The sequence below is a fragment of the Triticum aestivum genome, chromosome 3D, assembly GCF_018294505.1.
Source record: "Triticum aestivum cultivar Chinese Spring chromosome 3D, IWGSC CS RefSeq v2.1, whole genome shotgun sequence".
NCBI classification, from domain to species: domain Eukaryota; kingdom Viridiplantae; phylum Streptophyta; class Magnoliopsida; order Poales; family Poaceae; genus Triticum; species Triticum aestivum.
In genome coordinates, this window is record NC_057802.1 from 523,385,341 (window position 1) to 523,457,429 (window position 72,089).

The following is a 72,089-nucleotide window of genomic DNA, read 5'->3' on the forward strand; positions in this document are numbered from 1 at the left end:
GGTCGCCATTACCTCGATTATTGTGAGTCCGGACTGAGCGAGCGTCTTTATCTTGCTCATGAGCTGACGAACTTCTGCACTGTCATCCTCTTCATGACTCCGGGGACGCCAACTGTGGCGTTTCTTCAGCGGAACACTCGCGAATTCAGGAAGACCCTTTCGAACTGGGTCAGGAAGTGCGACGTCCTCAATGTAGAACCATTCGGAAGGCCATTCTTCAGATGCCTTCCTTGGTGTGCCGGACAGATATCCGGTATCGGCGATACGCCACACTTCGGCTCCGCCCACTTCAAATATTGACCCCTCATGATTGCGCGGGACAAGACAGAACAATTTCCTCCACAGATCAAAATGGGCTTCAATGCCCAGGAATAATTCGCATAAAGCGACATAACCCGCAATGTGCAGAATGGAGGCAGGGGTGAAGTTGTGAAGCTGGAGGCCATAGTATTCCAGAAGCCCTCGGAGGAACGGATGGATGGGAAATCCAACGCCTCTTAGCAGGTAGGGGATGAAACATACTCGCTCTCCCCCGGATGGATTGGGAAAGTCCTCTGCCTGAGTCTCATCGTTGAAGGAGTCTAGCCCCGCTCGAACAGGGACTAGATCTGCAGGGGAAGAAATCCCTGCGTCTGCAACTTCGTCAATTGACTGTGGGACACTGAACACCTCTCCCACTCGCCTTTCTCTGGGCCGGAACGGGTGGAGGAGCTGGGGACGCTAGCCATGCTAGAATGGTTTCTCCCTAAACAGTCTCCGGGGATTTTCTCTACGTGGTGCCGAATGGATCTAGGATCCAATCTCTTTAATAGGCGCTCTTCCTTGCATAGACGGGGTGTTATCTGCAAAAATACCCTGACCTTCCACCTTTGCTCGACACATGGAAGACGAAGTTATTTAACGCGCAGAAGCCGAGGGGAGCGACAATGGATCAATGGCCGAATACATTACTTGGAGATCATCAAAGGAGGAACCCGCCTTGCAATGCCGAAGACAATTTGTGTGCCGAACACCTCGCTATTGAAGACTGGTTCGGGGGCTACTGAGGGAGTCCTGGACTAAGGGGTCCTCGGGCGTCCGGCCTGTTATCCATGGGCCGGACTGATGGGCTGTGAAGACATGAAGGCCGAAGACTGTACCCGTGTCCGGATTGGACTCTCCTTGGCATGGAAGGCAAGCTTGGCAACCGACTATGAAGATTCCTTCTTATGTAACCGACTCTATGTAACCCTAGATCCCACTGGTGTCTATATAAACCAGAGGGGTTAGTCCGGAAAGGATATACACATTACCATAGTCATACAGGCTAGACTTTTAGGGTTTTGCCATTACGATCTCGTGGTAGATCAACTCTTGTAATACTCATATTCATCAAGATCAATCAAGCAGGAAGTAGGGTATTACCTCCATCGAGAGGGCCCGAACCTGGGTAAACATCGTGTCCCCTGTCTCCTGTTACCATCGATCCTAGACGCACAATTCGGGACCCCCTACCCGAGATCCGCCGGTTTTGACACCGACAACGAGGAAGAAGAAGGGTTAGGAGACGTAGCATCTTCATCCAACCGCCTGAAATGGTCGACTGATCCAAATGACAAAAGTCACGCGACTTGCATGCAGACATGCCTTTATATTCAGTACCATCATCGTACCTGCTTAGCACTGCTCCTGAATCCATCAAGCTAAACAATGTGCCACTCATGAAAGCTTAATAAGGGAAGAGAAGATTCACATATAAATATACTATCTTGGAACTATTTTATGATTGTGAGCCCCCATTAAATATTTTATGTCAACTAGTAAGCGTTGGACAAAGAAGACAACGTAATGAGTTACGTTTTCTTATATTCACATAGAAAGTTATATTGTCATGGATCCTCCAACACGTGGTGTTTGTTCAATATCTTTGCTAGCCAAAAATCCGCACCAAGTAGAGATACTACTTGTGCATCCAACACCCTTAAACCCAGTTTCATGCCATGAGAGTCCACTATATCTACCTATGGATTGAATAAGAACCTCCAAGTAAGTTGTCATTGGTACATAAAGCAATAAAAATTGCTCCTTAATATGTATGATCTTTTATGGTAAGGGAAAATAAGCTTTGTACGATCTTGTGATGGTAACGAAATAAAAATGATAGACTACATAATAAAGATTTCTATCATAAGGGGCAATATAAAGTGACATTCCTTTACATTAAGAGTTTGCACATGCAAAAATAAAAAAAGCACATGACAACCTCTCCTTCCCTCTGCGAAGGGCCTATCTTTTACTTCTCTGTATTTATTTTCTATGCAAGAATAAATAGTGTTTTCTCTATTCCTTTTTCATTTTTCTCTTTGCAAGCATCATGTGGTGGGGATAGATCTAGGCACATTTATCCAGTTGGATATGAGTAATCATGAGTTACTATTATTGACATTACCCTTGAGGTAAATAAGTCGGGAGGCGAAACTATAAGCCCCTATCTTTCATATGTCTGACTGAAACTTTTGCTCCATATATATGTCGTGAGTGTCAGCAATCATAGAAGACCAAATGATATATGAGTATGTGGACTTCCTAAACAAAAGCTCTTACGTGAGACCCTTCCTGACAAAATGATGAATTGTAATTTTTTCATTTACTAAGAACATATTTTGTTGGTTTTCAAGAAAGTTTATGTTTTATACTTCGTTGTTGTGATGAATTGTTACTTGATCCTGAGAAGTTTTATGATGATATATTGCTGCTATGATAATGTTCATGATGCTACTATGTTCGTATTTGGTTTTTATCGACATCTCTCTCTCTAAACATGTGGTCATGAATATCGGTTTTGGCTTTCGCTTGAGGACAAGCGAGGCTTGGGGGAGTTGATACGTCCATCTTGCATCATATTTTCCTACTATTATTTATAATGTTTTTATCATTATCACACTTTGTGATGCAATTCTAATGCCTTTTCTCTCTTAATTTGCAAGATTTACATGAAGAGGGAGATTGCCGGCAACTGGAATTCTGGACCTAAAAAAGCTATATCAGATATACCTATTCTGCACAACTCCTAATGACCTGGAATTTACGGACATTTTTATGGAATATATAAAAAATACTTGAGCAAAGAAGTACCAGAGGGGGCCCACCAATTGCCCACAAGGCAACAGGGCGCGGCCACCCCCTAGGCGCGCTCTGATGCCTTGTGGGTCCCTTGGTAGGCCTTCGCCCCCATCTTCTGCTATATGAAGGATTTTGACCTAGGAAAAATCAAAAGAAGACTTTCGGGACGAAGCGCCGCCATCTCGAGGCAGAACCTGGGCAGGAGCATTTTAGCTCTCCGGTGGAGCGATTCCGCCGGGGACACTTCCCTCCGGGAGGGGGAAATCAAAGCCATCGACATCACCAACAACCCTCTCATCATGGGAGGGTCAATCTTCATCAACATCTTCACCAGCACCATCTCATCTCAAACGCTAGTTCATCTCTTATATTCAATCTTTGTCTCAAAACCTCAGATTGGTACCTGTGGGTTGCTAGTAGTGTTGATTACATCTCATAGTTGATGCTAGTTGGTTTAATTGGTGGAAGATTATATGTTCATATCCTAGATGATATTCAATACCCCTCTGATCTTGAACGTGAATGTGATTTGTGAGTATTTACTTTTGTTATTGAGGACATGGGAGAAATCTTGTTATAAGTAATCATGTGAATCTGGTATTCGTTCAATATTTTGATGATATGTATGTTGTTGCTTCCTTTAGTGGTTTCATGTGAACGTCGACTACATGACAGTTCACCATACTTGGGCCTAAGGGAAGGCATTGTGGAGTAATAAGTAGATGATGGATTGCTAGTGTGACAGAAACTTAAACCCTAGTTTATGCATTATTCCATAAGGGGTTGATTTGGATCCATATGTTTCATGCTATGGTTAGATTTATCCTAATTCTTCTTTTGTAGATGCGGATACTTGCGAGAGGGGGTAATCATAAGTGGGGGGCTTGTTCAAGTAAGAACAACACCCAAGCACGGGTCCACCCACATATCAAATTATCAATGTAGCGAATGCGAATCAAACAAACATGATGAAAGTAACTTGATGATAATTTCCATGTGTCCTCGAGAACTCTTTGCTTGTTATAAGAGAACGTTCCGGCTTGTAATTTGCTATAAAAAGGATTGGGCTACCTTGCTGCACCTTTGTTACCATTCTACTTGTTGCTCGTTACAAATTACCTTGCTATCAAACTATTTGTTACCGATAATTTCAGTGCTTGCAGAGAATACCTTACTGAAAACCGCATGTCAATTCCTTCTGCTCCTCGTTGGGTTCGACCCTCTTACTTATCGAAAGGACTACGATTGATCCTCTATACTTGTGGGTCATCAAGCGACACCACTTAACCACCTGTAGCTCCATTCCCCTGCCCCCATCCCCTCGCACACACACACCACTCCCCACTGCCTTCTCTCCCTTTGCCGCCGGATTTGAAGACGAGCGGCTGGCATCGGGCAGGCAGGACAGAGGCGAACAATGGTCGCCACTCTGCAGGGTGGGTGTCGGCACCTCGACGACCACCTCTATGTCGCTGAGGTGTGCGGCTATTCCCATAGCAATTTTATAAATGTTTTCAAATGTTTTTCCACATGGCAATTTTTGTAGATACTTTGGATTTTCATTAGAGCATTGTAATTGTACAATTAGACCATCGGAATTTCCCTAATTAGACCATGGCAAACTTAATTTATGTAATATGGCAACCTTAATTCAAGTACCATCGTAAACTTAATAGATGGACCATGTCAAGCTTAATTCAAGTGAATTAATGTGGACATGGTCATTTTGTACACTTGTTTGGTAATGTCCACATGGCAAAAAATCATGCTAAGATGGCAAAATACCGTTTTTGGTGTGTGAGTCATGATAGTTTTTCACGTTTATTTGTAACGTCAAAATTTACTATTTTTATATTGCAATCGTAATTTTATCTATGTTGACATGGCAAATGTAACTACACCGCCATGACAAATTCTTCCTTTTTTATTGCCATGGCAAAATGTAGTTTTCATGTCAAATTTACATTCTTTACCACGACAAAAGTACCTACATTACCATGGCAATTTTACTTACATGTCAATTTAAAGCTCATGGCAACCTTTTGTTTTTTCATGGGACCATGGCAATTTTACTTCAGGTACAGTGCGCATGGCCATTCTACAAGCATTGAGTACATTGCACATACCATGAGGCAAAAAATATGTTAGGCATGGCAAATTCTTCAATTTTTATTGCCTTTGCAAATGTATTTTTTTTCATTTGCCATGGCAAATGTAGTTTTATTTTGCCAAGGCAAATGTTTTTCCCAATGGCAATTTGTAGATTATTTGGATTTTCGATATCGCATGTTAACTTTACTAATTAGACCATGGGAATTTCTCTAATTTAGACCATGGCAAACATAATTTATGTGCCATGGAAGGCTTAATTCAAGTACCATCGCAAACTTAATTTATGGACCATGTGAAGCTTAGTTCAAGTAAAATCATGTGGACTTGGTCATTTTTACACTTGTTTGGTAATGTCCAAAAAAATCATGCTAAGATGGCAAAAAAATTGTTTTCTGGTGTATGAGTCGTGGCAGTATTTCACATTTATTTCCCATGGCAAAATTTGTTATTTTTATTTTGCAATGACAATTTTGTCTTTTTTGACATGACAAATATAACTACATCGCCATGGCAAATTTTTCTTTTTTATTTCCATGCCAAAATGTAGTTTTCACTTGCCATGGCAAAAGTACCTACATTGTCGTGGCAATTTTAATTTTTACATGTCAATTTAATAGCTCATAGCAACTCTTTGTTTTTATATGGGACAATGGTAGTTTTGCCATGACAATTTTTTACTTTGAACAAACCATGAGGCAAAAAAGGTGCGTATTTGGCCATATGGTAATTGTTTTGGAAAAAGTGTGTTTAATAAATCAGAGCAAAATTTGAACCATTTTTTCATAATAGTCACACGACGAATGTACAAATTTCTTATCTTCACAAAGTGTTACCCTTTTTAGAATATGGCAATTTACTTTTGTAGCAAGGTAAAAATAGTAACATCCATGTTGCTTGTGAAAATACCTCTAAAAAACTCGCTTTTGCTAAATATCTGGCACCTGGATTTTTTTGTTCTCTCAGTCGATTTGCTACTACGTGCGATCAGTTGCACGATTCGTTCGTTATGTGGTCGTGTGACGGGCTTATTCTATGTATATGGCCCAACGTATGTTTATAGGGCTGGTCTTTTTTATCTCCATGGGTGGTGATGGGCTTGTTCCCTAAGTAGGCCCATCGTACTACAATGTCTTTATTTCAATTTTCTGATCATGTTTCATTCGAAGATGTTTTTCTATACTAGACTAAAGAGGTCTTTTTTATATAAATAATTTGAAGTTTTATAATCTAATATTTGTTTTGTTGTTGTTGTTCCACACTAGTACTTGTTTTTGTTTTGTTTCTTTTAGGTAACTCTACACCAAAGATTCTTTCTTACGGAGAACTATTTTGTCTTTTTCTCTTAGTTTTATTTGATTCATTATTTTTTTTATCTATTTACCATCTAATTTTTTTATTCTTTCTGAATAACACAACTCCCTGAAGTTAAGCCATCCATAAATCAAATTTGTTGATGTACTGTCAATTCATTCATGCTATGTTTTTGTTTTAGTATGATGTGTGCGTCTCTCTCACACACAGCGAGATAGATGGGGAGGTGATACCAGATGCAAATCATTTTCGGTTTATCAAGAGACGACTAGCCTTCAACATCATTATTTTTCTCTAGATGCTTAGTATAACATGTACGTGTACGTACAATTTCTATGCAATATGTGTGCAAAATTATAATGTTGTCTGGAAAAATACTCTACCACATGATTTTTCTTTCATATTATGAAAACATGCAAGTTATATAAAACATGTTTGCTAATTTTTGTCATAATTAGTTTTATGTTTTCTTTCTTCATTTCCTTTCTTTTTTTGTGGTGATGACAATGCCTTCAATTCATTCTACCTTAAAATAATATTTGTGTTTTTTACTATATGTGCTTGTTTATCAATAAGTAAAAAGTGATTGAGTATGAAAAAAATCTTTTGTTTTTCTCGGTTGTGTTAATATTTCTCACTCATTTCTGTCGGTGTTACGTAGTCCTTTTTTGCCCTCGAATTTGCCTATTGTGTTAACATTTCTCACTCAATTTGTGCATGCGACAGCGGTTTACTGGTGCTGTCATGTGACACTATTGTGTATTTGTGTTAAATAATGAAAATACAAATTATTTTATAATTGATCTATATAAATCATAAAATAATTATTGAAGTTGCACAACATTATGCTTGTTCTTGCATAGTACCAATGGGTGAAAACTTTTGTGTATTTTGTGTGCAAGTATTTTGTACGACTAATTCCTGCATACAAGAAAAGAGCTTGGGAACAAGTCTTTACGATTTGGTATAGGCATAGTTCTATTTCTCCGTTTAGTGTTAAATCACTCCCATAGTTAATACTCCCTCCGTCCCAAAATAAGTGTCTCAAAACATGGATTGTGTAACACCATAGTACAAATTCCAGATTAGAAAACATGCGTGAAATTTTTTGAAACCTTTTTTATAGATCGTGGTATTTTTTTTATAAATGCCAAACATTTTTGAAAACACAGACAATTCAAAATTTTGAAAATTATTTTTCAAATGTGAATAAACTTTATAGTTCCAATTTTTTTTTCAATAATAAGAAAAAAATGGTATTCCGAACAATTTCTTCTCAAACAAATATTGAAAACATGGACAATTTTTAAGAATCCCCGAATAGTTTTTAGATTTTGGACACTTTTGAAAATTCCAAACATTTTTTAAAAAACATAAATGGATTTATTATATTCTTATTTTAATTATACATTTTCAATAAAAAAATTGAACTATTTAGAAAATGTTGACATTTTAAAAATGTCATGCATTTCAAAAGAATGTTTGTGATGTTTAAAAAAATGTATTATACAATGGAAAAATTCATAACATTCAAAGAAATGTTCGTGAATTCTTTTTAAAAGAAAAATCGTGCATTTAAAAAAAATGACATTTTATAGAATTTCTTTTATGCAATGTAAAAAAATGTTCGTATATTTTCTTTAAAAGTTTCATACCATTTAGAAAAAATGATCAGTAGGAATCTGAAAAATGTTTACCATGTATTCTAAAAAATGCTCGGGCCTATATTAAAAATATATTCTTCAGGTATTTTGAAAATATGTTCAATATGTGTTAAAAATGTTCCCATGTATACAGAAAATAGAGTGTGTATTACAAATGTGGACATGTATTTGCAAAAGAAAAATACAACTATATAGTGGTACTGGGTTGCGAACAAATTGCATGCCGAGAGTGGACATGCAACTATGTCTGGCATGAGTTGCATGTTTGGCTAGGTCATGCAGCTGGGTTGGGTGGGTTTACATGTAGGGGTTGGACATGGAACTAGATAGAGGTCGGGGCAAGTTGCGCTTTAGAAAACAAAGCACAAGCCTATTTGCGAATCAAAGGATGTGCTTGCAAGTGGGAGAACTATGAGCTGACTTGCGAGTTGAGGATGGAATTACAACTGGGACAACTACAAACTATGAGACCAGTTATGACTCAAGGGTCGACTTGCAACAAGAGTAAAAATACTACGGTTCCGGTTGCGAGTTAAGGATGGACTTGCAACTAGGATGAAAGACAGAAACACAGTCCCAGTTACGAATAAATGGTGGGCTTACAACTAGGATAAAACAAACTACGTTCCTAGTTGTGAGTCGAGGATGGACTTATAACTAAGACAAGTATATAAAACAATTATAGGAGTTGCAAGTTGAGGGTGGACCTGCAACTGAGATGAAAAACAAAACACCTCCCAGTTGCGAGTCGAGGTGAACATGCAATTAGGACAACAACAAACTATGGTTGTGAGTCGCGTGTGGACTTGCAACTGGGACAAAAAAATGTCGGTGCCCAGTTGCGAATCAAGGGTGGACTTGCAACTAGAAGAAAAAAAGTCGCGCCCCACTTGTGAGTCGAAGATGTACTTGTAACTAGGACAACAAAAAGTGTTGGGCCCCAGTTGCGAGTCGAGGGTGGACTTGCAACTGAGACAAAAAAAGGTCAGACCCGAGTTACGGGTCAAGGGTTGACTTGCAACTGAAAAAGAAAGGTTGGGCCCAATTGCAGATCGACAGTAGACTTGCAAGTGGGATAAAAAAAGCTTACCCCAGTTGTGAGTCGAGGTTAGATTATCAACTGGAAAAGATCGAACCCCAGTTGTGAGTTGATGAACTTGCAACCGGGACAAAAAAAGGTCGCACCCCAGTTGCAAGTTGAAGATGGACTTGCAATTGCGAGTAAAATAGATTAGGCTCCAGTTGTGAGTCGAGGGTGAACTTGCAACTGGGACAAAAAATGTCAAGACCCAGTTGCTAGTTGGGGGGATTGCAATAGGGAATAAGTTCGGACCTCGGTTATGAGTCGAGGATGAACTTACAACTGGGACAAGAAAAAAGACAACCCCTCTTTTTGTGGTGGAGAGTCAACTAACAACAATGGAAAAATCATGATTTTTTTAATGAATTAGAAAAAATTGAAAAGAGAGAAAAAATAAAAATAAAATAAAAAACGTGTATTTAAAAGTTTACGCATTTGAAACAAAATAAATAAATAAGAAGAAAAGGAAAAAAAGAAAAAAAAACACTTGTGGCCGCAGTCCATGTTGAGGCAACCCACGAGGTTGTGAAAAAGACAACGGCCTAAATGCTATGAGGGCTCCCTCACGCGAGCGACGAGTATAAGAACAACACCTAACGATAAAAAATATCAAAAAATACGAATCTTGAGTCTAAATCATGTGGTTCAAAAGTTATACGTGAGGTAACTATTTCACATCTAGATGTGAAATAGCGAATCTGTTATTTTATAGCATTTCCTATTTGAAGTAACATCACTCCTATAAAATGAGTCGCATGAGTTTTTTTTGTTTTGAGAAAATGACTATTTTCTGAAAGTCACACTACTATATATTTGTTCTTGCATATTGTCGAATAGTGGAAGTTCTAGAAAACCAGTGTGCAAGTTTTTGCCTAACTTTTTTATATTCTTTCTTCTTTAGGGTAATACCACTGCCCCTAATTCATTCTAGATTAGAATAAAATTTGTTTTATTGTATTGTTTTATTTTTGTATATATGCTTCAACTGATATTTTAGACTGTTGGATTTTCTAATTTATTTGTGCATACGGTGCCGGTTTGATGATGCAGTCATGTGACTTCTACTTAATGTTATGTTAGGAAATTAAAATAAGTTCACTTCTATAATTGAACTATTTGAATCATATTGATTATTAATGTTCCTCGTGATTACACTACACCACCCGGATGAATTGAGTATGGTTGGGCGAAGTGCAGGACGAATAACATCCTAATTAAGTGTTGACAGGCTCGATCACATCTTCGGTCTGGCCAACCACGATGTTGACCACAAATAGTTCCTTTTTTTAGTTTCTTAGTTGTTTGTTTGGCCGTTGGATTTTCTCTTGTATCCGTGCATGCGACAGTGGTTCGATTATGCAATCATGGCACATTGCTTAACTTTGTGTTACAAACTTGAAACAAAATTTATTTTTGTAATTTGACCTACTTAAGACATTATTATTAATGTTTATTTCATTGAATGACAAGATGTTTTTTTGGTCGGTCCGTTATGATAGGATAAAAACCAGAATTAATTTGTTTAGGGCAACTAGAATTAATATACTAAGAGGATTATGGCTGTGACTTTTCTTACCAGCTTATTGGATCTGTAGCCCATCAAGCAACCGGCCTGGGTAGCTTCTCTCCCTTTGGGCTTTTGCTTTGCTAGACTAGATTGGTGAAGCCCTAAAAAAAGTAGATTGGTGAAAATCAATAGAAACAGCAATAACAAACAGGTTTTGTCTGAAAAAAAAAACAGGTTGGTGCTGCCGTTGGAAGCAAATCGTACGACACAAAAACAAAGTGACTGAAACTACAAAAAAATTCAGGCACCCGTGAGATAGACGCTCCCTAAAAACTCCCCAAAAAGCTTTGCATGCCGCAGCTCTCTCTCTCACTTTTCCATACAACTTCTGAAAACTTTTGCATGTTGCGCACTCTCTCTCCTCTCTTTTTTCTGAAGCTTCTCTCTCCTCTTCTTTTGCTTCATATCTCCTCCGTCTCACACTAAAAAAAGTGTTCCCTAACTGATGTTCGTGGCATGCCTCTACAACCTGATGATATATGTGAGCTCAAACAAACAGCGAAACTCATTTATTTTTCGAATGTAAGGCGAAGAAACAATATTAAACAATGATGAAACGGGACCATCCACCGACATGAAGAGCGGCGGATCACGTCCCATCCGATCACTGTTTGGTTCAAGGCTTACGAGTGTCACATTTTGCCACACATCTTTTCCCACACTTGCCTAAGGTTAGTTATTCAAACTAAGAGTCACAAGTTGACAAGCCTAAGAAAATTTTGCCATACTTTTTGAGTGTATGTTATGTGGGGGCCCTTGTATGGCAAAAAGTATATTGCCTAAGGTAAGAGTTGAACCAAACACCCTTCTAAGTTGGTCAAAGTTGCCTAACCTTAGGTGTGGCAATATGTGGCAACCATAGTCACAAATCAGACCTTGTTCGCCTAATCTTAGATAAACTTAGAGAGTGGAACTTAGCTTTTAACGGTGTTGGAGGCCTACAACGATTTGTGAGTTGTGTCGAATATTGTGTACAAGGTAGGTTACAGTTGGACTCTGAGTAGTATTGTGTTTAGATAGGATATGGAGTCGTGTCCTAGTAGGACACTTGTATCCTAGGCCTCTCATATATAGTGGAGGTAAACACACGATATAACATATGCCAACATAATAGCACAGGAACGCAGGGGAAGCCGACGGCATGTGCCGGCGTCCAGAGCGACCTGATGCGGTATTGTGACGGTGTCACGGGGAGGAGCGCCCGTAGTCAAGCCCCGGAAATGTAGCCATATCGGTGAACCTCATTAACAAATCTCGGTGTCGTGCTCGTGTGATTGCTTGGTCCTCGGATAATCGACGAAGTGTCTTGGATTTATTCTAACAAATGATATCATGAGGAAGGTTCGGAGAGGTTGCGATTCTGCTGATCTAAAGGAAGGAGTGTCGATGTTTTGATGAACGGTGTTTGCATGAGAAGTCGCCGACGCAGCGTATGCAAACTAGAGGTGATCGGGATACATCTGAGCTCGGTAGATGCAATCGGAATCGAGCAGATGGCGTGCAAGCGGCGGCAGTGCTACATGCGCGTGGCAGCTTCAGGCGAGACGGCACGGCAATCGGCGGCGCGAGCGTACAAGCGTACGTGGAGGCGTTGGCGATAGGCACCCGGCAGCGATCGAGCGAGCCGCGCGTGGCAGACGGCTCGGCATAAGACCCAGGCGGGGCCAGCAGTGCTGGGGCCGGGTAGCCTAGGCCAGAGGCCGATGCAGGCCAGACGGGAGCTGTGGCTCGAGAAGTTGTGGACGATGTAGTACAAGGCTGCGTTGCTGAAACGCGTGAGGATTTGTTGAGAGAAAAAAAGCTACGCACGAGAGACTTAGCTAGGTGCCATCGGTTGGAAAAAAGCTAATGGACCAAGAGCATACAGGAGCATGTGGTGGAGTTTGGAGATTTTTTCCATTGATCTTCACAGTGAAGTGCACACGGGAAGGTTTATATGGTGGAGTTTGGCTTTATTTCTTTGTACATGGTTGTGTACGAGGATGGTAGCGTGAGGGTCTGTTGGTGTGCGTTGCGAGGATGGCGACGTGGGGCTTGGAGAAGTCTGGAGCGCGTCGTGGAAGGATCATGCATACACAGGGCGATAAGCAATGCACGGAGATTGCAGGGCAGACATGACGCAGGGTGGAGCATGGTTGCAGTCGGATAAGTTCGACTGGGTCGGACTGGACAGTCTGACGGATCGACGTGAGTCGGTTGGTACAGAAGACGGTGGTGGGATCGGCGACGACGACATAGGTGCGTGATGCTGATGGTGACCGACTTCTGGGCGTGGAAACACGCGGCACGGGCCTGAGTGTTTGTGTGGCTTCGACAAGACTATGGCGCGGGGTTGATTCAAGACGGTGCACATGAGATCTTGAAGTCGACGGGGCGTGAGGGTGGACTGATCATTTACCATGGAGTCATGTTGAAGGTGGAGCTGGATTGAGGGGCTACGATGTAAGGATCCAGATAATTAAAGTCTATTCAGCGGAGAAAAGCGAGGGACACGTAATTCGGACTGGAGCCCAGTGGTCCGGTGGGAGCGTGAAACTCGTCATCGGTCGGTGATGATTGATGATACTCTGCAGTGGGGGTTGAGTGGTGTTGGTTCGCAACCCTTGAGACTCGACCGGGACAATGGAGGCTCGACGCGGTAATAGCGGCTAGGCGTGCGGCACGCACGGGACATGGAGACGGGCCAGGGCTCTGGTGTTCATACATGTGGTGAGACAACTGTGAATTTGACTCGGGATGACTAAAAGCAATGGTGAAATTCCTTCAAGTTTTAGACAGGCAGTCAAGAATGGAGCGGTGATGTTGAGTTCAGGTAACTCTTATATGCGACACCAATATGTGAGTTGTTCACTGTCACGCAGGTCAGTGATCGGTGTGATGGCGTTGACGGATACTCTGGAAGTTGGAGCACAAACTAGAGTAACAAGGAACTTAATTTTGCTCGAGTGTTGAGTGTGGTCAAGAAAAGAAAGGACTACAAGTTGCAGGTGGAGTCATATGGAGTCTTTGGAGTAGCAGCGTTACTCATGGGATAAGCTCAAGTCCAATGTAGATGGAAGTTTGACGCATTGACGAATTCAAGGTGGTGAAGAATATTCGCCAAGGTGAAGTTTGTTAGAGTTGTGTCGAATATTGTGTACAAGGTAGGTTACAGTTGGAAGTTGGACTCTGAGTAGTATTGTGTTTAGATAGGATATGGAGTTGTGTCATAGTAGGACACTTGTATCCTAGGCCTCTCATATATAATGGGGATAAACACACGATGTAACCTATGCCAACATAATAGCACATGAACGCAGGGAAGCCGGCGGCATGTGCCGGCGTTCAGGACGACCTGGTGCGGTATTATGACGGTGTCATGGGGAGGAGCGCCCATAGTCAAGCCCCGAGAATGTAGCCATATCGGTGAACCTCGTTAACAAATCTCGGTGTCGTACTCGTGTAATTGCTTGGTCCTTGGATAATCGACGGAGTGTGTCGGATTTATTCTAACATCACGTCAACCGACGGTCAACAAGAAGTCCGCGCAGCGGCCCTCAAGCAGCAAGGCCGGCAGCGGCGAAGCACGTCCGGCGCCCAAGAGGGATCGAGTCGGCGGGCTGAAGAGGAAGGAGGCGCCGGCGGGCCGCGTCGAGGCGCGCGCCACGAAGAGCAAGGGGGAGGACGGCGGCTCCAGGCCGGCCGGGAAGGCGGCGGGGTGTGCATGGCTACAGTACACATGGCTATAAAGTTCGAGAGATGGGCAAGACAAAAGGTGTTGTGCCAGCGTTGGAGTAGCATGGCTACAGTACTAGAGGTGGTGGGGCGTGCCGAGGATGTTGCCGCTCTGCGTCGTGCTCGGTGTACGAACGATTTTTGCACAACGATCGACTGGGCTGTGCACGATGGCTTTGTGGGCAAGCTAAGGACGTAGGGATGGGGTGCTGTGCACTGTCCGACGAGACGACATCTTTGACTAATCGGTATGGCGTGCAGCTGCCTAGCTTTTTAACACATCAGTGCGAGGTGCATGCAGGGCTTTGACGATGGAGGGCCAATGACTTGGTCCAAAGGGACGCAGTACCAATTGGATGGAAAAAGTCCAAAATAAACCTTGAAGTTGTAGACGAAAACTAAATCAAACTTTGAATTTTGAATCTCGGAAATTGGCACTCTGAACTCGTAATCCCGGTCTATTTTCGACCCTAGACCTGTTTGGCACGATGGGAAGACTACAATCCCGGCCGGGATTCCAGCTACTCTCACGGACTAAAATTTTAGCCGGCCCAATATAACACAACAAGAATTCTTGAGGTTTAAAAAACTGTTCGCACATTTCTAAAATTGTTCAAAAGTTAAAAATGTTTCCGTTTTCTATTTTTCGCACTAATTCAATTCGTTTTGTGTTTTTAAAAACTGTTTGGAACTTCGTGTTTCGCACAAAATCAACTCTATTAGCATTTTAAAAAACTGTTCGTGAATTTAAAAAATCAGATTTATCAAAAAATGTTCAGAATTCCAACAGTTTTCACATGCTATGAAAAATATTTCGTATTTCCAAAATTGTGTCACATTTTTAAATACTGTTTTTAGAATTTCGTAAATTATTTCATAAATAATGTATTTAAAAAATGTTTCCGATTATTGGCAATGGACTCGACTGGGCCAGCCCACCAGACATGAAGTGAGTTTTTTTTCCTTAACACGCGACATAAAAAATTCTTTCTTTCTTTTTCTTAACGGGCGACGTAATAATTCCAAAACATAAAAACATGCTGTGGAGTTGAACTTGGGACCTGGTAGCCACTACACCAAACGACTATGACTGACATAGTCAGAGGCCCGAAATATTTAATCAGAAACCAAAGCATCAAACTTTGAAAACATTTTTTAGGGGCAAACACTTTCTGAAACATAAATTTTTTCTGCAACCAGAACAAAATTTTAAAGTACGGACACGTTTTGATACATAAACATTATCTGAAACCTGAAAATATTTTGTGACATCTAAAAAATATCACAAGTTTTAAAAAATCTACGGGCCAATCCAAATGTTTATACAATGTATAATAATATTTTTGTGATTCAAAAAAATGTTTTATACATTCAAAAAAATGTAACATTTCAAGAATGATCACGAGTTCCAAAAAATGTGTTTGTCACATTTTTAAAAGAATGTGTTTACAATGTAAAAACATATTTGCATGATGTAAAAAATGTGTCATAACCTTAACAGAATATATGTGGCATGTGCTTGAAAACAGTCTATGCAAATTTAAAAATGTTGAACCACGTAAAAGAGTGTTGTGTAGTTTTATAAAATGATTATTGTCATTAGAAAATGTAAAACATGTAGTTGAAAAAATATTACCATGTATTCAAAAAGTTTTGAAAAAATGTAATTTATAAATGTACATAATGTATTTGAAAATATCAAAAGTTTATTCAAAAATATTTAATGTGTGCGTTAAAAATGTACATTGGGTACTGAGAAAAATTGGACATGTGTAAAAATGAAAAAAGAAAAGAAAACGAAAAAGGAAGAAACTAATAAAAAAAGCAGATTAGTGCGTGCGCGCAAGTAACTGTGCTACTGGGCCGGCCCAATTCAGCAAATCCCGGCTATGTTCTGTCAAGGTTTAAAATAGACCGGGATTAGAGAGTTTGGTGTGATGATTTCAGGGATTAAGAGTTCGGGGTTTGATTTAGCTTTCGCCCACAAATTGAAGGTTATTGATGGCTCGTCCATGCTAAGGCTGATTTTGCGTAACTATTTGGTTGCTGTCATCGCATACGTTAAAAATGGGAGCGTATGCGGGTTTGACAATAGTTGCTACAATTCAAAATAATTGAATGTGTTCGAACGAAAGATGAGAGGGAGATGGACTGGCTTGCCTGTATATAGAGGTACCCAGTGAAGTTGGATAAATCACAACAAAGCTTGTTGGGCAATAAAACGTAGGCAGCAGCAAAACCATGTCTGAGCCAAAAAAAAAACCTACCCCCACCGTCTCATAATATAAGAATTTTTTTTTTAAAATATAAGAGCGTTTTGACACTAGGCTAGTATAAAAAATGTTTTTATATTATGAGACGAAGAGAGTAATTGGTTTAACCTCGGTTTATCTTGATGTACAATTCAGGAGGGATTGCTTAACAAGAATCAAGAAATCTTCCTCCAAAAATTTTGCGTCCTACAGCACAGATTTGAAGAACATCTTACCCACAAAAAATAATAATTGAAACTGTAGAAACTAACTAAATTGTTTTAGGAAAAAAAGTAGTGATTTCTTGGCACTGTTTTGTTCCAAACAGTAAAAAATAAAAATTGTTTCGTGCTAGAATTAATAGCGAAGAGTGTAGTCAAATAAAATCTAATGAAGAAAATGATGAAGAGAACAGTACGATTAGCTGTAAATTAATTATGTTCTGCGTAACAAAAAGTGCCGATGGCCCTTGAGAAGCTGTGTGATGGTTTGAGGACGTTTTTTTCTTCAGTTCGGGCAAATATCTAAGCGTTGAAAACGGGGGCAGGTCCATGTTGGCATTGTCTTGTTCCGATGCACTCTCCGTGATTTTGCATATACTAATAAATATGGCCGTGCGTTGCTACGGGTGACAATGCAGCTAAACGAATCGAACAAATGATTAAGTTACTTGAATGACTTCTTAAAGATGGAATGCATGGATAGTATCATGAGGTAGACCTACAAAATTTTATTTAACCATTGACTGCTTAGGCGCATCAATTAGTCTTTTTTCAGTTTGATATGTTGATGTCCAAGAACACAATTTTAGTTTAGGGGTTGTTCGGATCTCCTTCAACGCCATGCTTCACCAACTACACGAATCAGAGGCCTCTCATAGTACAATTTGGTGAAGTTGCCGAAGCTTATCTTCGTGAAGTCGAAATCACAGAGCTTAATATATTTACGATGACAGTGCCATCGCCAACTGGCTTTACACTTACTTGTGTATCTCCATTTTCATGAACTTTCATGAACCCCGTCGAAGCACTATCCATGACGTTGGATTGTTTCCTTATCACAAGTCCGCCACGAAGCGCTATCGATGGCGTCGCCATTGTTCCATTCTCACAAGCTCACCACTGTCCAGCCACCAGCCCTCCATCTCAATTCTATTTGTGTCGTCGCCCCACCATTGCCTCCCTCTCCTCCCGTCGTCCTCCTCCCTCCATCACCCTCTTTCACACCATTGGCCTCCTTCCTAGTGTCACCCTCTTCACCAACATAGACCCCCTCCCCGCCGTCGACCTATGCTATGTTCGTGGCCAACCCCTCATCCAACAGAAGTCCCAAATGGTGCAAGTCCTCCACGAAAGCTGGACCACGACGTTGAAGCTTCAACATTTCCATACATTTAAGATTAGGCTTATATGTATGTTTCTTTCCTTGGAGTTGTTGCATAGTGAAATAGTTTAGCATAGCAATGTTAACTTCAGCTAGAAATACAATATATCTGCTCCGGTAATAGCTCATCTAAATAAATGTTATTTTTCACTTGTATATATACTTTGCAAGTAATCTTTCATCAAGTTCCCACACATAGATGTAAAATCACTGCCACTTGCATTCAATCGCCAATTGTAATAATTCTCTAATAAACCTTTTTATTCTAATTTTTTGCTGGCTCTACAGGGAATATCAAGGTCACGGCTACCAGAATTTTAAATCAACATAATGTGTCAGTATATCATCACTTTTAAAATAAAGAAATTTGCGGATATGATATAAACTTCAGTGTCACTACATTTACAATCCATATGATAAACAATAATGGCCCATAGCTCGTACATGTACAATATGAATGTTAGAAGGTCCACCACACTTTCCTGCTCCATCCTTGCTACAGCTAAGAGAGAGAATAGGCATACAATGTGTTACCCTTGCAATATGAGAAGCAAAGTACAGAGCCACAACGGTATTTCAAGTAGGCACAAGAGAGAGAATATATTGCATTACTTCTATAAGGAATATAATGGTTCCAATGAATTGGTATCCAGGTTTGACTACTTCCATAAAAAACTTATTTCCTGTAGTGTGTAGACACTTGAAGAAACATGTTTCATGTAATCTAGACACTTGAAGAAGGCAAATGTATATGAAGCTCTGCAATTCCCTCATTGGTCCTGACATATTGGATCCTTCGCCATGCATCCTGGGTTCAGGGGCTCATTCTTTCCCTTGCTTCAGTTGCTTGTTACCTGGCATACAACGTGTCATCTCATTCCAAAAAATACTGAAGGACTAATAGACATGGTCTTCATGAGTTTATCCATTGCTTGCATCTGTATGTACATACTGACATGGAGTAACTCCTCTCTCAGTGAATTTCAGAAAAGGGTCATTTGGCGATGACTCATGTGAGCTGTGCTCAAGCCAGTTGACCAATGCTGCAGCTAAAGCATGTTTGGAGAAAGTAACCATGTTGAGATATAGGTTAGAAACAAAATAGAAGCCAATTTTTAAGATAAAATATGGTAAACATGATAAACATGGTATTAGCACAACTGGAGCAAAGATCACAACATGGAAAAATGATCATCATTATAGATAAAAAATAGGATGGGTGAATAAAATAATTATTTCTCCTCAATTTGACATAGCAGAGCACGAGTACACCCAAATAGATACATAATTTGCCTGCTTTCCATACTACCTAGATAATTAGAATTGCTTGAAGGCAAAGTCTGTAAGAAAGGAATATGTAGAAATTTGAAAACCAACATAAAGTAATCTGACATTGTTCTAACCTTACAAATTGAGGTGCATTAGTAAGAAAAGTGAAACTTCTTACCCTGTTGCTTGCACAAGTAGCAGGCTTTCCTAGGTTTGAATCACTCCAAGAAATCAATGGGTAAACTGCGGCATCTGCTCTGTTCTGCTAATTGTGCGGTAGTACGAAGTGGTTAAGACATCGACATAGGGACGGATTGCATCACAAATTTGACAACCAACAACGACAGGAGCACATCTCTGAAGAAAGCACAAATCCACAATGTGATCTCTACTCTTTGATAGCCGGTGGAGAAAGTAGACGGAGAGCGCCATCACCAGCACATACATGGGGTTCATCACGAGCACTGGTGGAGCTCTGTCCAGGCTACAGAGGCGACGACGCGGGGTTCATCTCCGTCGCGCACATTCAGGCGTCCACCGGCGGGCTGCATGCCCTGTCGAGCCGGCCCTAGTGCTCTGTCAAGGCTATTAGTGCAGTAGCGCAGGTCGTTGCGCACACCGGCTCAAGATTCATGCCCCTGTATCGCTTCTCGGCGTAGTATACTCGCCGCCTACTCACTGGCCCCGTTTGCACCCTGCACACACACCAGCCACCAATTAACATATATGCACAGCCACCAATTAACATATATGCACACACACACACAAGAAGCTACGCACCGCATACTCTACACAACCAGGACAACATCTTCTACACACTCTGAATTGATTACATAACATCACAGAAAACAATTTTGTTGTCAAATTTCAATATATTATGGAAAGCATGCTGAAAGAAACTTTGATAGTTGAAAATGCCTAATTATGTTTCCTATGGGCATCGGTTAAAATGTCAAGAGTAGGGTTAAGAATACCATGAATATATAGCCTTCTTGCCATAACGTATCATCAATCTAGTCAGTTGTCCTTTTTTGTATGGGCGCGTGATCCATAGCTTTGAGATCCATATGTCTATTCTACCAACAGAAGACTATGCATATTAGTGAAAATGATATCGATACATTTGGAAGGTTTGTTTAGTTGTAAAATTATTGTACAACATACCTTTGATTATTCTTAAAGACTGAATGAAGTTAATGTGAGATCCGAAGTGTCTTCAGAATTGGTGAGTGGGGAAGATCAAGATCAATTAACATCAGATGGTGGCTGAAGATTGAGAGAGAATATTAATTGCCTTAGCAGTCATCTTGGGCAGTTGGCATGGATGTTGGTCCCTGACTGATGACGCTCTGCTTGTTTATTTGTTCCCGCAGATCCTCTAAATGACTGGCAAGGTGCCGCCGATGAATAGCTCATCTGTGAGGCCCTCCAGAAACGATAAATAAGCCGTGTTGACGGGAGGTTTTTACTATGCTGCTGGTACAAACGCCGTGAAATACCATCAGAAGCACACCATACCACCAATTAGATGGCTGCAATGGTATACCAATTTCGTTAACAAACTATGAATTAATTCTAAAAACCTATTCTGATTAGGTATCAAAATGCATGCATACGTATATGTAAACACCTTTAGATAGAGCTCAAGGACTACAACTGTAAGATCCAACAACAATCGGAAAAAACTGAAATTCTGTTGCCACAAGGCCCACAACCGCAGGAAGAAATTCTAGATCAAGACTGCTCTATTCCTCCACGCAGACTGGGGGCCAAGGTGCGGGCTGTGATCTCGAGCAACCAGAACTGGGCGGTAGATGCAGGCATGAAGTTTGAAACCTAAGGTTAATCTGAGAGCTCCCCGTTGTGTACTTCGTGGACACCTGATCGACCAGTCGTGGGTACTGAGGTGTACGCAGTGGTGGCAGTATGTGTGTAGTGAAGCTATAGGGAATCTGTTCATGCATGAGTCAAACTGAAACCTGATATCTATGCTTTATGATATAATGCACAAAAGATTAGTAACTGGAATCTTAATTTATTTCTATAGTATTAAGTGGGCAATTATGCCCCATGCCCCCATCTATAAACTGTAGGACTGCCCCAATGACAGTGCGACCGTGTGCTGAGAGTAGACATTCACAGGAGCTCTGGAAGGTGCTTATTAGCAGATGGTTGGTAGGCATTGCATGCTATGGTTTCTCTTTTCTTAATATAATTACATGAAAAAAGCGATTGGCTACAGAGCATAGAGTCTGATCTCTGATGTGTTCATGTTCTCACTTTCTCACCAAATCTGAACCTAAACATTATATTAGTTTGCACTTCAAACATCTTCCGTCTAGTAATTCTATTCATGCATGATCAAGATTGTAGAAACACATACATGTGATTAATCAATCTCGAAAAAATACATGTGATTAAGGATGGGAAAAGACAAACCTGAGGGTTGAAGTAAGATGGAGTTGCATGAATTCTCCATCTTCACGATTGCTAGTTTGACTCTTGTCAGAATATTAGAAATCCCTATCGGCAAAATCAAAACACATATGAAAGCCTTGCGGTATCCATCCTTCCCCTACTAAAATTTGGCTGCAATCAGAAATATTTAATCATTGACAACTGCGGAGATGGGGTGGGGGTCAAGTCAACAGATCTTGGCGGTGCCGGTGCTTGTCAATCATCTATGCAACAGGGGAGACATACCATGCGGCAAGTTGGAGAGGCGCGCTGTCGAGGAGGCTGGGCACGGTCGTCAGCGGGGCTGCGGGATGGACGTTGACGAGCAGCTCGTCCGTGCTCCCCGCATGGCCGACGAGCAGCTGCGGCTAGGTGTCGCAGGACATGCGGCAGATCCTGCCGATCTCGTCCGGATTTGGTGACCACGGATCGAGGACGGGTACCACAGGGTGGAGGGACGGCGGCGGCGGAGGGATGGGGGCGCGGCGGCGGAAGAAACCCTCGTGCGGGGCAGCAATTTCAGCGACGGGCGAGTCAGGGCTGCGTACGAACTGTTTTTTACACTTATGTTTGGGCTACGGTGGACTGCGGGTTGATTTCTAAAACCACAGGGACGCGGCCCGAAGGAAGTACTCGCTTCAGGTCGAGGCCCAGCCGGTTGAGCCTGCTGGTGACCACGAAAATCGACGGATGAAACGGTTTCCGAAATAGTACTACCTCGCATATATGTTTTAAATTCAAATTGAAAGCGTAAATTCACAGGAAGAAGCGTATTGTGACGGTGAACCCGACAAAGTCAATCCGTGCTTTATTATTAATTAGGGAGAGAAATCAAAGACAGTAACGATTTGGTATATTTGTTCCTTAACTTGTTCCAAAAAGGCTTCATCCTCCCCATTTTTAAGACCCCCGCGTCGCCCCTCCTCTAGCGACTCGGGGGAACCCCGATCTAGCGCCACTGCTCCCCACCCCCTCGCCCTCCCAGTCTCGCCGCCACCAGAGGAGGCCGCCGGCGAACGCCGCGCGCGCTCCGAGGAAGGTGGCGGCGGGGCGCCTCCGCTGCATCTCGCGGCCGCTTCGCCAGAGGAGGGGCGGAGCCGTCGTGTTGGATCTGGGGGTCCGTCCTCGGGGGCGTGCGAAGGCGGCTGCCTCTTCGATGCCGTGGGTGGCTCGGGGGCGTCGGCTGCTGGTGCTGCTCCCGGGCGCTCAGTTGGCCGCGGTCGGCTGAGTCGCATATGGATCTGGCTTCCAGGGGCGGCAACCGGCGGGTCTCGGTGGGGGGGGGGGGGGCTTCCCCTTGCTGAGATCTGGCAGGCGGGATCATCCAGATCCCGGCAAGGATGGCGGCGACCCGTGCACGAGAGATGGAGGTTTTCGATCAGATCTGGGTGAAAACCTGCTTTTGGCTACTGCCAAGGCCGGCGATGGCGACGCTGTCTGCGTCGTTCCCTTCCTGAAGGCATCGTCGTGGAGAAGTTCAAGGCCACTCTCTGCTACCTCCGGGGGAAACCCTAGATCAGTAGATCGGATGACGGCGGCTCTCTGGTGTCGTTTTCCCCCATGGGGGCGTCATTCTTGGAGGTGCACACGGGCTCGAGGGACCAGAGGACGGCGACTCTGGTGGAGCGGTGCTTCATCTTACACATTGATGGTGGCGGATCTCGGCGGCGTGGTGCTGTTGAGACTCGGCGTCTGATGCGCGGAGATGGACTCGCGCAGGAGGAGGTTGCTGTCTGGCGTCATGGTGACGTCGATGGCTGAGTGGCCAGACAAGGTAGAAGCCTCAATATGACCTGAAGACGGACCTGTGGAAGATGGCGGCGACGACACACGAGTGCGTCTGACCGGATTGTGCCCCAGACCCGGTATGTGGCTCGGCTGGGGCTTCCGAATATGTTTCGGCTTTCGGCTTTTGATGTTAGGCTTAGGTGAGTGGTTTGGGTAGTGACCCAGCTAGCACCCTTTCATCATTTTGGATAGGAGTAGCGGCATGTGTTGTCAAGATGGTGGATTCAGGCACATTGTTGTAATACTTTGTAAGGTCCTCGAAAATAATCAATAAAGTAGCCGTATGCATCTCCCAGATGCAGAGGCCGGGGGTCATCCTCCTTTTTTTTTAAAAACTTGTTCCAAAAAAAAAATCTTCCACAAAAAAAAACTTGTACCGAAAAACAGAAACTGAAAGGAAAACTTATACATGAACCAGCGGTGCATGTGCTTGTCTGATTGAGCCAGTCTTTGTATGCGTTGTGAACTACTTTCTTCGTTTCATAATGTAGTGTGTATAGATTTTCTTAAAATCAAACTTTACAAACTTTGACCAAGTCTGTAAAGAAAATTATTTATATCTACAATACAAAATATGTGCGATGTGAAAGTACGCCTTGTGATGTATCTATTCTAGATGTATATGTTTTACTCTACAAACTTGATCAAAATCTATAAAATTTGGCTTTCTAAAAAATCTATAGACAAGCGAGTATATGGTACTATGTACGCGTCCAAAAGTCACGCCGTGTCAAAAAGTTTAAGTTTAATGCATTGGCTCGATCACGATGCTACAGAACGAGCGGGAGACGTATACCGTGAGACGCGTGTTAAAGAAGTAGTATTCGTGGCATGCCTCTACAACCTCATGATATATGAGCTCAGGCAAACAGCGAAACTCATTTATTTTTCAGAGGTAAGGCGGAGAAAAGTTAAACAACGATGGGACGGGACGGCAACGCTCTACGTCTCACGTAAAGGAGTAACAGTGACCGAGCGGTGTCACAGGTGAGAGAGAATCTGTACAGCATGAACAATTTACTACTCCCGCTTTACTGTTCACATAGCGGTGTTGAAAGGCCGGTCTCAGAAAGAAAATAATCAAATTGTTGGAAGCAGATCATGAAGTACAAAATCATTCCCCCAGAATGCAGGGTTTGGTTTGAAGGAGCAAACCGGACGTGATTTTCTGAAGTGGTGGTTAGAGCAACTTCAACGCAGGAACCCATTTCGTCCGCCGTCGTTCGATTGGATCCCACGAACAAAAGTATTGATCCAACGCGCCGATCCATTTTTAAAATGTGCCCGCTTCGCGTCCGTGCGGACCCATTTGAAGCTCAAATGCTTCAGCACGGACGCGGAGCGGACTCGCCGCGTGTCCTCTCATTGTTTGCCGCGTCTCCACCTGGCGGCCGCCCAACTACCGCGGCCATGGCGCTCTCGGCGGCCGGCGACTGTGTCATGCCGCCGTCCCCCGTCAAGGCCGAGCCGGAGCCGGAGCCGGCCCTCATCGAGAGCTACTCATGGACCGGGCAAGTGCGCGAGTGGGTCGGCGCGTCAATGGTCTGATTGGGGGCATCGTTGGCGCAGGAGCAGGCCTGCCTCGAGCAGTAGCGGCCGCGAAGGCTGGCCGAGGAGCTCCGTGAGAGCGAGTATCTCGAGATGCTGGAGCGCGACGCGGAGGAAGAGGAGCGCCTTGCCCGCGCTAGGCCAGCCCCGCCGGCGGCGGTACAGCTCGCGGCGGACGACGTCGCTCGAGCCTGGTCGACGGCGTTCCCTTGGGCTGGTTCGGCGCCGACGCTCATCGGCCTCACCGGCCCCGACGACAACGAGAACGCCTAGGGCAGCGCGCCTCCTCGTAGTTTTACTTTTATTTAATATTTTAGTTAATGTAAAAGTGGACTCGTGGACTCTTGCTGGCCTTTGTGGCAGGCATTAATGTTTAATTAAGGTTTTTATTTTTCAAAATGTTTGCGATAATGTTTTTTTCATGATCTTAAAAATAGGTCGGGTCAGCGTTGGGCGCAAGCGCCGACCCAAACCCAAAAGCGGACATGGGTGTCTGTCGGGCCGACATAAACAGATAAAAAGCGGATAAAAGCGCCATCCGTTTGGGTCGGCACGTTGGAGTTAATCTTAGTAAACGAATTTTCACTAAGGCCAACTCCAATGCGCGACCCCAAACGGACATCTAGTTCGTCCTTTTTTGTCCGTTTGGAGCAGAAAAACGGACATGACCGTCCGCTTGCGGTCGTGCGGGCATCGGTGCGCCCAACGGACAACCGTCCAGGGTCATGGCCTTCTTATTTTTGCCCCAAAAATAAAGAAAATAAACTTGCAAATAATACGAATACATGAATATAAACATAAAACGTCATGCGCCCATAGCGTCCATAGTACCACATGTCTTAATTAAACTAAAACTTATTAAAAGACATAAAAAAAGTAGATAAAGGCCGTCGCCGGTGGCCGCCATCGTCTTCAGGAGTCGCCGTCCTACTCGTCGTCGTCGCCGGTGAGGTCGACGTAGGGCGGTAGCTGCCACAGGTGGGCTGGTGGCCCCTACCAGACCGGTGGCGCCTGCGTCGGAGGCGCCTGCACCACCTCCTCCCGTGGCTCCTGCTCATGCTCTGGTGACCGTGGCGGTGTGGCTGACCATGGGCCGACACCCACGGAGTCAGCCATCTCCGGCGCCGTGCACGACCAGCTCCACGCCTGGCCCACCAGATGAGGGTTTCACGCGGCGATGAGCGCCTCCTCCAGCACCTCCTCCGGCACCTCCTCCTTGACGTCGACGTCCATCTCCGCGATGGCCACATCTCCGGCCACCGACAGGGCCAGAGCGGTTTCCAGGCCATCCTATTTGCCGCTCGTCGTGCGTGTTCATGGAGTCCTCCATGACACGCCTCATGAGCCGGGTCTCCTCCTCCTCGGTCATGGGCGGCGGCGGTGGCGGGGACGGGGACGGAGAAGGCGTTGGCGTGATGCCGCGCACACGCCTATGGCCCCTCGTATGGGAAGGGTCGTCATCGGCACGAGGAGGATGTGGGCGGCGCGGGCTAGGAGGACGGACGGTAAAAAAAGATTGCTACTACTGGTCGTGCTCGTCGCGGAGCCAGGTGTCCCATAGCGGCGAATCTATGGCGTACCTGGAGTCCGCCAGTAGATCCGGTGGGAGGCGCGGGCGCTGTCGGTTGATCTCCTCGCGGCGGGCACGGCCGCTCGCGGGCACTGGAGGGATGGGCACGCGGTCGGCGGAGAGATGCCAATTATTTGGCAGTGGACATCTCCCCACGGCACCGGCATCGCCGTCTCCCAGTAGCGACGACATACATCGACATGGATGTATGGCCTGTCGCGATGCCCGGTGGCTGGCGGCGCCATCTGGAATACTGGCGGCGCAGGTGGCGGAGACGGCGGAGGAGAAGGCGGTGCGGGCGGGGCGGATCTGCTGGAGCGGCGTTGGCTCGAGGAGGAGCCGGCCTCGCGGTCGTGCTTCCCCTTGATCCAATGCCAGCCCATGGCGTCGGCGGCGAGGTGGGCGAGCGAAGCGCGATGGCGGGGAGGTGGGTAGGGTTTACTCCTGTCGGCAATGGACGCAGGCCGGCTTGGAAGTAGAAGCTGTGGACTGGCCGGTCCACGGTTTCCACATTAAGAAGGACGACGACCCATGCCCGCGTCAATGACAGCCAGGCCCCGCCGTGCGTGCACATTCAATTTGGTGGTGGAGGTAGGTGGACAGCCGCCACACGTCCCATGGCAGGCGAGGTGCCTGTCCGTTCGGCATCCGTCTGGACGCAAACCGGGCGTAAGTTTACGCCGGAAATGAGGCGGACCAGACACAAAATGAACAAAATTTAAGGATGTGACCGCACGTTGGGCCGTGTTATCTGTCCGTTTTGATCTAAACAGATGCATGCGGATAGAATGGGGTCGCGCGTCGGAGTTGGGCTAAAGGAAAAACTCCTGTTCACTACCATCGGGAACACGCGATTTTCTTTGGGCAACCACACGCTCTACATTGTAGGGTTCGCCTCCGCGTCTATATATACGCGTCGATCGATGAGCGAATGGATATCCCAGCTACATCCCACAGACCCACACAAAACAAAACAACTCCCTCCTCGGGGACATGAGGAGCGGCGGATCACCTCAGCCGACGGTCAACAAGAAGTCGTCGCAGCGGCCCTCCAGCAGCAAGGCCAGCGGCGGCGAAGCACGCCCGGCGCCCAAGAGGGAGTCCGGCGGGCTGAAGAGGAAGGAGGCGCCGGCGGGCCGCGTGGAGGCGCGCGCCACGAAGAGCAAGTGGGAGGACGGCGGCTCCAGGCCGGCCGGGAAGGAGGCGGCGCTCGGCATTGCCGACGACACGGTGGTCGTCGAGATGGACACGCACGGCCACTACTATGGCGACAAGGAGTTCCCGTACGACGACAAGTTCATGGCGAAGGCCAGAGATCGGTACGACAAGCACATCCAGGAGCGCACGGACCGCAAGCCGTTCGTCCTCAAGTTCCAGGACGACTACGTCGATTTCGGCAATGGGGACGAGTCCGACTGAGGATCGGATCTGGTAGATGAGCGAGATGTGTTGATCACATCGCTAATAAATAGTACTCCCTATCGTAGAAATGGATGTATCTAGACATTTTATCAGCATGAGACGTGTTGGTGTGTAGCGATGCTTTGTCTTTGTGGTGGTTGGGAAAGCCACCACAACCCATCCTGCAACTCTCATGCTGCTGGAAGATCATTGCGGCTCTGTGGAAGCCTAGCTCGCTTCCGGCCGGCGACGTCGTCATTTCCGGTGACGGTGAGGTGGAGGTGGCGCTGCTCCCTTCTCCTGGCGCGTGGGTGGCTGCGTGTCATCGCCACCTGCGGCCCCTCGATAAAGTTGTGGTGATCTTATCTCAGGTCCTTACTGCCAATTGCAAAGACTTATGTGTAATCTTTATTTTCATTTAAGTCCTTGTACCAGCTGTGATCTTATTTCCGTTAAAAAAAGAGAGAGGAAATGGGGTGAAATTTGTTAAAGAAACTGCCGGTACTTCAATGCGAATTGGTGGTAGCATGATTTACATGAACCATGCGATCTTTGATGGCATTGCATGAACTTCAGTTTCTTTTGCGTGATTGATCGTTGTTTAGTCTCGAGTGCATGAGCCAGCTTGCTCTCCGCATAAATTTGAGCAGTACTCCCTCCGTTCGGAATTACTTGTCGCAGAAATGGATGTATCTAGATGTATTTTAGTTCTAGATACATCCATTTCCGAGACAAGTAATTCTGAACGGAGGGAGTAGATGGTTTAGTCTCGACTCTCGAGTAAGTTCTTAGATGGTTTAATCTGAGATGGATGGGAAGGAGGAAGAGCGAGCACATGGTATTGGATTGCTAATCAGAGTTGAGCGAATGTGTTAAATCACACCATCATGCATCGTGTCATTAAGGTACGCATGGATCAGATGTAGCGTACGAGCGAAGGGAGCTGTTTTTGGCTTGTCACATAGATGGTTTATCTCTCTGTTGAGTAATGTACATCGGTTCACTTTCAAAAATATATAAAAAAAGGTTGTGCTTAATAATCGTAGCATGAAGCGTGCTATCTTTGAAGACATTTTCTTATGTGATACTACTATACTACTAGTAAAAAAAATGTCACCCTTCTGCTGAAAAGCTAGTCAATGGCGACGCCAGTCACAAATGCAATAACTGCCTTCACTGGTCTCACCAAGAATTCATGAGCCAGCTTGCTCTCGGTAAATATTACCCCACTTAGAATGGCACGTCAAAAAACCAACCGGAATATGGAAACATCTCCTTGAAACACCACCAACCATTTGTTTGACAAAGAAAAATAGCACCTTCATTACAAAATATTGTATAAGCTATTCAAAACAACACCTCATAACCAAGGCATTTATAAACTGAACATGATTTAACATGAGCATAGCCTCTTGCATTCAATAAAGTTATAACAACTTGGTTTATTGAAGGTGTCAAGCATACATCAGCCAAGGCTTATCACTTGGAAAGTAAAAATATGACAAAGCAACTAGTTGAAACCATTGGCGAAAAGACAATCATGATTCACTCTCTTTTGCTTGAGCAATTAGGTCTGCTTGCATCTTCTTTATCTCCATCTCCCTTTCCATCCTTTCTTGCTGAAATAACAAGACAGCTTTTAGTTACTTCAAGAAAACATACTAGTACATTTCTAAATACTACTCCCTCCGTTCCTAAATATTTGTCTTTCTAGAGATTTCAACAAGTGACTACATACGGAGCAAAATGAGTGAATCTACAATCTAAAATATGTCTATATACATCCGTATGTGGTAGTCCATTTGAAATCTCTAAAAAGACAAATATTTAGGAACGGAGGAAGTAACTTATATCCACATATATTTATAGTAAACGGATTTGCAAAAGATTTTTTTTCCATGGTACTACGTAGTGGTGATTTTGGTTGTGGGGGTGTGTATGTGGTTGGACGCCGTACAGGTGATGATGGTGTTTTTGGTGTAAACGAACACACCAAAAGCTGAAACCACCTGTCTCTGTTTAGATGGCACTAACAAGTTCCGAACAACAATTAGACATCTAATGCTCTCATACCCCAAGTCTCAAGATGAATTTAGACAAATCTAATCCACAAGAAGCATTAAATATATCAGTGTGGAAACAATAATTCTACCCCCAGGCCCCAGCACCCAGGGAAACATAAATACAAAAGGTTTTCATCTCCACACTCAGGAATTTCAACAGAGTTCTTCGCCAAATATGATCTTTTGTGTACAGTGGAGGATGATATCAAACATTCTGACAAGAGAAACATGGTTAATGTGTTTGTAAAATGATGCCGACTACCCTTAAGAAATTTATCCATAATATAACCCCCAATGATCAAGAGTCAAAGAGTCCATTGGGTACTGACTATAGACCAGTCTCAACTAATCGTGACTCTTTCCGAGCACTGGTCATTTACTATACTGCTAGAAATACCATCACAGGTGACCAGTTATGGTTTCATATCTTGATGATTGTTCACTCCGCATACTCTTTTTTTATGATTGTTCACTGCACATACTAGTTGAATGTGCATATAGGTTACAAGCTGCCCTTGAGCGATTTACCCTTAAAATGAGCTCCATGTGACAGAAGGGCAAAATGGTTAGACTGAAAGTGAATGTGCACCCACATGGTATCCGGGAGAATAGAAGCTAAATCAGTTCATCCCGAGAGAATTCCGACAATAATCATGCAAATTTCTGAAGGCAATACCAAAGTAGAAAACAGACTAGATGGATAGATTCAAAATGTAATCCCAGTTTCAGTGGGTTGAGTTTTCTCTTTTCCATTGAATGATTAGCAGCAGCAAGAAAAGGGTCCAACTCACACTAATTGTATTTGGACTGACTGTCTGAACTCTACGGCAAACTATGATCATCTAGCATGGTACCCGGACGATTAGAAGCTACATCAATTCATTACCAAAGAAGTCCAACAATTATCATGCAAATTTCTGAAGGCACTACTCAGTAGTAGGATGGGAAATACCAAAGTAGAGAACAGACTAGATGGATAGATTCACGATGTAATCCCAGTTTCAGTGGCTTGAGTTTTCTCTTTTCTGCTGAATGATTAGCAGCAGCAAGAAAAGGGTCGAACACACACTAAATTTATCTGGACTGACTGTCTGAACTCTCCAGCGAACTATGATCATCTAGCATGGTACCCGGATGATTAGAAACTACATCAATTCATTGCCAAAGAAGTCCAACAATAATTAAGCAAATTTCTCAAGTCCCTGCTCAGTAGTAGGATAGGCAATACCAAAGTAGAGAACAGGATAGATGGATACATTCAAGATGTAATCCCAGTTTCAGTGGCGCGAGTTTTCGGTTGAATGATTAACAGCAGCAAGAAAAGGGTCCAACTCGCACTAATTGTATTTGGACTGACTGACTGGACTCTCAGGCAGACTATAATCATGTAACATTCTGTGTGAAGAACCAAAGCAGTGGGAATATAGGACTAGCTTCAAATCTATGTTATTCTTTTTTTCTTGCGGGGAAATCTATGTTATTCTTGCAGCCGTGAAATGCTGGAAAGAACTATTGTGGGAGGCGGAGGCCTGCAAGGTGAATGAAGCTGATGTACAGCGGCGGAGGTATGCGTCAGAATTGGACTCTGAACATAAACACACAGGAGGTAATGGGTGGTGTTTCCTTCCTACTGGAATACCTTGAAATGTCTTTTGTTTAGGGAGGTTCACAGCTCCTGTTACGATATGAATATCCTAGTGCGTATACGGCTTTCGTGCTGGGTATGATCAGATACATCTTCTATCACCCTTATATGTTCTACCCTTTGTGTGCTGCAAGTCTTTAAGAATCATCTCTATCTCCATTTTTTTTTTTCAAAAGATCGAGATGTAAATTGTAATCCCTGAGCAGATCGTCGGTAAGGTAGAAAAGCTAACGAGTGGGGAAATCCCCCCTGCTCCAAATCTCGGCATCGCACCTGGACAAACAAGGCCAGCGTACTCCCAGAATCTACGGTTCATCCGGTCATGTTGGACGGGATATGCGGAGCTAATCGAAGACGGGGAGGAACGAAGACCTGGTAGATCTGGCGCGGCGAGCTAACGGATTTAGAGGGAGAAAGGGGGGAAGAATAGGCCGGCGATTAGGTTACCTTCTCGTCCTGGTGGAGGGCGATCCAGACGTGGACCTTGTCCATGGACTCCCAGAAGAGGAACGCGCCGAAGGTCATCCCGAAGAAGGTCGCCACCCGCACCATCTTCTCCCTCTCCGATCTCTGGCTCCGGCGGATTTGGTGGATTTGGCGACGGCTGCGCGTGGGGATGGACGGGTTACCTCCAATCGACGGCCGGGGATCGGATTTTGGGCTGAGTGGAGTGGACCGAGAGAGAGAGTGGGGGCAGTTGAGCTGGGCCTCGTTTCCTTTTAAGCCTGGCCTGTCTAGTGAGAGCAGTGAGGACAAGTTCTTCTCTTTTTTTTTTCTCAAAAAACAAAGCTCTTCTAATATATATTTTTCTCAAGAAAAGTATTGTTTTTACTCAACTGAAGTTCTAGTTTTTTTTTGCAGAGCAGAACAAGTTCTAGTTGTTGAGCTTATACTCGATAATTGCTTGAAATATGAAGTGATTCGATTCTCGGCAGCGAAGGGGAGGGGCGAGGTAGGAGGCTTCAGCAGAACGTAGGAAACCACCGAACAAGTATTTTTGGAGCATGGGTGTCACTTTATTTTTGAATAGTTCAAAAATCACATTTGAAGTTTCAAAAAATGGTTAAACAAATCCTACATGGTAATACGAATTTATACTACACATGTGCGAAGTTTGATGATGAAAAATATGTTAACACATGAGCTACGTAAAAATGGAAAATTCATGATTTGAAAATGTGACTGCACTGTTCACCACTAAAAACCCATGTATTTTGTCTTTTTGTGTGTAGCTCACGTGTTAACTTATTTCATCATCAAACTCTGGGCACCCGTGTTAAGGCGAAGAATTTGCCTCGGCATTTCTTTGAACTTCATATGTTGATTTTCGAACTATGAATGAAGTGCTCAGTGTTCCAAATTGACCTTTTAGCAAACTATTGGGCTACATTATCGAGCAGGTCCACAGGGTGAAGGTGCAGGGGTGCAGCTATCAGTAGTTAGTCGTAAGATAGAGTTGATGTTGTGATACAAGTGTGGGCACTTGACTAGAAAAAAAGACCATATGTTTCGAGAGAGCAAGTGCGAAGCACTGATTCTGAATGCAGATAATATGGGCATAACCAACATGGGAGGACGATGCCATCTTCGCAACTGCCAAACTAGTCATTCAGTGAAGCACCCGGAGCTATTTGCTCAAACATACTACTCCCTCTGTAAAGAAATATAAAAGTGTTTAGATTACTACTTTAGTGATCTAAACGCTTTTATATTTGTTTACGGAGGGAGTATATCATGCGTCATGCAAAATCAACAAGGAAGGGTTCCAAGTGTTCAACTCCATAATTATGTTTTATACTAAGATAAGATAGAGTACGTACAGCGGTACAGGGGAAGTTCTAATTAAAGTTCAACACTGCAAGGCTCCAGGCATAAGTAGCAACAGACATTGGCATAAACTCACCAATCACAGGGGCATTTATATATTAATATAACACACCGATGGAAGCTAATATAGATACTACTTCACCACTCAGGACGACTGCTGTGCTTTGCGTTGTGCCTTGCCATTAAGGGCCGCAGTGCGAAGACCCCTTTGTATCAGGCGCATCTGTTCTTCCCAGTCGTCCTCGTCGGCGCCGCCGTCATGACCCCCTTGTGTTTTGCGCCTCTTCTCCTCGTTCCACTCGTCGAACATAGATGGTTTGACCACGATTCCGTGTACTTTGCTCCTCTCTTCCTTGGTAAAGTCAGCATATCGGTATGGTTTGTACCGGGCTTCACCCGGCCGTGATGCGGCGTTGAGCTCGTTCACCCGCTTGACACACCCCTTGAACAGCTCGTAGCGCCACGCCTTCTCCTCGTCGTCCTTGTATCTGCGCTTGTGCACCACCATCCACTCCTCGAATCTCTTCTTCATGGCTTTCTCCTCCGGGTCCTCCTCGACGACGGGCTTCTGAGCTGCAGTCGCAAACCAGGCAAGGTTCATGGCTAGGCAATGCCTAAATGAGGCAGGAGATCTATTTCATACCAACTGGCGGTGGCTCCTCTGGATTCGTTTTGAGGTAGTACCATATGCCTCCGGCTAAGACAGGTAAGGAACCCAGCGAGACAACAGGGCCAAGTGACAAGCCTTTGGCTTGGCCAATGGGCAACCTGCAAAGAATAAAAGATCGCGTAAATCAAAAATCATCTGCCGACTCTGTTATTTCAAATAACTAAGAATTTATCTTCCTAACACTAGAATATCCTGCCTTGGTGAACTGCAGCATGACACATTTTGTTGTTAGACTTGATAGTGCAAAACAATTTAAAAACCGCATTTGGCTCTCAGCCTCTGTAACTTTTTATAAGACGTATTTAGAATCCATGGCAGTGTCAAAAAATGTTTATATTAAGTTACAGAGGAAGCATTATATTCCAGCAGCAGAGATATTCAGGAGCCACCAATTGTAATCAACGGCTCCTAGGTAATAGCTAAACCCAACTGACAGCTAGATCTAGCATCTCCAATTACGGTATTGATGAGCCATTTGCTCAGAGAAAACAAGCGTTCAGTTACAGCATTGTTCTTTAGAAAGAAAATTCAGATTCCAGTTGAGTGCTGACACCATGGCAAAAGATATCAAGTTCAGATTGCCACGAATTAAACCCTACAAATATTTAGTACAATACGAACTGTAAGCTGGGCAGAGCGAATCAAACTGAATAATATGGACCGACTGTAAACACCAGCAATCAACATACTAAGCCCAAGAATTGGTCCTTTCTACTGCCAGTGCCAGCATGGATATGTTTAGCTCTGCTAGAGCAGATATCAAATCCAAATAAACCTCAAAACAATGGCAATTCTACATGAAAATCCATGTACGAGAAGTAATTTTTTACCAGGAGCAGTTATCAGATGCAACATACACGATTTGGGGATAGAGCGCCAAACTAAACAGTGTACTAGTATCGATTGAGCAAAATATGGTGGCGATAGTTGAGCTACCTGTCAGAGCCAAATCCGCGCACACCAACACGGAGGTTCTTCTTCGAAGGAGAGATCAATTAGCCACATTGCTGAGAGGCGGAGATAATTAGGTTAAAAAATTGGGAGGGGCAGAGAGATAGAGATACGTACAGAGAGCTGGTGCCTTGCCGGTCCTATGACCTGGCCGCAGATCCGGCGTGAGGACAGCCTTCCCGTCGCAAGAGAGGCGAAGAATCGAAGATTCATCATCCTCCGATTTTGGCCCGGTCGGCTGCCTAGTCCAGGGTTTCAGAGATGAGTTTGCCTCTTCTTCGCTGGCACGGCACGTTTAGGCCGGAAATTGCTTTTGGATCCCGGGCTCCATGGAGCCAGGATTTTTGAAAAAAATATAGAAGTCATATTTTATGAAGTTTCTATCTCTAAAAATAATAAACAAGAACCTAGGGATTTACACTGCATCTCTATATAAAAGATTATGATGAAATGCGTTATGGTGCAAGCTACACACACATAATGCAGCCCTCTCTGTTGATGGGTGTCGGCATGCATGATCTTAAGTAGGAATGACAAAACTGTTATTTTTGCAGCATATGAGTGAATTGCAAAAGACCACCACATTTTAAGTTCACATCCGAATTTGCCACCACATTCCTTGGCGCCCCAAAAATCTATCAGTTTCCTTGCTAATTTTCTCAATAAACACTAATGATTGATTTGGGATGATTTAGTCCAATTTCTGACAGAAAGGGCCCACCTATAAGCGCTGACATGGCATAAAATGGTCAACACCGTTTGTTGACCGTTAAGTTAGACACAGGGCCCACTAGTTTTCAGCTGAACAAACAAAAGGGTTCCTAAAAAATTGCAAAAAACACCCTAGAAACAAAATTAGATTATAATGGACCCCTTGCGGGGAGGTTGTTGTGCCCGTGAACACTATCACCGCCGGAGGGGAGATAGGTGTGGACAGAGGGGCTCGGAAAGCTGACTCCGGCGGCCACAGGAAAGGCTTCCCGGTCGCGGTGGCCTGGGCAAGGAGCTCGGCGGCTGCAGCACGCGCGATTGCTCCTTGGCGGGCACCCAAGCCTCAATTAGGAACCGCAGCGCTGCTGCACGCCGAAGAGCTCGGAGCTGGGGACCGGCTCGCAGCACGCCGGAGAGGAGGAGGACATACCTCGTCACGAGAGGAGAGGTGGCTAGGGGATCCTATACGTGGATGTTCGGGATGGGACGCGGGGCGATGGATCTCGTCGGCGCTCGGAGGGAGAAGACATGGCGGATGGTGGAGGGACGGAGCACGGGAGGAGAGGTGGTTGGGCGGCGCCGGCCATCTGGACGAGGACACTGACAGTGTCCTGGACTAGGGAGTACTCACCATGTCGTCTCCCGATCAGTTGGATTGGCCCGAGGACCCCCATGGCCGTTTGTTCATGGGCCAGTTCGGACAACCGATGTATACACGAGGAAGATTCCACAAGACTTGGTGATCAAGACAAGGACTCCTCTCCACCGGCGTATTCGACTAGGACTCTTGTTATCCTAGGCCTCTGGTACATTACATAAGCCGAGGCCAGGCTAGTCGATAGATCATCATGACATTACTCATCATACCTCTAGGGTTTAGACCACAACATATGATCTCGAGGTAGATCAACTCTGTAATCATACGCATCAAATACAATCAAAAGCAGAATGTAGGGTATTATCTCTTCGAGAGAGCCCGAAGCTGGGTAAAATCCCGTGTCCATGTTACCATTGATCCTAAGACACGCAGCTTGGGACCCACTACCTGAGATCTGCCGGTTTTGACACTGACAATGGTGCTTTCATTGAGAGTTTCACTGTGTGGTCGGCAAAAGGATCAATTGCTCGCCTGCAGATCAACTGCGACGTCGGCGTCTTCGTCGCCGCCTCGACTGGTCACCTTGGCTTGACCGAGGACTGTGCCCTACCTCCAATCATCATGTTCGGACGAGGGCCTTCATCAACATCAACCCTGATCTCTATCAAGATCATGGAGGAATTATCCATGGAGCTCGGGGGCTCAACGTCAACATTGCCCTCGGGCGACCGTGCTGTTTTTCCGAACAGCGAACTTGTATCCGCTACCACCACCTCCTCGAGCATCGGTTTGACGATTCCTTCGGTGGAATTGTGCGGAATTGAGTCTACAACAACACTGTAAATTTTGTTGCGTTCCGATGGAGCAATCTCCGCCGGTCTCCGATATACCAGAGCCCCGTCGAATCTGGACGGGAATCTGGACGAGTTTGGAGCATGGTGTCCAACACCTAGCTCGAACGTTCTTTAGAAGATCCAACCGTTGATCAGCTTCGGAATTCCTATATCTACCACCCCTCAAAATTTCAGCTCGATCCGACCGTCCAAACTCCGGGAACCTTCCGATTAGTGCATCACTTTTTAGATCTGTTTTCTGTGCGAGAACGAATCTGACCCGAGTTCATCTTTTTTATGAACGGGATTTCGGACATCCTTTTTGAAGGAAGTTTTGTATGGGGTATTGTGTTTTGTTCCCAAACACATCCCACTAATTTTAAAGTCTTTTCCAATATGATCTTCACCATCACGCCGATGTCAAACCAGCCCGACAACGTTGCTCCACGGCTGCCGACCTGCGCTAGACACGTCGTCTCTTTGTTGAGCCGAGCTCAACTTCTTCGGATCATCATCTCGGCAAGCCGAACAAGAGTTCGGCATCACGAAGGATAAATCATCACCAACCTCGCCGCCCCACGGATTACACGGAGCGGGCACATCAGCATCGCCGCACAGTCACTTCATCAAGCCGGCATTGACCACGTCACGAGATATGACATGCATCGGCATGGCCGCACCGTTGATTCTTCGAGCCGATGTCCATCACGCCGAACTACGTCAACACCTCGGCTGACATGGCAGCTGCAACGCCTCCTTACCGACCTGCTCCGTCACCTAGTCTGGACCGGGGGCTTCGCCATCCCTTCATCAACCTTCTCCGGAGACTTCGGCGCCGTCAGCCGACCAGCTTCATCACGTTAGCTGGACCGGGGGCTTTGCCTCAGCGAGCCAACCTTTACCAGCATCGCCATGCCGTCGCTTCACCGCCCATCAGGCAATGGATGTGCGGATCGAGTCCCAATTTTGGGAGTCACTTTCACTACTAGGAAAAGGCCTACTAGTGGCGCACCAGTTTTGCCTACTAATGGCGCACTACTGGTGCACCACTAGTACCACGCCACTAGTATTAAATACTAATGGCGCACCACTGGTGCGCCATTAGTATCTGGTATACTAATGGCGCACCACTGGTGCGCCATTAGTATAGGCCACGGTGCGCCATTAGTGTAGGCCACTGGTGCGCCATTAGTATTTTTGAATTTTGAAGGCGGGAAAATAGTAGTGGCGCACCGTCTAACCCCCACCGTGCGCCATTGCTATTTTTGAATTTGAATTTGGATCTGGATCGCGATTTTTTTGCCCATTTTTTGCTCATTTTTTTGCTTGTTTTTTTGCACGAATTTTTTTCAAATTTTGTTCTCGTTTTTGGATCTTGTATGTTCTTTTGCCGTGTTCTTTTGCTGGAGAGGAGGGCCGAGGTCACCGGAGAGGAGGAGGAGGTCACCGGAGAGGCGCTCGCCTACATCGCCGGAGAGGAGGAGGAGGTCGCCGGAAAGGAGTTCATCGGAGCACCGGAGAGGAGGAAGGAGAAACCGTGAGGGGAGGGGAGGAGAGGAGGGAGGAGGAGCTCACCGAAGAGGAGGGAGGAGGAGATCACCGGAGAGGAGGAAGGAGAAACCGTGAGGGGAGGGGAGGAGAGGAGGGAGGAGGAGGTCGCCGGAGAGAAGGAGGAGGAGGTCGCCGGAGAGGAGGAGCGGAGTATGGTGGAGGAGAGAAGGGGAGATGGAGTGGAGGAGAGGAGGAGATGGAGTGGAGGAGAGGAGGAGATGGAGTGGAGGAGAGGTGGAGTGGAAGAGAAGAATGAAGAGGTAAGGAGGAGAGGACCACGCCCAGCCATATATACGGCATAGTAATGGTGCACCGTGGGCAGGTGCGCCATTACTATTTTTTGATTTATTTTGAATTTTGAAGGCGGGAAGATAGTAATGGCGCACCATGGGCAGGTGCGCCATTAGTAAGTTTGAATTTTTTTGAATTTTTTTGCCTCTCCAGATCTTAAAAGCCCGTATCTTTTTTCTGTTAGGTTTTTGAGGATTTTGAAAATGTTTAACGGGGTTCCCCTTGTTAAATTTGGATGTAACTTTTCGAGTAGATGATTTTTCATATAAAAAACTTTTTCATCCGAGTTCGTATGCAAAAGTTATGCCCATTTTACAAATTCTCGAGAGATTTTGCAAAAAAATCGAAAATTCATGTTTGTAAATTTTGCTAACAATTAGACCACATATCACATGGGAATCTTATTTTCTTTTATTTTTTTGACATTTCTATCATTTTCTTTTTTTTAAACTGAAAAGGCGGTCCAGAGGGAGGGTGCATTCGGGGGAATGTTTGGGCCAAACTACTAATGGCGCACCGTGGGTGTGGTGCGCCATTACTAGTTGCACCACAGTGCGCCATTAGTAGTTTAAAAAATAAAATAAAATAAAAATTTGAAAAAAAATTGAAACATATTTACTAATGGCGCACTGTGGGAGTGGTGCGCCATTACTAGTTAAACTAGTAATGGCGCACTATCCCCTGGTGCGCCATTAGTAGTTTTGAAAATTTTTTACTAATGGCGCACCGTGGATGTGGTGCGCCATTAGTATTTGCACACTAATGGCGCACCACATGCATAGTGCGCCATTAGTGTCCATATTGGCTATAGCTGTTTTTGTAGTAGTGTTTTCTTCGGACTGCTATAAAAAATAAACCAGATGCTATTAATCCTAACAATTTTTGCTTGTTTGGGTTTATTTTTTCCAAGGAATTATTACTCTGGTTTGTTCCATCATCTGTACACATGTCTATCAAATGGCGGCCGCATTAACGACGGTCGCGTGGTGGTTCGGTCAGTTTCCGTACATAGTTCGGCGAACGCCGCACCCGAAACTCGCACCGGCCTGTGAATTCAGGCTTTGCCACGCCTTTACCGCATTACGCCGACGCCCTGCATCGACATTGACTTCGGTGTCAGGCCACATATTTTTAAATAAATTATCTTGCGTAAATTAATTACGCGAGGATGTTTATATATTTATATTATTATTGTTGGCCCGCACTATTTTACATGTGCAGGTAATGGACTTCGACTGCGTCACGTGGTCTCTTCGGCAAGTCGACGCCGTCGTCCCAATCGGCGTAAATCGGCTCGCGTGATCACCTTGTTGGTCGTGTTACCATATCGACGTGTTCGGTTGCCTCGGCGACTTTGGCATCGCCGAGAGAGCTCTACCTTATCGAGCGTTCGGCGCACATGCCATATTTATTTTATTACTCACTTTGCATAAATTATTTATTATGCAACATTTTTTTAATTTATTATTATTACTATTATCTCCGGTTTGCACTATTTTTTGTGCACAGGTAAAGATTCGGGTCGGGCAGCGTTATACCTCGGCGTACTGACATACCACGTCACCTCGACTGGACGGGGGGCTTCGTCAACACTTCATTAACCCACGCCGGGGACTTCGGCGTCACTCTGCCGGCCTGTATTGACCGTGCTATGTCACCACTTCGGAGTGTCGAGCTCTTCGCTCCGCCACCTCGGGACCGGCTTGGGTGATGGAACCTTGTCCCGCATCAAGCTCGGACCGCGTCATCAATGCCGAACACATTAACCAGCTAAGTCACTTTTATGCTCAAAGTTTTAAATTTTTAACTTGTGTTCGGTTCGACCATGCTCACACACGTTGTTCGTTAAAAGAAACTCCCCTTACCCATGTTAACTGGGGGCTCTTAAAATTTACACGAGCCGTTCTATAATAATGTGTTTTCTTCTTGGTCGTTGCAAAGTATTTTTCTACCGCTCCTTTTTCGACTCGAGTGTATGGTCAATAGCCGGATGGCCTAGCTTCTCTCTAAAGCCGCTCGAGTTTAGTTCGCTAAACTGGCCTCAGAGAAGCACTCCGCCTTCGACCCGCTTGAAGTCTTGAGATCAGATGTGTCATGTTAAAGCACGATAGAAGCACATTTTTTTAAAGACCAATTTCCGGATTGGCACCAAAATCTCGGTTTAGTCCGAACATCAAGCTTTTACATAAGTTTTGGCTTTTCGAGCCTATGGCACTTTTAAACTATTGGTGTGTTTCAGCATAAGTCTCGTAGTGCAACGCCGGACACCTTTAGAGATTCTGCAAAAACATTCTTGGATATTGCTATATATGCATCGGTTTCGAATTGTGTCTTTGGTCAATAGTTGGGTTGCCCGGCTCCTGTGCTTGCCTCCTATGTTCCACTTTGTTCGGCTAGGTGTGCAAAGGGAGAACCACTGTGATTGTGCTTCCAGCTTGCATGGTTAAGCACCTCAGTGGAGAAAGCCGAAAACTGACTGTCACAATAGGCGTAAATTGGTAAGCGATCCGATGACTGTGTTAAATGACAGGTCGTTCATAACATTGGCCGAAGTGCTTAGACCTTGGCTGTCGCCGAACACTAACCAGGGGCTAGTAGCTGGCCTCCCAACTTTAAGCTCCTATGACTAAGTGAAAGTTATAAAGCCCGCATATCTGATTGCCTCGTTTCCACTAACACAACCGCCTTCGGGCACTGAGATGTCGGCTAAGGGTTGTTTGTTATTGCGGAAACACCCTGCGTAGCATCTACAAGGGGGTGGAAGCCGACGATGGGACACTTTCAACTGATAAACGGTCGCAACGGAGTCAAAATAAACATATCATCGACATTTGTATTTAATATGCAAGGGCCGCCTTCCATAATCATCGTTATAAAGCCATAAATATGCATCAATTTGACTTAAGATTTCGGCCAAGCTGGGTTGCCTGGCTCCTGTGATTACTCCTACGTTCCCGATTGTTCGGCTAGGAGGTAAAGGGAGCACCTCTGTGATTGTTACTTCCAGGTCATCCGTGTTAGTACCTCAAACTGGGAGAAGCCGAAAGCTAGCCATCTTAAAGAATATAATTGGTCGGCAACGACGGAAGTGAAAATTTTGGTCCATTAAAAGCCACAAAGATCGGGAACTTACCCCGAACTAAATCCTCAATATTTTTCTCCTGCATCGATCGGAGTTGAGGTTTCATGATCATGGTCGGCATGACAACCCAAAGAAAGGGACTGACAGCGGGATTATTTTCTTGGGGAGATGTTTCTTACATCAAATATTAATATAACATTCTCTCCGCATACCTTTGTTTATAAAACCATATGACCGGATTGCCTTGTTTGTCGTAATCCTTTGCCCTTGTAAAGGCTTTATAAAGTAGGACAAACACTCCCCGGCCACTAGCTGAGGAGGTTGAAGCCGATGGTCGGTCAACAAGGTGTTGTACAATGCGGATCCAAGCATTCCTGATGTAAAGTACTTGGATACATAGAATAAAAATTGCGAGTAAAATCCATTTACTGCAATCCATCTTTTAAACCCCTTGGGGCCTACCTTGGCGAGCTCGGATTTCGACCAGCTCTAAGCTCCTTTAAGAGATCTTTATTCTCTTTCCGAGAAGTTTGTGTTAAACACAACAAAATTTTCTGTCAAACGGATATCGATCCTTAATTCGGCCACCCGTGCCCACATTAAGGCTCGGGGGCTACTGGGCTTCGCGCTAATTATTTATAAATATTAAAGGGGCACATCGATCCCCTGATCTAGTGTTGCCACCCGGCCAGTGTCTTGGTGGCTACTGCACTGCTTATTCAATGCAGAGAATTCAAAGTGCTCAGTGTTCGGCATGACCGAACTATGCGCAAGCGCGTCTTCGAACAACAGTAAGTACCATCTGGGACTTATCCGGCATCAAGCTAATATATCACGGCAACTTCTCACAACCCTCTCTCAGGGGCCTGTCCGCCGATCATTATTTCTAATATATTACACTGCGTTTCTATTCCTACGTATGCTGCCGAGCTAGGAGTTGATCCTTAGGCCGATTTTGCAAATCGACTTGAGTCACAGGGGCTACTAGGATCGGCAGTTTTATGTTTTCCTTCAGGTGCATCTTGGGTTTTAGACTGACACACACCTTGAGAGCTACTGGATATACATATACTGGCTATATATCTCGGCAGAGAATAAATTGCACCAATCAAAAATATTCACAAAAAATCAGCCCGCGGTCGGGGTGGTGCACCACCTCGGTAGCAGTCCGGCATAAAGCTCGGGCGCCAGTGGCTGGCTCCATAAAGGGCATTTCCGGCATTAAGCTCGACTGAATTCGTTCAATCTTTTAAAAGACCGAGGTAGTTTACGACACCTCGGACGCTGACCATCGTTGGAGCTCGGAAGTGGTCTGGCATAAAGCTCGGATTCGAATGGCTCGGTCCATAGAGAACTTTTCAACGTTAAACTCGGATAACCTCCTTCAAACTTTTTCAAGCAAGGGTGATCTATGACACCTCGGATATAGTCCGGTGTTGGGGCTCGGATATAGTCCGGCGTTGGAGCTCGTATATAATTCAGTGTTGGTGCTCGGCTGCAAAAGATATCTCGAATGCAGTCCGACGTTGGAGCTCGGATGCAAGAGGACACCGCCGCACGGGAACAACTTCAAACCCGTGGTGTGGCGTAAAAAATAATAACAAGACATTGATAAAGGCCGAGAACTTAAAGGGGCTCCTCGGATACCCGACGTGTAAACTCTTCGGATTCACTTTGGCGATCCTCAAGATCGAAGATGAGATGATTTGTTGAACCAATTTTCAAGACTGACGACCGAAGATGAAGAACATTACGGAAGAATCGAGGAGCGTCCCCAACTTGAAGACCGGTTCAGGGGGCTACTGACGGTGTCCTGGACTAGGGGATACTCACCACGTCATCTCCCGGTCAGTTGGATTGGGCCGAGGACCCCTGTCGTGGGATTGTCACGGCAGATGTCCTAGTGTGAGGACTTAGTCGTGGAGCCATCGCAACTAGGTTAGCTTAAAGGGGTTAAACAGGACAAAGGGCACAAGGAGTTTATACTGGTTCGGCCCCTTGCGGTGAAGGTAAAGGCCTAATCCAGTTTGAGGTGGTATTTATGTCTCGATTACCAGGGAGCGAATACGCTTGACCTAGTTCTCGGTTTGTTGTATGTCCTTAACTCGCCGCCAGGTCGTCCCTTTATATATACAGGTTGACGCCCGGTGGCTTACAGAGTCCCGGACGGCTTATAAACGTATCCGGCCCAGTGACTTAACTACAATTGCCTTATAATACAAGTCACGTACATATGGCGGTTTACACCTACGGGCCTTAAGCCGCCTTTGGGCCTTGGGCTCTTCATAAGTCATCCTCATGAACCGCCATCTTCGATCCTTCCCGGGCTTTGTCTTGTGAGTCGCCAGGAGATAACCCGGCCCCTCCTGGGCGGGTTAACTCAGTAGCTATATCCCCAACATTAGGCTCCAGGTTGATTTGAACTTGTTCACATCAATCTTTCAACACTTCGAAAAATTCCTTCTCCATTACCTTCACGGAAACTTGTAACTCGCCGTGACATCATCCTATGGAATCATGATAACCCACCATGATGTCACCCGTCATTAATATTGCACAAAGCCCAGATCTTAATTTATATCTTTTCCTTTAACGACTCTCCAAAAATCAAGGCGTCTGAGCTGTTACATATCCATTTTTTAGCCTCCTCGATTCCCGCGCATGTCACTTATCCTTTTGTCTTATAAATAGGGCCAGGGGTCCCTTTCTCTTTCCCCCTTGCCTTTTCGTCTCTTTCTTCCACCTCGTGATGCTTCAACACTCAAGCTTTGCCGCCGCCGTCGACCTTCACCTCTGCCTCAACATCGGCCGCTGCATCAACCTGACTTGACCAGATTTCGTCCGCGCGCCTCTGCCGTCCAACAGCCTTAGTGAGTTCTCCTTCTTCCTCTTCCCATATATCCATTAAGGTTTCCACGAGTTCATCAGAGTTCATCTTCGCCTTTCACCGCAGTTTGCGATTTTTGATTCGAACTTGGTACCCCTCCTATGCCGTGGTAGTCGTAGCACTCCTTTTTACTATTTAGAACATCTCCTCTGCATAAGAAAACCGATATGGACCCATGAACTGCTCGAGTACTGATATTTATGTCTGAATATTTTTTCATTAATCTGAAGTGTCATAGATCCAAAATCATAGCATCAATTTGTGCAACCTGTTTTCCTCAATACTTAGCAATTTTCCATCCTCAGATCTATACCTTCAATATATTTATGGGCGGCTTAACTCAGAAATATTAACCCGCCAGGTATCATTAGTCCCCTCTTAAGCCGCCACTAGCTCTTTAGTAATATTGAAATATCAATCTCTGGCTTAATACCTAGTCATGCTTCATTATTATTTGTCCTTTAACAGTAAGCCGGCTTAACCATGTGAACTTAAACCGGCATAAAATTTCCTTTTCAGACATGGCTAAGACGTATACTTCTTGCAATTGGGTCAAATACCGGGTTACCGAGGAAGATCTGAACAATTATGTCGCTATTGGCGCCTTAGCCAAAAAGGAGGATATCCATTGGAGAGCTCCTGGTGATGAAGTCCCTCCTCAACCCAAAGAGGGAGAAGTAATCGTTTTTACTGATCACTTGGGTCGGGGGTTCAGCCCTCCCAGCTCAAAAAATTTCCGTGATGTGCTTCATTTCCTCCAACTGCATCCTCAAGACATCGGTCCCAACTCAGTGTCTAATATTTGCAACTTTCAAGTATTCTGTGAAGACTACCTTCAAGAAGAGCCCACGGTTGATCTGTTCAGGGAATTCCATTATTTAAACCGCCAAACTGAATTTGTTGATGGGCCATGCCAAGAACTTGGTGGAGTCATTATTCAGAAGAGGAAAGATGTCAGTTTTCCTCACGCCAAGCTGCATAGCCACCCCAAGGATTGGAACCAGACTTGGTTCTATGTTAAAGATGTTAGAAATATGCCCTAGAGGCAATAATAAATTGGTTATTATTATATTTCCTTGTTCATGATAATCGTTTATTATCCATGCTAAAATTGTATTGATAGGAAACTCAGATACATGTGTGGATACATAGACAACACCATGTCCCTAGTAAGCCTCTAGTTGACTAGCTCGTTGATTAATAGATGGTTACGGTTTCCTGACCATGGACATTGGATGTCGTTGATAACGGGATCACATCATTAGGAGAATGATGTGATGGACAAGACCCAATCCTAAGCCTAGCACAAGATCGTGTAGTTCGTTTGCTAAGAGCTTTTCTAATGTCAAGTATCATTTCCTTAGACCATGAGATTGTGCAACTCCCGGATACCGTAGGAATGCTTTGGGTGTACCAAACGTCACAACGTAACTGGGTGGCTATAAAGGTGCACTACAGGTATCTCCGAAAGTGTCTGTTGGGTTGGCACGAATCGAGACTGGGATTTGTCACTCCGTGTAAACGGAGAGGTATCTCTGGGCCCACTCGGTAGGACATCATCATAATGTGCACAATGTGACCAAGGAGTTGATCACGGGATGATGTGTTACGGAACGAGTAAAGAGACTTGCCGGTAACGAGATTGAACAAGGTATCGGGATACCGACGATCGAATCTCGGGCAAGTACTATACCGGTAGACAAAGGGAATTGTATACGGGATTGATTGAATCCCCGACATCGTGGTTCATCCGATGAGATCATCGTGGAACATGTGGGAGCCAACATGGGTATCCAGATCCCGCTGTTGGTTATTGGCCGGAGAACGTCTCGGTCATGTCTGCATGGTTCCCGAACCCGTAGGGTCTACACACTTAAGGTTCGATGACGCTAGGGTTATAGGGAATAGATATACGTGGTTACTGAATGTTTTTCGGAGTCCCGGATGAGATCCCGGATGTCACGAGGAGTTCCGGAATGGTCCGGAGGTAAAGATTTATATATGGGAAGTCCTGTTTTGGTCACCGGAAAAGTTTCGGGTGCTATCGGTAACGTACCGGGACCACCGGGAGGGTCCCGGGGGTCCACCAGGTGGGGCCACCGGCCCCAGAGGGCTGCGTGGGCCAAGTGTGGGAAGGGACCAGCCCCTAGGAGGGCTGGTGCGCCTCCCACAAGGGACCCAAGGCGCAGGGAAGGGGGAAAGGGGAAACCTTAGGCTCAGATGGGCCTAAGGCCCACCTAGTGGTGCGCCCCCTCTCTCCCCCCTTGGCCGCCCCTCCAAGTCCCATCTAGGGCTGGCCGCACCCCTTGGGGGGGAACCCTAGATGGGGGCGCAGCCCCTCCCCCTCCCCTATATATAGTGGGGGTTTTGGGGCTGCCATGACATGAGTCTTCCTCTCTCTTGGCGCAGCCCTACCCCTCTCCCTCCTCGTCTCTCGCAGTGCTTGGCGAAGCCCTGCTGGAGTGCCACGCTCCTCCATCACCACCATGCCGTTGTGCTGCTGCTGGACGGAGTCTTCCCCAACCTCTCCCTCTCTCCTTGCTGGATCAAGGCGTGGGAGACGTCACCGGGCTGCACGTGTGTTGAACGCGGAGGCGCCGTGGTTCGGCGCTTAGATCGGAATCAACCGCGATCTGAATCGCTACGAGTACGACTCCTTCATCCGCGTTCTTGCAACGCTTCCGCTTAGCGATCTACAATGGTATGTAGATGCACTCCCCTTCCCTCGGTGCTAGATTACTCCATAGATTGATCTTGGTGATGCGTAGAAAATTTTGAATTTCTGCTACGTTCCCCAACAGTGGCATCATGAGCTAGGTCTATGCGTAGTTTCTATGCACGAGTAGAACACAAAGTAGTTGTGGGCGTCGATTTTGTCAATTTACTTGCCGTTACTAGTCTTATCTTGATTCGGCGGCATCGTGGGATGAAGCGGCCCGGACCGACCTTACACGTACACTTACGTGAGACAGGTTCCACCGACTGACATGCACTAGTTGCATAAGGTGGCTAGCGGGTGTCTGTCTCTCCCACTTTAGTCGGATCGGATTCGATGAAAAGGGTCCTTATGAAGGGTAAATAGAAATTGGCATATCACGTTGTGGCTTTTGCGTAGGTAAGAAACGTTCTTGCTAGAATCCCATAGCAGCCACGTAAAACATGCAACAACAATTAGAGGACGTCTAACTTGTTTTTGCAGGGTATGCTATGTGATGTGATATGGCCAAAAGGATGTGATGAATGATATATGTGATGTATGAGATTGATCATGTTCTTGTAATAGGAATCACGACTTGCATGTCGATGAGTATGACAACCGGCAGGAGCCATAGGAGTTGTCTTAATTTATTGTATGACCTGCGTGTCAATGAAAACGCCATGTAATTACTTTACTTTATTGCTAACCGTTAGCCATAGTAGTAGAAGTAATAGTTGGCGAGACAACTTCATGAAGACACGATGATGGAGATCATGATGATGGAGATCATGGTGTCATGCCGGTGACGAAGGTGATCATGCCGCGCCTCGAAGATGGAGATCAAAGGCGCAAGATGATATTGGCCATATCACGTCACTTTATGATTTGCATGTGATGTTTGTCATGTTTACATCTTATTTGCTTAGAACGACGGTAGCATAAATAAGATGATCCCTCACTAAAATTTCAAGAGACGTGTTCCCCCTAACTGTGCACCGTTGCGAAGGTTCGTTGTTTCGAAGCACCACGTGATGATCGGGTGTGATAGATTCTAACGTTCGAATACAACGGGTGTTGACGAGCCTAGCATGTACAGACATGGCCTCGGAACACATGCGAAACACTTAGGTTGACTTGACGAGCCTAGCATGTACAGACATGGCCTCGGAACACAAGAGATCGAAAGGTCGAACATGAGTCGTATAGTAGATGCGATCAACATGGAGATGTTCACCGATGATGACTAGTCCGTCTCACGTGATGATCGGACACGGCCTAGTTTGACTCGGATCATGTATCACTTAGATGACTAGAGGGATGTCTATCTGAGTGGGAGTTCATTAATAATCAGATGAACTTAATTATCATGAACATAGTCAAAAGGTCTTTGCAAATTATGTCATAGCTTACGCTTTAGTTCTACTGTTTAAGATATGTTCCTAGAGAAAATTTAGTTGAAAGTTGATAGTAGCAATTATGCGGACTGGGTCCGTGAACTGAGGATTGTCCTCATTGCTGCACAGAAGGCTTATGTCCTAAATGCACCGCTCGGTGTGCTGAACCTCAGCGTCGTCTGTAGATGTTGCGAAACATCTGGCATACACATTTTGATGACTACGTGATAGTTCAGTGCGTAATGCTAACGGTTTAAAATTGTGGCGACAAGACGTTTTGAAACGTCGCAGAACATATGAGATGTTCCGAAGACTGAAATTGGGATTTCAGACTAGTGCCCACGTCAAGAGGTATGAGACCTCTGACAAGTTTCTTAAGCCTGCAAACTAAGGGAGAAAAGCTCAATCGTTGAGCATGTGCTCAGATTGTCTGAGTACTACAATCGCTTGAATCGAGTGGGAGTTAATCTTCCAGATGAGATAGTGATGGTTCTCCATAGTCACTGCCACCAAGCTATTAGAGCTTCGTGATGAACTATAACATATCAGGGATAGACATGATGATCCTTGAGCAACTCGCGATGTTTGACACCGCGAAAGTAGAAATCAAGTAGGAGCATCAATTGTTGATGGTTAGTAAAACCACTAGTTTCAAGAAGGGCAAGGGCAAAAGGGATACTTCATGAAACAGCAAATCATTTGCTGCTCTAGTGAAGAATCCCAAGGTTGAACCCAAACCCGAGACTAAGTGCTTCTGTAATGAGGGGAACGGTCACTGAAGCAGAACTACCCTAGATACTTGGTAGATGAGAAGGCAGGCAAGGTCGACAGAAGTATATTGGATATACATTATATGAATGTGTACTTTACTAGTACTCCTAGCAGCACCAGGGTATTAGATACCGGTTCGGTTGCTAAGTGTTAGTAACTCGAAATAAAAGCTGCGGAATAAACGGAGACTAGCTAAAGGTGAGATGACGATATGTGTTGGAAGTGTTTCCAAGGTTGATGTGATCAAGCATCGCATGCTCCCTCTACCATCGAGATTGGTGTTAAACCTAAATAATTGTTATTTGGTGTTTGCGTTGAGCATAAACATGATTGGATTATGTTTATCGCAATACGGTTATTCATTTAAGGAGAATAATGGTTACTCTGTTTATTTGAATAATACCTTCAATGGTCTTGCACCTAAAATGAATCTCGATCGCAGTGATACACATGTTCGTGCCAAAAGATATAAAATAGTAATGATAGTACCACATACTTGTGGCACTGCCATTTGAGTCATATTGGTATAGAACGCATGAAGAAGCTCCATGTAGATGGATCTTTGGACTCACTCGTTTTTGAAAAGATTGAGACATGCGAACCATGTCTATTGGTATATATGCATGAAGAAACTCCATGCAGATGGATCGTTTGGACTCACTTGATTTTGAATCACTTGAGACATGCAAATCATACCACATGGGCAAGATGACTGAAAGGCCTCGTTTTCAGTAAGATGGAACAAGAGAGCAACTTGTTGGAAGTAATACATTTGATGTGTGCAGTCCAATGAGTGCTGAGGCACGCAGTGGATATCGATATGTTCTTACTTCACAGATGATTTGAGTAGATGCTGAGAATATTTACTTGATGAAACACAAGTCTGAATTATTGAAAGGTTCAAGTAATTTCAGAGTGAAGTTGAAGATCGTCGTGACAAGAGGATAAAATGTCTATGATATGATCATAGAGATATCTGAGTTACGAGTTTGGCACACAATTAAGACATTGTGGAAAGTGTTTCACAATTAATACCGCCTGGAACACCACAATGTGATGGTGTGTCCGAACATCATAACTGCACCCTATTGGATATGGTGCATACCATGATGTCTCTTATCGAATTACCACTATCGTTTATGGGTTAGGCATTAGAGACAACCGCATTCACTTTAAAAGGGCACCACGCAATTCCGTTGAGACGACACCGTTTAGAGAAACCTAAGTTGTCGTTTCTTAAAAGTTTGGGGCTGCGATGCTTATGTGAAAAAGTTTCAGGCTGATAAGCTCGAACCCAAAGCGGATAAATGCATCTTCATAGAATACCCAAAACAGTTGGGTATACCTCCTATTTCAGATCTGGAAGCAAAGTAATTGCTTCTAGAAACGGGTCCTTTCTCGAGGAAAAGTTTCTCTCGAAAGAATTGAGTGGGAGGATGGTGGAGACTTGATGAGGTTATTGAACCATAACTTCAACTAGTGTGTAGCAGGGCACAGGAAGTTGTTCCTGTGGCACCTACACCAATTGAAGTGGAAGCTTATGATAGTGATCATGAAACTTCGGATCAAGTCACTACCAAACCTCGTAGGTCGATAAGGATGCGTACTACTTCAGAGTGGTACGTAATCCTGTCTTGGAAGTCATGTTGCTAGACAACAATGAACCTACGAGCTATGGAGAAGCGATGGTGGGCCCGGATTCCGACGAATGGCTCGAGGCCATGAAATCCGAGAGAGGATCCATGTATAAAAGCAAAGTATAGACTTTGGAAGAAATACTTGATGGTCGTAAGGCTGTTGGGTGCAGATGGATTTTAAAAGGAAGACAGACAATGATGGTAAGTGTCACCATTAAGAAAGCTCGGCTTGTCGTTAAGATGTTTTCCGACAAGTTCAAGGAGTTGACTACGATGAGACTTTCTCACTCGTAGCGATGCTAAGAGTCTGTTGGAATTGTATTAGCAGTTATTGCATTATTTATGAAATCTTGCAGATAGGATATCAAAACATTGTTTCCTCGACGATTTTCTTGAGGAAAGGTTGTATGTGATACAACCAGAAGGTTTTGTCAATCCTGAAAGATGCTAACAAGTATGCAAAGCTCCAGCAATCCTTCTAAGGACTGGAGTAAGCATCTCGGAGTTGGAATGTACGCTTTGATGAGATGATCAAAGATTTTGGGTTTATACAAAGTTTATGAGAAACTTGTATTTCCAAAGAAGTGAGTGGGAGCACTATAGAATTTCTGATGAGTATATGTTGTTAACATATTGTTGATAAGAAATGATGTAGAATTTCTGGAAAGCATACAGGGTTATTTGAAAAGTGTTTTTCAATGGAAAACCTGGATTAAGCTACTTGAACATTGAGCATCAAGATCTATAAGGATAGATCAAAAACGCTTAATAGTACTTTCAAATGAATACATACCGTGACAAGTTTTTGAAGGAGTTCAAAATAGATCAGCAAAGAAGGAGTTCTTGGCTGTGTTACAAGGTGTGAGTATTGAGTAAGACTCAAGACCTGACCACAGCAGAAGAGAGAGAAAGGACGAAGGTCGTCCCCTATGCTTTAGACGTAGGCTCTACAGTATGCTATGCTGTGTACCGCACATGAAGTGTGCCTTGCCATGAGTTAGTCAAGGGGTACAATAGTGATCCGGGAATGGATCACATGACAGCGGTCGAACTTATCCTTAGTATCTAGTGGACTAAGGAATTTTCTCGATTATGGAGGTGAAAAGGAGTTCGTCGTAAAGGGTTACGTCGATGCAAACTTTGACACTAATCCGGATGACTCTGAGTAGTAAACCGGATTCGTATAGTAGAGCAGTTATTTGGAATAGCTCCAAGTAGCGCGTGGTAGCTGCATCTACAAGATGACATAGATATTCGTAAAGCACACACGGATCTGAAAGGTTCAGACCCGTTGACTAATAACCTCTCTCACAAGCGAGATATGAACAAACCCCATGGGTGTTGGATTCATTACAATCACATGGTGATGTGAACTAGATTATTGACTCTAGTAAACTCTTGGGTATTAATCACATGGCGATGTGAACTAGATTATTGACTCTAGTGCAAGTGGGAGACTGTTAGAAATATGCCCTAGAGGCAATAATAAATTGGTTATTATTATATTTCCTTGTTCATGATAATCGTTTATTATCCATGCTAAAATTGTATTGATAGGAAACTCAGATACATGTGTGGATACATAGACAACACCATGTCCCTAGTAAGCCTCTAGTTGACTAGCTCGTTGATCAATAGATGGTTACGGTTTCCTGACCATGGACATTGGATGTCGTTGATAACGGGATCACATCATTAGGAGAATGATGTGATGGACAAGACCCAATCCTAAGCCTAGCACAAGATCGTGTAGTTCGTTTGCTAAGAGCTTTTCTAATGTCAAGTATCATTTCCTTAGACCATGAGATTGTGCAACTCCCGGATACCGTAGGAATGCTTTGGGTGTACCAAACGTCACAACGTAACTGGGTGGCTATAAAGGTGCACTACAGGTATCTCCGAAAGTGTCTGTTGGGTTGGCACGAATCGAGACTGGGATTTGTCACTCCGTGTAAACGGAGAGGTATCTCTGGGCCCACTCGGTAGGACATCATCATAATGTGCACAATGTGACCAAGGAGTTGATCACGGGATGATGTGTTACGGAACGAGTAAAGAGACTTGCCGGTAACGAGATTGAACAAGGTATCGGGATACCGACGATCGAATCTCGGGCAAGTACTATACCGGTAGACAAAGGGAATTGTATACGGGATTGATTGAATCCCCGACATCGTGGTTCATCCGATGAGATCATCGTGGAACATGTGGGAGCCAACATGGGTATCCAGATCCCGCTGTTGGTTATTGGCCGGAGAACGTCTCGGTCATGTCTGCATGGTTCCCGAACCCGTAGGGTCTACACACTTAAGGTTCGATGACGCTAGGGTTATAGGGAATAGATATACGTGGTTACCGAATGTTGTTCGGAGTCCCGGATGAGATCCCGGACGTCACGAGGAGTTCCGGAATGGTCCGGAGGTAAAGATTTATATATGGGAAGTCCTGTTTTGGTCACCGGAAAAGTTTCGGGTGCTATCGGTAACGTACCGGGACCACCGGGAGGGTCCCGGGGGTCCACCAGGTGGGGCCACCGGCCCCAGAGGGCTGCGTGGGCCAAGTGTGGGAAGGGACCAGCCCCTAGGTGGGCTGGTGCGCCTCCCACAAGGGGCCCAAGGCGCAGGGAAGGGGGAAGGGGGAAACCCTAGGCTCAGATGGGCCTAAGGCCCACCTAGTGGTGCGCCCCCCTCTCTCCCCCCTTGGCCGCCCCTCCAAGTCCCATCTAGGGCTGGCCGCACCCCTTGGGGGGGAACCCTAGATGGGGGCGCAGCCCCTCCCCCTCCCCTATATATAGTGGGGGTTTTGGGGCTGCCATGGACATGAGACTTCCTCTCTCTTGGCGCAGCCCTACCCCTCTCCCTCCTCGTCTCTCGCAGTGCTTGGCGAAGCCCTGCTGGAGTGCCACGCTCCTCCATCACCACCATGCCGTTGTGCTGCTGCTGGACGGAGTCTTCCCCAACCTCTCCCTCTCTCCTTGCTGGATCAAGGCGTGGGAGACGTCACCGGGCTGCACGTGTGTTGAACGCGGAGGCGCCGTGGTTCGGCGCTTAGATCGGAATCAACCGCGATCTGAATCGCTACGAGTACGACTCCTTCATCCGCGTTCTTGCAACGCTTCCGCTTAGCGATCTACAATGGTATGTAGATGCACTCCCCTTCCCTCGGTGCTAGATTACTCCATAGATTGATCTTGGTGATGCGTAGAAAATTTTGAATTTCTGCTACGTTCCCCAACAAAAGATACCTCTCCAACTGGTGAGAATCCTGTGCAGGGTTACCGCAAGCACCGGCTTAACAACAACCATCCGCTTACCCAATGGCTTGATTCAAAAGAACAGGCCAAATATGCACCTGCGTTTTCAAAGCTCAGGGCCTTTATGGCCAACGGCTTAACTGGCGTCGATTTCTTTCGGTGTTGGCTGACTTGGGGCATCTTGCCATTAAGTAGCCGTTCCGGCTTAATGTGCGAATATACCGGTGATGTTAAAGATCCTCAACGCCATTGTGATATTCAGTTAACTGAAGCAGAAGTTACTGAAGCCACCAAAAAACTGTTGAATGAGCCTGTAAAATAGTGCAGCAAAACTGGACTTAGTCCTTTCTGTACTGTCAATAAGCCACCAGCCGTAAGGACAGCTCAACTCCTACTTAATCCTCATTCTCAATATTTGATACGTCTCCAACGTATCTATAATTTATGAAGTATTCATGCTATTATACTGTCTGTTTTGGATGTTTATGGGCTTTACTAAACACTTTTATATTATTTTTGGGACTAACCTATTAACCGGAGGCCCAACCCAAATTGTTGTTTTCTTGCCTATTTCAGTGTTTCGAAGAAAAGGAATATCAAACAGAGTCCAAACAGAATGAAACCTTCGGGAGAGTTATTTTTGGAACGGAAGCAATCCAGGAGACTTGGAGTAGACGTCAGGGAAGCTTCGAGGAAGCCACGAGGCAGGGAGGCGCGCCCTACCTCCCTGGGCGCGCCCCCACCCTCGTGGGCCCCTCGTGGCTCCCCTGACCGAGTTCTTTCGCCTATATATGTCCATATACCCTAAAAACATCGGGGAACAGAATAGATCGGGAGTTCCGCCGCCGCAAGCCTCTGTAGCCACCAAAAACCAATCGGGACCCTGTTCCGGCACCCTGCCGGAGGGGGGAACCCTCACCGGTGGCCATCTTCATCATCCCGGCACTCTCCATGATGAGGAAGGAGTAGTTCACCCTCGGGGCTGAGGGTATGTACCAGTAGCTATGTGTTTGATCTCTCTCTCTCTCTCTCTCTCTCTCTCTCTCTCTCGTGTTCTTGAGATGGTACGATCTTGATGTATCGCGAGCTTTGCTATTATAGTTGGATCTTATGATGTTTCTCCCCCTCTACTCTCTTGTAATGGATTGAGTTTTCCCTTTGAAGTTATCTTATCGGATTGAGTCTTTAAGGATTTGAGAACACTTGATGTATGCCTTGCATGTGCTTATCTGTGGTGACAATGGGATATCACGTGATCTACTTGATGTATGTTTTGGTGATCAACTTGCGGGTTCCGTTTGTGAACTTATGCATAGGGGTTGGCACACGTTTTCGTCTTGATTCTCCGGTAGAAACTTTGGGGCACTCTTTGAAGTTCTATGTGTTGGTTGAATAGATGAATCTGAGATTGTGTGATGCATATCGTATAATCATACCCACGGATACTTGAGGTGACATTGGAGTATCTAGGTGACATTGGGGTTTTGGTTGATTTGTGCTTAAGGTGTTATTCTAGTACGAACTCTATGATAGATCGATCCGAAAGAATAACTTTGAGGTGGTTTCGTACCCTACAATAATCTCTTTGTTTGTTCTCCGCTATTAGTGACTTTGGAGTGACTCTTTGTTGCATGTTGAGGGATTGTTATATGATCTAATTATGTTATTATTGTTGAGAGAACTTGCACTAGTGAAAGTATGAACCCTAGGCCTTGTTTCCTAGCATTGCAATACCGTTTATGCTCACTTTTATCGCTTGTTACCTTGCTGTTTTTATAAATTCAGATTACAAAAACCTATATCTACCATCCATATTGCACTTGTATCACCATCTCTTCGCCGAACTAGTGCACCTATACAATTTACCATTGTATTGGGTGTGTTGGGGACACAAGAGACTCTTTGTTATTTGGTTGCAGGGTTGTTTGAGAGAGACCATCTTCATCCTACGACTCCCACGGATTGATAAACCTTAGGTCATCCACTTGAGGGAAATTTGCTACTGTCCTACAAACCTCTGCACTTGGAGGCCCTACAACGTCTACAAGAAGAAGGTTGCGTAGTAGACATCAAGCTCTTTTCTGGTGCCGTTGCCGGGGAGGTGAGTGCTTGAAGGTATATCTTTAGATCTTGCAACCGAATCTTTCAGTTTCTTGTTTTATCACTAGTTTAGTTTATAAAAGAAAGCTACAAAAAAATGGAATTGAGGGTACCTCATATGCTTCATCTTTTTAATACCTTTCATGAAAATAAGGATTCCGATAATTGTGCTCAATTGCTAGAGGAAGAATGCATTAGAATACCTGGCAATAAATCTTTGAATGATGAGCATGATTGCAATGTTGTTAGTATGAACTCTTTGAATATCCATAGTACTAATGATGATTGCACTAGTCATGATGAAAATGTCTCTTATAAGCATGTCAAATTTTGTGGAGTGCATAGAGTTTGCAAGTACACACCAAATAGGGAAGATAATTTGCAAGAGGCATAAGTATTTAGAAACCAAATGGTTGCAAGAGAGGCTAGATGTTTGTGCTGAAAATTTAAAATTTCTTCGCCATACTTGTGAACTTTGCAATGAACATGGCCATTTAAATCTCCAATGCAAATTGTTTCATGATCGTATCGTGTCCAAAAATCGTGATGATTTGATTTCCCTTGCACATCATAATGAACTTAGTTTGCTTTTGGGTTATGAAGAAATGAAACGTACAACTAACCATATTCCAGAATATAACCTTGAGAAATTCCTCGATATTGATCTAGAAGAAATTTTTATGTATTATGCGGTGAATTGCATTGAAAATCCTTATATTGCCAATTACATAAAGAAAAGAAAACAAATAGAAGATGAAGAGAATACTAACGAAAGGGAAGAGACTTCCCAATATCCTCCTATTATTTCTTATGATGAATTAGGTAACGAGGAGGAGCCTTCTATTCAATCAATATCATTAATAAGGAGCTCCAAAAAGAGGATTGAACCCACACATAATGTGAAGAAGAAAAAGAAAAGACGGAGAAACAAAGGTAAAAAGGTATCTCTCCCAAATGATGTTGCTCCTATTACTCCTTGTGATGATGATAATTGCTATACTATTGGTGCTATCCATACTATTAATGATGAGAGTGATTATGCTTATGATATGAAAAGGCCCAAGCTTGGGGATGCTATGTTTGATGAGAGTGACATGTTTGAGAATATATTTGCTGCAATTAATGTTTGTCCCAAGCTTGGGGATGCTATGTTTAATGAAGATGATATTTTTAGCCTCCCAAGTTTTGATGAGCAAATTTATTATGATGAAGCATGCCTCCTACTTATGATGATTATATTGATGAAAGTGGGTTTGGAAGAGTGTCAACTTTAGGAAGTAATGATCCCACTATTTTGGAGGATGTTGAATCTTATTGTGATAAATATGAAAGTGGATTTGGAGAGGTCATGACTTTATTTAGTGATAGTTCCACTATCTTGGAAGAGGTTTCAATCGATTATGATGAGAACAAAGTTGCTACCTATGATGATTATTGTGATGACACATATGCTATAAAAAGTAGTGATGATTATATTTATAAAACTTGTCATGATTATGATTACCCTTTTTCTGAACATTACTCTTTTAATGTGGAACCAATTTATAGTATTCGAGTTTCTTATGATACTCCCACTATTCTGAATGAGAAGAATTTTGCTTATGTGGAGAGTAATAAAATTTCTATGCTTGTAGATCATGAAAATAATGGTTTAGGTGCTGGTTATATTGTTGAATTCATTCATGATTCTACGGAAAATTATTATGAGGGAGGAATTTATGCTTGTAGGAATTGCAATAATACCAAGTTTCCTCTCTATGTGCTTAAAGTTTTGAAGTTATGCTTGTTTTGCCTTCCTATGCTAGTTGATTATTGTTCCCATAAGTTGTTTGCTCAAAAAATCCATATGCATAGGAAGTGGGTTAGACTTAAATGTGCTAGTCATATTCTTCATGATGCTCTCTTTATGTTTCAATTCTTATCTTTTATGTGAGCATCATTGAAATCATCATGCCTAGCTAGGGGCGTTAAACGTCAGCGCTTGTTGGGAGGCAACCCAATTTTATTTTTGTTCCTTGATTTTTGCTCCTGCTTAGTAATAAATAATCTATCTAGACTCTGGTTAGATGTGGTTTTATGTTTTAAATAGTGTTTGTGCCAAGTAGAACCTTTGGGAAGACTTGGGTGAAGTCTTTATGATCATGCTGTAAAAAACAGAAACTTTAGCGCTCACAAGATTAGCTACCATTTTTTACTGGAGAGTGCTTTTAGGTTGATTATTTTTGGAGATGATTAATAGACAAATTCCTCACGTCCAAAATTTATTTCAGAATTTTTGGAGTTCCAGAAGTATACGTTTGATACAGATTACTACGGACTGTTCTGTTTTTGACAGATTCTGTTTTCTATGTGTTGTTTGCTTATTTTGATGAATCTATGAGTAGTATTGGAAGGTATGAACCATAGAGAAGTTGAAATACAGTAGATATTACACCAATATGAATTTAGAATGAGTTCACAACAGTACCTAAGTGGTGATTTATTTTCTTATACTAATGGAGCTTACGAGTTTTCTGTTGAGTTTTGTGTTGTGAAGTTTTCAAGTTTTGGGTAAAGATTCGATGGACTATGGAATAAGGAGTGGCAAGAGCCTAATCTTGGGGATGAACAAGGCACCCGAAGGTAATATTCAAGGACAACCAAGAGCCTAAGCTTGGGGATGCCCTAGAAGGCATCCCCTCTTTCGTCTTCGTTCATCGGTAACTTTACTTGGAGCTATATTTTTATTCACCACATGATATGTGTTTTGCTTGGAGCGTCAATTTATTTTGTTAGGATTTACTTTCTGTTATCTAGAAAAATGTTTTGCATCTTTTATTTCAATAAAAGTGGCATTGTTACTCTTTACTATGCTTATTTTACAAGTCTACTTGTTGCTGTTTGAAAACAGAAAGTTTACCGCTGTTGCAAAAATTCCCTAGAAAAGTCAGAATGTGATAAAATTTTGAAACCTTTTGCATAATAAGCTCTGATAAATTTACTACAGTGGGAATTTTCTTTCATAATTTTTGGAGCTACGGAAGTATGGATCTTGCTGCATTCTTTACAGACTGTCCTGTTTAGGCAGATTGCTGTTATGTTTGCATTGTTTGCATATGTTTGCTTCTTTAATGATTCTAATTGAGGATAGGACTATTAAATATGCAGAGGCATTTAGTATGCAATGTTGAATAATAATTTTATTGATTTTCTACAGTAGAGTATGATAAAGTTTTTGCATTGGTTTATACTAACTTATCTCACGAGTCCTTGTTGAGTTTTGTGTGGGTGAAGCTTTTGAGATTTAGGGAGACCGTGATGTGAGAGGAATTAAGGAGACACAAAATCTCAAGCTTGGGGATGCCCAAGGCATCCCAAGATAATATTTCAAGAAGTCTCAAGCGTCTAAACTTGGGGATGCCCCGGTTGGCATCCCACCTTTCTTCTTCAACAACTATCGGTTAGTATCGGTTGATCCTAAGTTTTTGCTTCTTCACATGATGTTTGCTATTCTTAGATGTCATTTTATTTTGTTTTGCTTTCTGTTTGAATAAAATATCAAGATCTGAAATTCTTAAATGAGAGAGAGTCTTCACATAGCTAAATAATTATTTAACTACTCATTGATCTTCACTTATATCTTTTTGGAGTAGTTTGCCATTTACTCGTGTGCTTCACTTATATCCTAGAGTAAATAGTTGAATGATTTGAATATCATAAATCTGAAATTATATATGTTTTATATGCTTATCCCATGGGGAGTAATAACTTCACATATAAGAAGTAGAGGTGGTAAATTTATTGAAGGTTAGCAAACATTGTATTGGTCACTTGAACAATTCATGAAAGAATGTTGAGGGAAGAGAGATTTCACATATAAATATACTATCTTGGACATCTTTTGTAATTGTGAGCACTCATTAAAATATGACATGCTAAAAGGTTGATGTTGGACAAGGAAGACAACGTAATGGGTTATGTTTTCTTATATCTGAAATAAAGTATATTGTCATGGATCATCCAACATGTTGAGCTTGCCTTTCCCCCTCATGCTAGCCAAATTCTTTGCACCAAGTAGAGATACTACTTGTGCTTCCAAACATCCCTTAAACCAGTATTGCCATGAGAGTCCACCATACCTACCTATGGATTGAGTAAGATCCTTCAAGTAAGTTGTCATCGGTGCATGCAATAAAAATTGCTCTTTAAATATGTATGATCTATTAGTGTGGAGAAAATAAGCTTTATACGATCTTGTGATGTGGAAGCAATAAAAGCGACGAACTGCATAATAAAGGTCCCTATCACAAGTGGCAATATAAAGTGGCGTTCTTTCGCATTAAGATTTTGTGCATCCAACTATAAAAGCGCATGACAACCTCTGCTTCCCTCTGCGAAGGGCCTATCTTTTACTCTTGTCTTTTACCTTATGCAAGAGTCATGGTGATCTTCATCTTTCCTTTTTACATTTTATGATTTGGCAAGCACATTGTGTTGGAAAGATCCTGATATATATATATATATATATATATATATATATCCAATTGGATGTAAGGCATCATGAACTATTATTTTTGACACTACCCTTGAGGTAAAAGGTTGGGAGGCGAATCTATAAGCCCCTATCTTTCTCTGTGTCTGATTTAAACTTTGAACCCATAAATATTGCGTGAGTGTTAACAATTGTGAAAGACTAAATGATAGTTGAGTATGTGAAGTTTGCTAAATCAAAGCTCTGACATAGACTCTTCCTGAAAATAAGATCAATTGTAATTGTTTGATGACTAATAACACGGTTTGTTAGTTTTCAAGAAAGTTTATGATCTATACTTTAACATGTGAATAGCTTGTTACTTGATCATGAGAAGTTCTATGAGTTGAGCTACTGTTATGATATATAATGATGCTAGAAAAGGTGATTGAAATTACCATTGATCAAACTTGTGCACCTGCTAACATTCACACTTCATAAATTATTTCTTTTATCATTTACCTACTCGAGGACGAGCAGGAATTAAGCTTGGGGATGCTGATACGTCTCCCACGTATCTATAATTTATAAAGTATTCATGCTATTATATTATCTGTTTTGGATGTTTATGGGCTTTACTAAACACTTTTATATTATTTTTGGGACTAACCTATTAACCGGAGGCCCAGCCCAAATTGTTGTTTTCTTGCCTATTTCAGTGTTTCGAAGAAAAGGAATATCAAACGGAGTCCAAACGGAATGAAACCTTCGGGAGAGTTATTTTTGGAACGGAAGCAATCCAGGAGACTTGGAGTAGACGTCAGGGAAGCTTCGAGGAAGCCACGAGGCAGGGAGGCGCGCCCCCACCCTCGTGGGCCCCTCGTGGCTCCCCTGACCGACTTCTTTCGCCTATATATGTCCATATACCCTAAAAACATCGGGGAACAGAATAGATCGGGAGTTCCGCCGCCGCAAGCCTCTGTAGCCACCAAAAACCAATCGGTACCCTGTTCTGGCACCCTGCCGGAGGAGTGAACCCTCACCGGTGGCCATCTTCATCATCCCGGCGCTCTCCATGATGAGGAGGGAGTAGTTCACCCTCGGGGCTGAGGGTATGTACCAGTAGCTATGTGTTTGATCTCTCTCTCTCTCGTGTTCTTGAGATGGTACGATCTTGATGTATCATGAGCTTTGCTATTATAGTTGGATCTTATGATGTTTCTCCCGCTCTACTCTCTTGTAATGGATTGAGTTTTCCCTTTGAAGTTATCTTATCGGATTGAGTCTTTAAGGATTTGAGAACACTTGATGTATGTCTCGCATGTGCTTATCTGTGGTGACAATGGGATATCACGTGATCTACTTGATGTATGTTTTGGTGATCAACTTGCGGGTTCCGTTTGTGAACTTATGCATAGGGGTTGGCACACGTTTTCGTCTTGATTCTCCGGTAGAAACTTTGGGGCACTCTTTGAAGTTCTATGTGTTGGTTGAATAGATGAATCTGAGATTGTGTGATGCATATCGTATAATCATACCCACGGATACTTGAGGTGACATTGGAGTATCTAGGTGACATTAGGGTTTTGGTTGATTTGTGTCTTAAGGTGTTATTCTAGTACGAACTCTATGATAGATCAATCCGAAAGAATAACTTTGAGGTGGTTTCGTACCCTACAATAATCTCTTCGTTTGTTCTCTGCTATTAGTGACTTTGGAGTGACTCTTTGTTGCATGTTGAGGGATTGTTATATGATCTAATTATGTTATTATTGTTGAGAGAACTTGCACTAGTGAAAGTATGAACCCTAGGCCTTGTTTCCTAGCATTGCAATACCATTTACGCTCACTTTTATCGCTTGTTACCTTGCTGTTTTTATAAATTCAGATTACAAAAACCTATATCTACCATCCATATTGCACTTGTATCACCATCTCTTCACCGAACTAGTGCACCTATACAATTTATCATTGTATTGGGTGTGTTGGGGACTGATAACCCACAAGTATAGGGGATCAATTGTAGCCTCTTTCGATAAGTAAGAGTGTCGAACCCAACGAGGAGTTAAAGGTAGAACAAATATTCCATCAAGTTCTATCGACCACCGATACAACTCTACGCACGCTTAACGTTCGCTTTACCTAAAACAAGTATGAAACTAGAAGTACTTTTTAGGTGTTGTTGGATAGGTTTGCAAGATAATAAAGAGCGCGTAAATAAAAACTAGGGGCTGTTTAGATGAAGACACAACTAAGTTAGTTTTAGTAGAGAGCTTTTTGTCACAAGAAAGTTATTTGTCCCTAGGCAATCGATAACTAGCCCGGTAATCATTATCGCAATTTTATTTGAGGGAGAGGCATAAGCTAACATACTTTCTCTTCTTGGATCATATGCACTTATGATTGGAACTCTAGCAAGCATCCGCAACTACTAAAGATCATTAAGGTAAAACCCAACCATAGCATTAAAGCATCAAGTCCCCTTTATCCCATACGCAACAACCCCCTTACTCGGGTTTATGCTTCTGTCACTCAAGCAACCCACTATAAGCGAATCATGAACGTATTGCAACACCCTACAACGAGAATCCCTCACGCTTGCGCGACACGGAGAGCACCATAGGACAGCACCAATAATAAAACATGCAACTCAAGCCAATCACGATCATCAATTAACCCATAGGACAAAACGGATCTACTCAAACATCATAGGATAGCCATACATCATTGGGAAATAATATATAGCGTTGAGTGATAATCCTCAAGTGCAGGGAATCATCGTAGCAATTTCAAAATGTGGAAGTGATTAGTATGGAGTGTCGAACCCACAAGGAGCTAAAGGTAAGATCAATATTCTCTCAAGCCCTATCTGCCACTGATACGACTCTACGTGCACCGAACGTTTGCTTCCAACTAGAAACGAGAAATAAAACTACGTTGTGGGTATGAAGAGGATAACTTTGTATGATATTGGAGAGCTAAAATATAAAAGTAGGTGATGTTATCATAAAGTAGGATATATTACTAAATATTATATATAACGAGTGTGGAATAATGGTGGATCGGTGTGCGGAATTGTCCTAGGCAATTGTTAACAAGACCGATAGTCGTCATTGCAATTTCATACGAGGGAGAGGCATAAGCTAACATACTTTCTCTACTTGGATCATATGCACTTATGATTGGAACTCTAGCAAGCATCCGCAACTACTAAAGATCATTAAGGTAAAACTCAACCATAGCATTAAAGCATCAAGTCGTCTTTATTCCCATACGCAACAACCCCCTTACTCGTGTTTGTGTTTCAGTCACTCACCAACCCACTATAAGCGAATCATGAACGTATTGCAACACCCTACAGCAGGAACCCCTCACGCTTGCGCGACACGGAGGGCACCATAGGACAGCATCAAAGTAAAACATACAACTCATACCAATCTAGATCATCACTCAACCCAAAGACAAAAGATATCTACTCAAAACATCATAGGATGGCAACACATCATTGGATCATAATATGTGGCATAAAGCACCATGTTCAAGTAGGGATTACAGCGGGGTGCGGGAGAGTGGACCGCGTAAAAGAGATGAGGATGGTGATGATGATGGTGATGTTGATGAAGACGATCACCGCGGCGATGATTCCCCTCTCGATGGCACTCCGGTGCCACCAAGAGAGAGGAGGAGAGGTTCTCCGCCTTGCGCTTCCTCCTCCATGGCCTCCCCCCTAGATGGGGAAAGGTTCTCCCTCTGATCCTTGGCCTTCATGGCGATGATGGCCTCTCCGGGGTACTCCTCCATGGCCACCGGTGATGATGGCCCCCTCCGGCAGGGTGCCAGAGAGGGCCTAGATTGATTTCTCGTGGCTATAGAGGCTTCCGGCGGCGGAACTCCGGATCTAGGTTAATTTTCCGAGGTTTCTGTATTTATAGGAATTTTTGGCGTCGGTCGCACGTCTAGGAGGTGCCCGAGGTGTCCACGAGGCAGGCCCACGCGCCTGGGGGGGGGGGGGGGTGGGCGCGCCCCCACCCTCGTGGACGCCACGGGACTCTCCTGGCTCAACTCTTTTACTCCGGGGTCTTCTTTTGGTCCATAAAAAATGTCAAAAATTGGCACGTCAATTGGACTCCGTTTGATATTCCTTTTCTGTAAAACTAAAAAACAAGTAAAAATAGAAACTGGCACTGGGCTCCAGGTTAATAGGTTAGTCCCAAAAATCATATAAAATAGCATATAAATGCATATAAAACATCTAAGATTGATAATATAATTGCATGAAGACTTCATAAATTATAGATACGTTGGAGACGTATCAGCATCCCCAAGCTTAATTCCTGCTCGTCCTCGAGTAGGTAAATGATAAAAGAAATAAGTTATGAAGTGTGAATGCTAGCAAGTGCTTAAGTTTGATCAATGATAGTTTTAATCACTTTTTCTAGCATCATTATATGTCATAACAGTAGCTCATCTCATAAAACTTTTCATGATCAAGTAACAAGCTATTCACATGTTAAAGTATAGATCATAAACTTTCTTGAAACTAACAAACTATATTCTCAGTCATCAAACAATTGCAATTCATCTTATTTTCAGGAAGGGTCTATGTCAGAGCTTTGATTCAGCAAACTCCACATACTCAACTATCATTTAATCTTTCACAATTGCTAACACTCACGTGATATTTATGGGTTCAAAGTTTTAATCGGACACGAAGAAAGATAGGGGTTTATAGTTTTGCCTCCCAACGTTTTACCTCAAGGGTAATGTCAACAATTAGTTCATGATAACTTACATCCAATTGGATATATATATCGGGATCTTTCCAACACAATGTGCTTGCCAAAGGATAAAATGTAAAAAGGAAAGGTGAAGATCACCATGACTCTTGCATAAGGTAGAAGCATAAAAGTAAAAGATAGGCCCTTCGCGGAGGGAAGCAGAGGTTGTCATGCGCTTTTATGGTTGGATGCACAAAATCTTAATGCAAAAGAACGTCACTTTATATTGCCTCTTGTGATAGAGACCTTTATTATGCAGTCCGTCGCTTTTATTTCTTCCCTATCACAAGTTCATATAAAGCTTATTTTCTTCGCACTAATAGATCATACATATTTAGAGAGCAATTTTTATTGCATGCACCGATGACAACTTACTTGAAGGATCTTACTCAATCCATAGGTAGGTATGGTGGACTCTTGTGACGCCCGGATAATTATGCTACAGTAAACCTACGCTTATGATGCCACGTCACCTCTGTTACTATTGCTAACCTCGCATTAGATCAAAATGTTTCAAAATCAAATTAGAATTTTAGGCAAACATTAAAAGTTTTCGAAAATCAAAACTAAAGTGTTCTAGAGGTGACATATAATGCATAGTTAATTATGGTGATGAAGCCACATTTTTATAAAATATGTAAATGCTCCAAAATAACTAAAACATTGGCTATAACAATTGAAATAATGCCTTCTATAAATATTAAATTGTTACACTATTTTATTTGGGGGCCCAACCTTTTTGTGGCACAGGGCTAGACCATGACACTAATTTAGGAATTAAATACAGTATTTTACAAGACTATAATAAATCAAAAACTAAGGTAAAACGAAAAAGGAAAATAAGTACAAAGAAAAAGAAAACACAAATAAAAAAAACCAAAAGAAACAAAAAGAAACCCCCCTGCTGGGCCGTAGCCCAGCTGGCCACCAGGCCAACCTACCGGCCGGCCCAGCCCCTGGCCTATACCCCCTGGGGCACCGAACCCTAGCCCCACTACCACCACTTTGCCCCCACGAACTCCTCTCGCTCCCCTCACCATTCCTCGCGCCGCCGCACAGCCAGAGGCGAGAAGCCTCATGCCCGACCCTGCCTCGCAGCCTCTCCTCCCTCCATTCTCTCCTGCTCCGCCCATCGTCGACCCTCACCTCCCTGTCCGGCCTCGACCGGCGCCCGCCTCCGCAACCACTGCCGTGCCGGCGCTTCGCCGTCTCGGTCGCGTCCGCCGCGGCTCCCCGCGGCCCCGGCGAGCACGCCCGCGCCCGAGGGCTGCCGCCTCCGCCCCGCAGCTTCTCCGTCGTCCCCGTGCCACGGCCTCCTCCTCACCGGACCCCGCCACCGCCCGTCGCCTCGTCCTCCTCGTCTCCTCCTCGCCGACGACGCATCCTCGTCCTCCTCCCCAAAGGCTCCACCGAGCCTCGCCGCCCCCTGCTCACCAACGCCGGTGAGGACCCCGGTCCTCCTCCTCCTCCCCGTGCCCTCACGCCGGCGCTCGCCCGCGCCACCGCACCATCCGCTTGCTGCCGGGAGCCGCCGAACCGCGCGTCGCGCTCGCCGACGCTTCCCGCACTCGCCGCCCTCGCTCCGCGGCCTCGCCCCCTTGCTCCCGCTCCGCCGCAGCCGCTGCCTGCTGCTGCTCCGGCCGGCGAGCCTCGCCGTGGCTGGCCTGGCCAGTGCCCAGTCGGGCTAGCGCCCGTGCGCCCGTGCCCGCTATGGCCAGGGCCACTTACCACTGGGCCAGTCCCCCTGGCCCTATGACATGTGGGGCCGCACCCCTCAGAACGTATATAAAAAAGAATAAAAAATGATAATAAGTAAATAAAAATATTAATTAATTTAATTAACTAATTAATTAATATTAAGTTAATTAATTTAATTAACTAATTAATTAATTAATTAGGTTCAATTAAACTAATTAAAATCTGTTACCCTAATAACCTAGTTAGACTAAATTAACTAGTTAGTTAATGTAACAGCCAATGACAGGGGGCCCCACCCCCTGTTGACCAGTCAAACGTTGACTGGTCAACAGGGACCCCCTCGCCCACCTGTCAGCCTCTGGTACACTTCTGTGTAGGCAGAGCTGGGTGCACCTAGCATTTAGCTATTTAATTTTGAATTAAATTAAAACCAGGAAATCTAGAAAATGATTAAATCTTTATAAATTAATATAAAATAATCCGTAACTCGGATGAAAATACTTTGTACATGAAAGTTGCTCAGAACGACGAGACGAATCCGAATACGCAGACCGTTCGTCCGCCACGCGTACCTAGCATAGCGAACCTGCAACTTTCCCCCTCCGGACCGTTTGTCTGAAAACGCGAAACACCGGGGATACTTCCGGATGTTTCCCCTCTTCGCCAGTATCGCCTAGTACTACGTTAGGTCACCCCTAGCACCGCGTATTGCCATGTTATGCTTTGTGATGCTTTGATTGCTCTGTTATTTATTGTGTTCCCCCTCCGTTACTTCTTTCCGGTAGACTCCGAGACCGCTGCTGGTACCCTTGTGATCGACTACATCGACGACGAACCCTTCTTGCCAGAGCAACCAGGCAAGCCCCCCCCTTGATCACTAGATATCGCCTATTCTTCTCTATACTGCTTGCATTAGAGTAGTGTAGCATGTTACTGCTTTCGGTTAACCCTATTCTGTTGCATAGCCTCTCATTGTTGCTACAGTTGTTACCCTTACCTGCTATCCTACTGCTTAGAATAGGATGCTAGTTTTTCCATCAGTGGCCCTACATTCTTGTCCGTCTGCCATGCTATACTACTGGCCGTGATCACTTCGGGAGGTGATCACGGGTATATACTTTATACTTTATACATGATACATGTGGTGACTAAAGTCGGGTCGACTCGATGAGTACCCGCAAGTGATTCTGATGAGGGGGCTGAAAGGACAGGTGGCTCCATCCCGGTAGAGGTGGGCCTGGGTTCCTGACGGCCCCCGACTGTTACTTTGTGGCGGAGCGACAGGGCAGGTTGAGACCACCTAGGAGAGAGGTGGGCCTGGCCCTGGTCGGCGTTCGCGGATACTTAACACGCTTAACGAGATCTTGGTATTTGATCTGAGTCTGGCCATTTGGTCTATACGCACTAACCAACTACGCGGGAACAGTTATGGGCACTCGACGTCGTGGTATCAGCCGAAGCTCTTCTTGACGTCAGCGACGGAGTGGCGCGCGCCGGATTGGACTGGAACGCCTGCTAGGCTAGGTCTGCTTCCGGCCGCGTACGCAACGTGCAGGTGTGCAATGGGCGATGGGCCCAGACCCCTGCGCGCATAGGATTTAGACCGGCGTGCTGACCTCTCTGTTGAGCCTAGGTGGGGCTGCGACGTGTTGATCTTACGAGGCCGGGCATGACCCAGGAAAGTGTGTCCGGCCAAATGGGATCGAGCGTGTTGGGTTATGTGGTGCACCCCTGCAGGGAAGTTTATCTATTCGAATAGCCGTGTCCCTCGGTAAAAGGACGAGCCGGAGTTGTACCTTGACCTTATGACAACTAGAACTGGATACTTAATAAAACACACCCTTCCAAGTGCCAGATACAACCCGGTGATCGCTCTCTAACAGGGCGACGAGGAGGGGATCGCCGGGTAGGATTATGCTATACGATGCTACTTGGTGAACTTACCATCTACTCTCTCCTACATGCTGCAAGATGGAGGTGGCCAGAAGCGTAGTCTTCGACAGGATTAGCTATCCCCCTCTTATTCTGGCATTCTGCAGTTCAGTCCACCGATATGGCCCTTTACACATATACCCATGCATATGTAGTGTAGCTCCTTGCTTGCGAGTACTTTGGATGAGTACTCACGGTTGCTTTTCTCCCTCTTTTCCCCTTTCCTATACCTGGTTGTCGCAACCAGATGCTGGAGTCCAGGAGCTAGAGATCCCGAGGATGATTCTACATGGAGTTCGGCTTCGAGGAGTAGTTAGGAGGTCCCAGGCAGGAGGCCTTGCCTTTTCGATCGTTGTTACTTTTGTGCTAGCCTTCTTAAGGCAAACTTGTTTAACTTATGTCTGTACTCAGATATTGTTGCTTCCGCTGACTCGTCTATGATCGAGCACTTGTATTCGAGCCCTCGAGGCCCTGGCTTGTATTATGATGCTTGTATGACTTATTTATGTTTTAGAGTTGTGTTGTGATATCTTCCCGTGAGTCCCTGATCTTGATCGTACACGTTTGCGTGCATGATTAGTGTACGGTCAAATCGGGGGCGTCACAAGTTGGTATCAGAGCCAACTGCCTGTAGGAATCCCCCTTTCCAACTCCTTGGCCGAAGTCGAGTCTAGTCATTGAAAAACTTTTACTAACATGGCTGTGTGGCTTACGGGCCCACGTCGCCATTGGGTGGTATTAGGATCTTTTACTCCTTGTCTATACTCTGGGACTCTGATCTCTCTTCTATTCGGGTTAAGTGAATTTTGCTAAATCTAACATTAGGATCTCGTTATCACTTTCACCCGGAGAGCCCCTTATTACTGATGATCGTCTGCTGCACGTGAAGACCCTGAAGATACTCTCCACTGATAACCCGAGAACTTGTGTTCATCGCTTTTGCAATTCCCTTTCATCGATAAACTCCTATGGATAACCACGTATACTCGCCATTCATACAATGTTTCCCAGTTGATCTTGTTATTACAAGATACCCCAAATTCTCTCTGTTATTCCGAGAATCCTTTGAGCTTACTGCCTTGCTGTTCTTTGTCACCTGAATACCCCTACGGATAATTCTCGCACTTACCGAGTATCCGCTCATCCCCAGTTGATTCAAGTATTTCACAAAAGTGTTCAAAATACCATTCGATCTTCCGAAAATCCTCAGGAGCCTTTTTGCTCTTGAAATTCTTGCTTACTTGCATTATGATTAATCTTAAGTCTCGTAATCTTATTGGCATCTCTTGTCATTATCATTTTGAGTCCGTTGATTCAATTTGTTGCGAATGCTCGCAATCCTCAATCAGAGCCTAGAATTCATCCTTCCGGCTCAGACGTCATTTGAAACGTGAACTGGTTATCGACCAATCAAATTGCCGTCGATTGTACCCCTAAGTCTATTCAACTTATCCATTCTTAATCAGACCATTGGCTTCTGATCCCTTGATTTGGAAATGATAATTCCTTTGCATTTGAGCTTTGAATTACTCAGTTGTTTTTATAGTCAGATGCCCTTTCGTTCCTTCTTCCTCTGATAGAGTACCGATACTCGCATCAGCTCCGCTGTAGACCACAAGACCCCTTGTTGGGTTATTATCCGACAGTGTCCTTCATATTCAATAACCTTGTGATCATTTCCATGGATATATAATGCCTTTGGTAATTTGTATCCTCCGCTTGATAACCATACTCTACTTTTGAGCTGGTGATTTTACTCTTGAAGTTTGAGGTACATGTTTCTAAGATGCCCCGATGGATTGAACCTATACCTTCCCTAAAAACCGTATGAACCCGAAGGTTTTCACAAGTCATACTCTTCTGGTATTTTGCCAGATAAAATTTCAACACTACAACTTCTTTGAAAAATGAGAAGTGAATGAAAGGTTATGCATTAGAGAAGTGGGAGTCGACCTTGAACCTTTGTGTTCATGCCCATGGACACGATGTAGATCCTATCATGGAAGCTTCTTGTAATAATAACTATTTCCTTGATAAATATCATCTGGTA

The 72,089-nt window shown here is 44.2% G+C and overlaps 2 protein-coding genes across 5 annotated transcripts; both read right to left on the reverse strand.

The window, feature by feature from the left end:
• Window positions 1-29,495: 29,495 nt before the first annotated feature.
• On the reverse strand, window positions 29,496-32,640 carry LOC123080182 (uncharacterized). Its single transcript, XM_044503080.1, has 2 exons — window positions 32,375-32,640; window positions 29,496-29,838 (listed from the first exon to the last, which is right to left on the reverse strand). Exons 1-2 carry the CDS (start codon window positions 32,477-32,479, stop codon window positions 29,758-29,760), a joined length of 186 nt encoding a protein of 61 aa, XP_044359015.1. The 5' UTR covers window positions 32,480-32,640; the 3' UTR covers window positions 29,496-29,757.
• A 1,055-nt stretch (window positions 32,641-33,695) lies between these two features.
• On the reverse strand, window positions 33,696-35,694 carry LOC123075197 (uncharacterized). Of its 4 annotated transcripts, none has more exons than XM_044497862.1 (4): window positions 35,493-35,694; window positions 35,361-35,398; window positions 34,398-34,522; window positions 33,696-34,327 (listed from the first exon to the last, which is right to left on the reverse strand). In XM_044497862.1, exons 1-4 carry the CDS (start codon window positions 35,589-35,591, stop codon window positions 33,900-33,902), a joined length of 690 nt encoding a protein of 229 aa, XP_044353797.1. In that variant the 5' UTR covers window positions 35,592-35,694; the 3' UTR covers window positions 33,696-33,899. The 4 variants fall into 4 exon arrangements, with proteins under 4 accessions (XP_044353797.1, XP_044353795.1, XP_044353796.1 ...); XM_044497860.1 differs by having other exon boundaries at window positions 33,696-34,357; XM_044497861.1 differs by having other exon boundaries at window positions 35,361-35,401.
• Window positions 35,695-72,089: the final 36,395 nt, after the last annotated feature.

Coding starts and splice junctions, on each gene's coding strand:
- LOC123080182 (XM_044503080.1), bottom strand. CDS start 32,479: ATGGTGCGGGTGGCGACCTTCTTCGGGATGACCTTCGGCGCGTTCCTC. Junction 29,839..32,374: donor CCCTCCACCAGGACGAGAAG/GTAACCTAATCG, acceptor TTGTTATTTCAG/CAAGAAAGGATGGAAAGGGA.
- LOC123075197 (XM_044497859.1), bottom strand. CDS start 35,591: ATGATGAATCTTCGATTCTTCGCCTCTCTTGCGACGGGAAGGCTGTCC. Junction 35,402..35,492: donor CGGCAAGGCACCAGCTCTCT/GTACGTATCTCT, acceptor TCTCCTTCGAAG/AAGAACCTCCGTGTTGGTGT. Junction 34,523..35,360: donor CGCGGATTTGGCTCTGACAG/GTAGCTCAACTA, acceptor TATTCTTTGCAG/GTTGCCCATTGGCCAAGCCA.